The sequence below is a fragment of the Seriola aureovittata genome, chromosome 8 (assembly GCF_021018895.1).
Source record: "Seriola aureovittata isolate HTS-2021-v1 ecotype China chromosome 8, ASM2101889v1, whole genome shotgun sequence".
In the NCBI taxonomy this organism is placed as follows: domain Eukaryota; kingdom Metazoa; phylum Chordata; class Actinopteri; order Carangiformes; family Carangidae; genus Seriola; species Seriola aureovittata.
Window position 1 is genome coordinate 19,248,729 of NC_079371.1, and position 57,784 is coordinate 19,306,512.

At 43.6% G+C, this 57,784-nt stretch overlaps 3 protein-coding genes across 10 annotated transcripts; 1 reads left to right on the forward strand and 2 right to left on the reverse strand.

The window, feature by feature from the left end:
• Positions 1–13,562: 13,562 nt before the first annotated feature.
• si:ch73-43g23.1 (serine/arginine repetitive matrix protein 2) lies at positions 13,563–23,148 on the reverse strand. Its single transcript, XM_056383669.1, has 2 exons — positions 22,971–23,148; positions 13,563–22,376 (listed from the first exon to the last, which is right to left on the reverse strand). Exon 2 carries the CDS (start codon positions 22,295–22,297, stop codon positions 14,105–14,107), a length of 8,193 nt encoding a protein of 2,730 aa, XP_056239644.1. The 5' UTR covers positions 22,298–22,376; positions 22,971–23,148; the 3' UTR covers positions 13,563–14,104.
• A 2,827-nt stretch (positions 23,149–25,975) lies between these two features.
• rmnd5b (required for meiotic nuclear division 5 homolog B) lies at positions 25,976–32,547 on the forward strand. Of its 3 annotated transcripts, XM_056382322.1 has the most exons (11): positions 25,976–26,078; positions 27,767–27,943; positions 28,131–28,273; positions 28,352–28,489; positions 28,647–28,747; positions 28,918–29,084; positions 29,330–29,495; positions 29,737–29,839; positions 29,925–30,079; positions 30,537–30,621; positions 31,046–32,547. In XM_056382322.1, the coding sequence occupies exons 2-10, from the start codon at positions 27,805–27,807 to the stop codon at positions 30,598–30,600; spliced, it is 1,176 nt and encodes a 391-aa protein (XP_056238297.1). In that variant the 5' UTR covers positions 25,976–26,078; positions 27,767–27,804; the 3' UTR covers positions 30,601–30,621; positions 31,046–32,547. The 3 variants fall into 3 exon arrangements, with proteins under 3 accessions (XP_056238297.1, XP_056238294.1, XP_056238295.1); XM_056382319.1 differs by having other exon boundaries at positions 30,537–32,547; XM_056382320.1 differs by having other exon boundaries at positions 26,011–26,034; positions 30,537–32,547.
• A 1,072-nt stretch (positions 32,548–33,619) lies between these two features.
• Positions 33,620–56,897, reverse strand: n4bp3 (NEDD4 binding protein 3). 6 transcript variants are annotated; one of them, XM_056382314.1, is made up of 11 exons: positions 56,570–56,897; positions 49,738–49,857; positions 39,044–39,324; positions 38,777–38,948; positions 37,960–38,172; positions 37,623–37,744; positions 37,271–37,466; positions 37,084–37,176; positions 36,736–36,987; positions 36,294–36,552; positions 33,620–35,574 (listed from the first exon to the last, which is right to left on the reverse strand). In XM_056382314.1, exons 3-11 carry the CDS (start codon positions 39,289–39,291, stop codon positions 35,186–35,188), a joined length of 1,944 nt encoding a protein of 647 aa, XP_056238289.1. In that variant the 5' UTR covers positions 39,292–39,324; positions 49,738–49,857; positions 56,570–56,897; the 3' UTR covers positions 33,620–35,185. The 6 variants fall into 6 exon arrangements, with proteins under 6 accessions (XP_056238289.1, XP_056238287.1, XP_056238288.1 ...); XM_056382312.1 differs by lacking the exon at positions 49,738–49,857 and having other exon boundaries at positions 56,570–56,896; XM_056382313.1 differs by lacking the exons at positions 49,738–49,857; positions 56,570–56,897 and adding an exon at positions 49,322–49,419.
• Between the last annotated feature and the right edge of the window lie 887 nt (positions 56,898–57,784).

A 57,784-nucleotide genomic window follows, 5' to 3' on the forward strand; every position in this document is an offset into this window, starting at 1 on the left:
CTTGAGTGAGTGGAAGCCAAATGAAAGAAAAAATCCAACATAATCTGGTTCATGTGTAGCTGTATTACACATTTCGACAAAATTGTGAATGGACTACTACAAAACTGGTCTGGGCTCTAACGGTCGGTGGATGAGCAGATAAATTGTCTTCTCTCCACACCAGTTTACAGTTTAGGGTTGGGTTAAGCAGAGCAGGATAACCCAGTGATTCAGGTAGTTTGAATGGATTCAGACACACCTACAGGAAGCACATCTGGCCCTGTCTGTGTCACCAACAGTATTCCTGGGTTGCAAAACTCCAACTCCAAACTCCTCACGGCTCTTATGGCTGTTTTAAATAGGATATTGAACATCAGCTTCAAAATCCTGTTGTCTGTGTAAGTATTTTCTCATTCAACTGAAAATATGTAAAGGTGATTAACAGATCTCAGTGGTCACACTGAAAAAGAAAGTGTAACTGCAGCCAAGTGACAGAGATCGATACTGTTACTTGTAAGGTCTTTCTTATGCATGCCATTCCTGTAACTTGCTCCTGAGGCAGTCCTCTGCAAATATGAACAGTTCTTCCTCTGCCAGCCAGGAAATATAGAGTACAGGGTGTTTCACAAGAAACCGTGGTTCTCTTTTGTTTAGATTTACATATTTGCAAGGCATTGCCCTCCCTTTGGTTTCATTTCTTGGAAAGGGATGAAACACCTTACTCTCACCCATAAACACCTATTTTCTCATGGTACCCCCCCCCCCCCCCCCCCCCCCCCCCCCCCCTCAAACACTGACCTATGTAACATTGTGTCTTGGCAACAGTCTTGGGACTGGACTTGTGACCTTGCAGCAATCTGATGCTGTGTTGTATAAATTCACAGAACTGATGGCATCATCAGGATTAGCTCATAGCGAAGTTTCTGCACCTGAAGGTTCAGTTACAAGACAGAGAAATAGTGACCTGCCCCACATTCAGTTGATATTTATCAGAACTAGTATCAGGATAGATACTAGTGTGTGTTGATAGAGTTTGTGTGAATGTGTGTTTTTTTTTTTGTTTTTTTTTGTGAATAAATCACTGGATACCCCGGTGTCTTACTCACTCATCTCTGATGTGTCTGAAAGGAAAACAGTCATAATAAGATCAGTATCTCAGTAGTTACCGTCTATCTAATGCTCTCTGGCTCAAGCATGCACACACACAAATGCACCAACACATGCAACAACACTGATACACTCCTTCCCTTTTATCCAACTCTCCTCTGGTGCCTATGTAACAGGAGCTGGCTGTCCGGCCTTTCTCACAGAATGGAGAATGTCACAACGATAGATCTCCATTCCACAGACTCTCCTGACCTTCACACAATGCTGCTTTTGAAAGACTAAATGTCTCTCCACACAAGCTAGGCAGTTACTGTGTGTGTCTGTGTGTGTGTGTGTGTGTGTGTGTGTGTGTCTGTGTGTGTGTGGTGTACATAGTATGAGAGGGGGAATCCCTGAGACAAATAGTGTTCTTTACAAGCCCAGCAATTAAATGGTGCATTTTGCCAACACAAGCGAGCTTTCCAGGGTCTGCAGACTCTTTTTTGGACAATGTGGTTTCTTTTACTGTTTCACAAGCCAGCATAAAATGGATACATGGAACAGAAGTGTGTTGATTTGGACAAAAAAAAAAGGGAGAGAAAAACCATTTGTCACAAGTAAGACAAGTCTGTCTGCCTGGGTTTCTTTGACTGAGTGATGCCTCCCATGATGAAAAGCCCTGTTTATTTTTCTAGCGTGGACCACACTCACATCCTGCAGGGAGGGAATATGCAGACAGTCTCATCTGCGCCTCATGGATTATGTGAAATATGCAGAGGATGTGTGGGAGACAGACATATTCTGTTTGACGTGAATGATACTGGAAATAAAACCAATCCAAGCAGACAGACAGTCTGATGACTTCGCTGACACACAGGAGCTGACCACTGTGATGAACGAAGGTGAGTTCACCCGCATTACACAGACAATAGCTGCGTTTGCATTTGTCACTCCAGACACGAGTGTAAACTTTATGAGTTTGACATTTTAGATGTTGGGATACTGTTTTGATTCACCATAGCAATATTATACCGTGCACTTGTCACCGTGTTATTACAAGTCCACACTCATCACAGCCAGTTTTACACATTTGATGACACCTGCAGCAGCTCTCTATATAGACCAGCAGCTCTCCAGCCAAACTGGTTTTAACAAGACCACAGCAAACCCGGCAACAATGTGAAGCTGTTGTGCACTGCGCTCCGAGCTAAATGCTAATGTCATGATGCTAACATGCTCACGTGGACAACATGATGACGTGTAGCAGGTATGTTTGACATCATCCCCAACTTTTCCACCTCAATGAAGTGTAAAAACATTTTTTACACATTTCAATGTTTAAAATTCTTTCAAACTCATGGAATTTTTTATGTGCAAATTGGAAATGTACATAAAAGCAAGTGGCTGGAAATAGGCGAAATCACCAGTTATTATAATTCATCCTGAGGGGAACATGAGTATCTGTGCCAGGTTTAATGGCAATCCAGCCAATAGCTGTCAAAATATTTAACTCTAAACCACAAACCTTAACCTCACAGTGTCGCCACTGGAAAAGTCAGGGGACCTTCAGAATCAGTCGGGTTTATCCTCCGGAGAATCAGAATATCTTCTGTTAATGTGACTGAAAAACTAATGTGGTCAAATCATGTGAGTTAGTGTCACTGACCGACAGAAACAATGCAGTAGTAATATAGTAATTTATCTTAATTCATCACATCTGTTGCAGTCATGCATTGAGAAACAATGGTCTTGTCAGACCACTCATGTAGAGGAAATAAAGAGCTCCTGCCCGGTAAAGGTGTGTGGTGAGGTGTTGACATTGGTGTTCTGTCTCGACCTGTATGTGAGCACAACCTATGAACCTGTTATGACATCACACTGAGTGATTACCCCACTCACGACTCAGGAATGCGGCGCAGGCTTCCCCGTCTTCCAGGAGCATGTCTGTGGTACTTTTCCAAAGCACATCTGGAGTACTTTTCCAAAGCAGCACAAAAGGAATAATAACAATAAACGTTTTATGCAACACTTTGCTCAATGAGAACAACACTCACTTTTACTCTTCTGTTTCTTCAACTTTTACTCTTCGCCTCTTGTGTTTCATTTTCTTGTTTCTTGAGCCTGTGACACCACCACTTCCACGCAAACACGCCCATCACAGATTACAGCTATCAACACAGGCAAGATTTATAGCACCGCTGTATCTGAGCCACCGTATGTGTAGTCTCTGTTCATAGCCCAGAGGCCATAAAACAGCAATCACAGACTGGAGCAGCTGTGGCTCAAGTTTAATGCCAAGACAATCTTGGCTTTTTATAGTACATTCACATTTTTTACCCCAGTGCATCTAGAAAATACACAGCATGCAGTTTAGCAACCAACAGCTTATGAATAATGCAAGCACTCTAGGCGTTGTAAACGGGTGCACCGAGTAAAAAGGTGAAGGTGGGGGAACCAATCTTAGTTTAGAGTATACTGGGTGCACATAGCCAGCATTCCCCCCACCCTTACTCTGTATTTAGCAGCTGACCCCCCCTCTATGACAAGGATCTACAGACCATCATGACCTCACCATCCAGGAGGCTTGTGCATTCACATGGTCAGGGGACGGCGGGTAGCCGAGGGTGTTCATTTACAAGTTAACATGATGTCATTAACTGGACACATACACACACCCTTGTCACAGCCCAGACTTGACCCCAACATCACCATGAACCCCATGCTCCTCATCGAAACTGTCTTTTTACCTAGAAGTATGTCTGCAGCTGGGAAAAGGTAAGAAAGTGCTTTTCTGATTTTCACGATCCAGCGTTTTGGCACACAACACTTTTTTTTTTTTTTACAATTCTTTATCATCACTTTTGGATTGTCTGAATAACAAATAAAAATAAACACTTCACTTGGGGTCATTGTTAATAAGAAGGTGGATAGGAGTGTGTATGTGTGTTATTAATACCCCTGAGGCACTCAGTTGGGGGATTTGAGAGGCTTCTTGGGTTTCAGTGTTTCTGATCTCACAGACAAATGTCCCTACATGGCGGGTTTCTTCTCCACTCCAAAGTGCTAACGACTTGGCCCACGCACAGAAGATGCCAACCCATCAGACCCCAGCCTGCAGGGCATTGGTGCAACCTATACGATCTGCTGCCTGAGCAAGCACGCATATGCACGTCCACACACAGGGCAGCAGTTGCTCAGAACAGAAGTTGGATGCAAACTGGACGCTGCTGCAAACGAAGCAATCTTGTGACTGGAGGGTCACAAATTTGCTTTGAAAGCGATTTAAATCTCCCAAGAAGCCTGGGAAAATCTATGTGGGATGGATGAGCATCTACCTCAGCGATGGTTATTGTTATTGTTGGTAAACATGGATCTGCTCCGCTGGGACTGTTCAGTGGTCAGAGCAGAAGACTGTGGTCGCACTTGGCAGCTTCCACAAATGAACTTATACAAAGAACATGAATGCACAGTCAGCTTTCCTCAACTAAATAAAGACAAAACAACCACACCAGCAACAAAAATATAGGCACAAAAACTACACTTGAGTTGAATAATATAAAATATGCCTCAGTTGTGTCTTTATACTCCTGTTCCTTTTTTCATATTTAAAAAAAAAAAAATGTTTCTTCTTTTTTAGGGGGAACACGCATTTTACATGCTCAAGTGTCATGTTCTATCCTTGTCGCAACACGCATTCAAATAACAGATAGTGGCAATGTTTGTTTGCAAGAACACATTTTCCACACGTTATCATACAGTCATGCAGCCTTGGAATTTCTCCACATAGTTACACCTGCGCCACAGAATCAGTCAAACATAACAACATAATGCAGGAGAGTTGGTGTAAGTAGTGGAGTGTCTCGAGCAGTGACACAGCATGTCTGTCTGTCAGCCATTCTCTGACCTTGTCCGTCTGTCTGTCTGTCTGCTTTAACACTATCTGTCATTGCAGGCTGTGTGCCTGCTTATGTGTCTGGTTGTCTATTTGCAGTATCAGACAGTCTATCCCGTTTGTATTTGACAGTTGATGTGTTATTTTGTCTGTGTGTCTGAGTGATGTCATTAAGGTGCACTGTGCCAGGTCTCACCAGCTTTTTTTTTCTCCCTGCCCTTTCTTCTGTCACCAGACACCTTTCAGTCTGGGCTTTCTGGCGATGCATGCACGTATGCATTCTAAAAAACATGCAGTGTGAGCATGAGTACAGGTATGCACACGTGCACATTAGGTGGCAAAGTGTATGGATGCAGATGTTTGATGCTGTGCTGTAGGTCCAGTAGTACAGCGTGACCAGTGGCACTGTTGTGGTCAAATTGTGAGGTGTTTTAAATAGGCAAGCTCTGAGATTGCACTGTGGTGACTGATGGGCCACACTTTCCCTTCCTCGCTCTCTGGCTGTCTGTGCTTTTGCGCTGTGATGATGGATGCCCAGCCCTCTGTAAATATAGCCCTGCCCCAGCTAGTTAGCATGGTTGGCATGATCCAGGCTGGTGGTCATAAGCTAAATATATATCCAAAATAAATACTTCCAGATTCAATTCTCAACTGTTGTTTAGACAGGCTGTAGCATAAATTTCGCAGAGAAAAAGAGTTAGAAAGCCATTTTGTAATGAAGCAAAGAGCGTGGTTTAAACTTTGCAGAACCAAAAAGCGTAGAAACCATAGAGTGATACATTTTTTAGAGACCAGTGGAGGAAAACACTGTGGTTCTGCAACTGTCTACAGAAGCTTTGCCCAGTGCTGTGGTGCCTGTGGTGGCAAGTCACTGCTGTGGTAACAAGTCATTGCCATGGTTTCCATCCAAACTTGTTTCAAATGCACTGATACTGTGGAATGGATGCTGTGGGTGGAGAAAGGGAGACAGCCAGCCAGCGGTGACCACAGCCAGTGACGCAAGTAGAGAGGCTATGATGTTAGAGTGGTACTCAAGAGTTCATTCAGATGTGAATGTACTACAGAGCCTTGAACAACCACACCTGCTTCACGCTGCTGGTACAGGCAGAAGAACAATGGCACTTCCCACAAGTGACCTGTCAACACAGATGCTTTATCAGATCAGACAGCCATCAATGTACACATTCACAAAGCCTGAAACACTGTGCCACCATCAGATCAGTGAGCTGTTGTCTGAAAATAGGCCATGGAGGTATTCAAAAGGGGGAAATAATTTTAATCTGGCAGAAAGGGACAACAGACTCTTTGAAATTGGTTCAGAAGAAGCTTATCAGAGTGCTGCCACCGTGACCGCACTGGTAGGATGGAATCTGGCTCTGTGAGAGTTTCCATTCTCCACACAACAATAGAAGGCCTTCTCCGCCTGCTTCCACCCTGCTGACTCGCACATCGACAGTCACCCAAACATGTCTCCGCTTCTTCCCCTATGCTGCTGTTTTGACTTATCACCTATTGTGACAAATGCATGAGAAAGTTTGGACATTCCAGCATTTACAAAACTCATATTAGCTTGTCTTAAACACTGATTGTATGCACACCTGACCTCACCTGGCTGCAGTCATTCTCTTGTGTCCCAATTGCTCACTATAATTCTATCCATGCTTTGAGCATGGCACACTGAAAAGTTGGTATTTCAAAGGTGCCCATCTGAAATGTTACAGTGTTTACCTCAGTATTTACTTGCTTGGTAGTCATTTTCTTTTTCTGTTGGCACATTGCTGCATTTCTAAGTGCGTCACTGCTGCCAACTGTCAATCAGTGTAATAGAAACTGGCAGGAGGAAAGAGCAAGGTGTCACACAATCACCCAGGTGAGCATGATACAAACAAAACAGGGACCCACTCATAAAAACATTGCTCCACAGCACTACTTGTGGTCATAAACTCCATAGGGTAGCTTTAAGTATTCCTTAAATTTTCAAAATGTACACCACTGCCACCTAATGTTTCAGAGTGGTTTTTGATGGTCTCTACTGTTCAATGTGCAACAGAAACTGAGCTTTTCAGGAATATGACGACTGCTCAAAACAACAACAAAAATACCCAACGAATCCTGAAATTATCTCTGGATAATTTGGCAGCAAAATTGACTTTCATTAGTGCACAGTAAGTATCCTTCCTGCCAGGTCAAAACATAGATTCATTTACTATTGACAAAATAGTTCAGCGAGGAGCTTATTCACCACATGTATGTCTGACACATAGGAGGAACTCCATATAGCCAAGGGGGAAAAAATACACACTCCACAAATAGACAACAGTTTTTCAATGATGGCTCTATTGTATCCAAGCGTCCCAGTAAGTCATGACTCAAGGAGTGAAATGGAAGTCATCATACTCTTACACACCTTTTGTTTTTCCTTCTGTTACATGTCGTCTGTGATAAAGATCTATTGTTTATCACCAAGCCATCACGCTATATTTAGTCCTATACTGGGATTCAGACCAAACGGCATAACATTTTCCAAAACATACCTTTTTGACTTCTGATGTTGTTTATTTTTCCTTACTTGGTACTGGATGTCCTGTCTCTGTCATACCACAAAAATGCTAAGCCTCGACAGTGCCGCTGAGTCCTTCCAAAGAGTAGGTATGACAGTAGGCTCATTAATCTGTTATCACACTGTACCTCCACCCATCAGTACAATAACAAGCTGAGGAGTCTGACTTCAAACCCTGATATGAGATGTTTTGAATTCTGCGTGTGACCATTTCTGTGGGAAAATTACCTTTAATTACCTTTTTAATTTTTTTAAGATTATGGGTGATTTCCTTTGAATGAAAACAAACCAACTGTGAGAAACTGTAACAAATTGTGTTTCTGGTTTTCATAACACTCTGCTAATGTGTTGTTTGCAGCCTGAAAAAACATCACCCTGGCTCAGGGACGGAAAAAAAAAACACTTGGAAAATCACACATACAGTAACACCTATCTGGAAGTTACCACAAATAATCCGGGGGCAAAGACCTGCATGACAAATTACCCAGTCAACAAAACTATTAAATTGAGTTTCCTACACGTATTGTTTGTCTGCCACTCTTTCTGCTTGTCTTGTCTTGTTAATGCCATGGTTACATGGTTACCGTGACCACCGGGATCAGACCAGTTATTAGATCTAATCTACAGGGCTCACTCCTGTAATTTATGTGGAGTCGTCACTTTAAATTGGAATGTAGAAAATCATGATGAGATTTATGAGACTGAGATGAAGGTAATGATATATCACACGTGTTACCACAAATAGAATTTGTATCATTCGTCTTTTTATATCAATTTTCTATTTCTTTAAAGCTGCTATTATTAATAACAATGCATCAAATGGATCAAACTCAGAGACAATTATCACTCTATAAGCTGTATGTAGAGTTTTTGCGTCTTTCAGCTCATTATTTTGTTTTTTACCCCCTGAAACTTTACTGTTCTTGTTCAGTCTTCTGCAGCTGTTTTCCGCGAAAAACCTGTAATACTTTACACTACCTGCCCAGCACCAAATGGCAGCATCTAGTAGCTTAAAGGCCAGACCTCTAACATTACTCTGGTAAAGCTTTAAGGATCATGATTATGAATTTGTTCCTGACCTCTTCAGTTATACTTGTGTTTGTCATGTTTATTTTTGGAACTGAAACATTTGACTATATGGGATTTATGAAGTACTGTTAACTTTGACTCACTTAATCATTGAGTAATAACCTTGATGAACAGTACAAACTGCAGCCATGGCCCTGGCGTTGACCTGGTTTAAGGCTGCATAGTTGCCTGTGTATTGTTTTGCTGCAGGTTCTTAAGTCCTCTCTGGTATGCTGTGGATTGTCTGGACCATGTTTGAGATTCCACACACTCTACTTGATGATAAAGCCAGTGACAGAAATTCTTAAGTGTCATGAGGGAAACATAAATATTATTGTTTCCTCCAAAAATTGGGAGACTGGTGCATTCCTGTTACTGGCTTCTGCTCTAATGTCTAATAACTGTATTATTAAATGTCGACGGTCTGTGAGGCCACCCTTGCATGACTCATTACTTTTACCTCATGCTGGAGGAATCCAGTGACCCATACACACCACCCCGTAACAAACCTGGCCACTGAACGAGACCAAAGGCTGATTCCCAGGAGATTCCCCCACATTAAAATCTGCCAGACCTCTCTGCAGTTGGCTGCAACCCATGTGTGTTAACATCACTGTCTAACTCAATATGAAGAGCTTCAAGAAGCAGTGTAGCAAATAGCCGACATGGCATGGTATCAATAAGAATTTAGACGTGTCATCAGCTCTGAGTGATTCAGGATGGAGGCAGCAAAGAGCTTGTCCTGTCAATAACTCATCCCTCTCTCTCTCACCAGCCACTTACACACACACACACACACACACACACACACACACACACACACACACACACACAGACTCTCTCTCTCTCTTCTCATTCTCTCCATTCCTCATTGATCTGCAATCCAGGCCACGGGAGGAGAAAGAAGACGAAGAGGAGGACGGGTAAAGTGATCAGGCTATGACATCATTTTTTCGCTACCTCAACACTGGATAATGCGAGTGTGTTTATGTGTATGGTGTGTGTGTGTGTAGGTGTGTGTGCATTTGTGTCCCAGTCTTGGAGACAGCGATAGACTCATACTTCCTTCCTAGACATGAGGGGTCCTGGGACACTAAAGGGACTAGACTAGTCTAGACTAATGATTTCCACTATAAATGAAAACATCTCTCTTCAGAGGTCTTTTTTTAGTCCATTATAAACATAGCACTTCATATAACAGAAATCTGAGTGTAGAGCCTCTCTGTGTCATTAAGCGCTTGGCCAAAACCAATAATTAGAAACAAATGTGGTTAGTGTACAGATGAGCCACGTGAGGCTTGATCGTTTCTATCTGATGAATATTGTCACAGGAGTTTGAAGCAATCACAGGAGATGACGATTGCTCAGTCAGACAGGTAGGCACACCACCTGGTGGATAGAGGGAGGTCTGTGTGACACACAGCGGCACACACGCCAGTGCAGGACTTGCCACACAGAGTCATTATTATGCTCTGTGGTTGCTAGCAACAAGGTGAATGCCGGAAGACACGGATTCAGGTGTTTCACGTAGCCCTTTCCCTTATCTACCCTCCTGTTGCTTCACTCACCAGCTGTCACAATCAGCACACACACACACACACACACACGCACACACACACAAACACACTCACACTGCCTGTAACCCGCCCACTTCCTCCTGGAGGAAAGCCTTGTATGGGCATAAACTTGAACTTACAGGTAAAGCAGCCCTTAAGATGGGGTAAGTTTTCTTCACTCTTTCTTTGAAGAGTGAAGAAAACTCACTCCTCTCAGACCTCTGTCATAATCAGTAAAGACGAAGTTTGTCTCGGTGACATGAAAGTATCAGGCAATAAAGGTTCCCAATACAAAGGAGAGGAAAGCAGTGAGCTCATAACTCAGATGAACAGATCAGTGTTTTGGCACATCTTGGCTTCTTCAGCATAAAAGTCACTGATCAATTGGTTGCATACAGCAAACTAAGTGTGTAGCAGTAACCTGGGGGTCAAGCCCCCTCCAGTGGGTCACAAGTTAAATGTGAGGGGCTGCAAGATGCTCAGTGGGTGATGAAAAATGTTCTATCACATAATTTATATTCATTCGGCCTAATTATTTCTGTGAAATACTGGATAGTTTTTATCTTTTCTGGTTCCTAACATCTTTTCAAATGACAGATTCAAAGGTTACAAACCGACAATGTGGACTTATCATTGCTGGTAGCCTTTCTTTGCTAAGATTGACCTCTCTCAGGACACTGTGTCCACAATAAAGGTTTCCAGCCAGACAGAGGTTACTAATATCAAAGTCTGACGGGGACCAGACGTTCGCCTCATGATCTGATTTCCTCCCATTCATTGATACATCAGACATACACACAGACAATTGTGGACAGACTGACTGACACACAAATTGCTACTTATGTTTAAGGTTAGCTGCTTGAGTCAGCGATACAGTCACCATTAGTTACAATTTCACTTTCATAAACAATTGACATCTAATCTCTGGTCCCACAATCAGAGAGCACTCACATGGAAAATGTTGGGAAGCACATTTTATTCTAAACATACTTATCACTTCAAACTCTGCTTGTTATCTGGCTGCCTGGCCCATGCCACCCACTCCTCTCTATATTCCTGATACCAGAAAGACAATGTAGAGAGAACTTTTCCAGTGACCAATCAGCACTCCAGTGGGTCCACATCAAATGTGGCTCACCCACTCACTCCTGGGTGCGGCAGGGATGATGGGACTCCTACAGTGTGTGTGTGTTTGTGTGTGGTCACATTGTGGGTTAGAAAAGTGGTCACAGAACCATAACAATAACAGACACGCTGGAAAGAGCCCTGAGCTCTCCTAATGATGTCATGATGTCTGTTTTGTGTGTATGTACGATTGGAATTCACTGTAGTCACACACCATGGGGAGGATGTGTCTGGAAAATGTTGATTAATGATTATTAAGAAGAAGCTACATTATTAAAGTTAAATTGATGTTAAATTCAATCAAAAACACTTGTTATGACACAGGTAAGTCAAGCTATTATCACCGTCACATGCTCTCTTTGCAAATGAAGGCTGAAGAAGTGGGTTTGCTGGATTATCTAAAACCCACCACAGAACATCAGACATGAGCAGAGAAGTTGGGTCATATACTGAAAAGTTAAATTACTCACTCAAGCATTTTTTTTGGAGCCGATCCAAGGTGTGTGGAAGCACGTGTGCTTGTCTGGAAACGATGTTGTAGTAGGTGTGCCAGGAGGTTTATACAGATTACTGTGTGTTTCTAAGGTGCGTCTCGAAATTGTTATCCAGGTCGTGACAATAAAGGATCATGACAATAAACTGAATAGCTAAGCATTGCATTCCAGTGGCCATTTCAAAAGAGGAAGTTGTAAAGAGGCGGTTTGGGTACAAGTTTATTTTGTATGAACATAAACATGGTGTCATATTGAACAGGTGTGACATCACTAATGTTTTGTTGTTGATTGGTGTGTCGTTGCTGTGCACCGATTAAATTTTTATTAACATACTTGGTGGACACCTCCCTTGTCACTTCTATGACTTTTATGGCCTAATTACATTGGTTCAGTGTGTCCTCCTTAGCAACATACATGTAATGATTAAGCATCTATCTCCTGAGTGAAATGAGCGGGACATCCTAGCATCACTTCTGGCTCGGTAGACAATACTGATGACAAAGAGTTGTGGAAGTAGAAGTTTGTTTTAGCGCGCACTGGTAATACATAGAGAGTGTACACTTTTTGCCAGGTGCTGCAGAGTGATATCCCCTCCAGATGTGAATGAACACGCTCTTGAATTCCTGTAAGGCTATGAGTTGCCTCTAACAGATGAAACGGTGCTTTTTCCACTGTGGCGCACACACATACATCCGCAAGCACACACAGACACACAACCACACACATACACACTAAAGCCCCTCATAGCAACTGGTCAGACCTCTCATTAATTTTACTGCCATCCACATCAAAGAAAGGGGAGGCCAATTTTGTCCCTCTGGACTAACAAATTAGGCTCTGGTTTCAGTTTACAGGGCCAGGTTCTGATTAGAAAATCACCATATTGTGTTTCAGTTGGTCTTGTCACGGAAAGGTTAGCGGATACCTTTGGGATGGGACTTCTTCAGCTGCTGTACTGGTCTGTGGCACCCTCCAGTGGCCACAGTGATACAATGTGCTGCTACAAATTCACAATAGCCTGTGCATGTTGGGAGCACCTCTTCACTCTGAATATTACTGATGTCTCTGTCCTCCAAAAGTCATGTGAGGTAATAATTTGTCTTCAGTAACTTTCATGTCATGTGACCTAGTGACTCCAAATCAATACCAAACCCCCATGGTGGCGATCATAAAATGGTATCGATAGCTGTTGCACTTTGTTAGGAGTTACAGCGCCCTCTAAAGGCAGAGAGAGGTTTCAAATTGGCCAATATTTAACAAATTATGCTTATAATATCTAGCAATAACTAATCATTCTTGTGCATTTTATCACCAAAGTCTCTGCATCTTTTGTTACAATCAGAAGTCAGCATGTTTAATCGACTGTTAAAACCAGTACTTGCTTTAATGTAACCCACATTGCATGCCTTTTTAATTTGGCGACATTGACACCAATGTCAACACCAAGTGGAAACAGTGTCTGTGCACATGTCCTGTGTGACACTTGCCTATGGAGAGTCAGTCAAAATGAATCTTTATACTCATTACCTAAATTGTATTTTCCATTCTAGCAGGATCTCTTGCTGCTTGCTTTATTTGATTATGAAAAGCACTGACTTTGTAATGCATCACAATATTTTCCTGAAAACAATGCAGTAGATTGTATGCATTATAGATGCATTCTGAAAACAATGCAGTCTCAAAAGAAGTTCCAGTATTTAACACCTTACTCACAGTACATGATCTGACCAGTAAATGCTGAGATATTGAACTCTAGAGAGGATCTATAGAAAAATAGATTAAGGCTGGAAAAAAGAGCAATGTGATATGTGAATCATTTTATTGGCACTGTTGTTGCATAGATCATGTGCACAAACTCACTCATCCAGTATTAGAGAAAAACAATAATAAAATAAATATGAGGCTCTTTTAAAACAGTATTTTCAAGTTTTTTGGAGATATTTGTTATTAAAGTACAAACATCAGTAAATTAGTAAACCTATTGATTTATAGTGCCTGTGCATTATTACAGGTGAAGTTACAATATGATGTTATAACCCTGTATCAAAAATGACAAATGTTTTAATAGATCATTTTGAAATTAGGCAGTCATCTTAAGAACACCTCACGGAAAAGGTTTACTCTCTTGTGTTGTCAAAAAAAACTCAAGAATCATACATCTCTTTCTATTAAAGCAGCCTAGCATGGAACAAACAGCAGCAAATAAACAACAACCAAAGAATCGCTGTCTTCAGTTGCAGTGTGAAAACTCAAATAACAGTACAGGCTAACATTAGACACCCCCTTTATACACTGTTTATTTAAAACCCAACAGGCTCCAGGAAGGCGGCCTCTATCCTCTATTTCAGGACCTTTTCCCCCCTGTTGGGGGTAAGTTGGGGGGATGTTTGTGGTAATAGTCTGGTGGGGTGGGATTGGGGCTTGCATTCATCCCTGTAGGGACATAATACATACTCTCCAGGTAGCTCTGGTCCAGCGGTGGATTGTTCTGGTGCTCTGGCTTGGACCCCTGACCAGAGTGATTCCTGTAGCTGACCCCAGGCCCACTTGGGTGCATCGTTGCTGCAGCAGAGGCCTCAGGATAGCGGGGTGGCTGGGGCTGAGCCTGTGGGTGGGCTGGGGGAGGTGGAGCTGCATAGGGCATGTACTGCGGCGCTGGGGCGTACATGTTGGGGTTGTGGAGGGATGGGTAAGGGGCTGCTGAGGGAGGATACAGGCCTGAATGTGACATTGCTTGCTGTGGGATGAGCACCTCCACGTATTGGCCTGTCTCTGGGTCAAACAACATTTTCCTCAGTGGCTGTACAGGCACCTCGATATAAAAATACTTCCCAGTCTCAGGATCTAGGAGCACTCTGCGAGGTGTCTGTCCATAGTTACTCTCTGAGTACAAACTGGAGCTGTCACCCCCATATTCAGAGCCATAGGAAGGCCCCAGGCTTTGAGCGCCACACAAGTACTGGGGATCCATAGGAGGAAGGCCAGGAGAGTGGCTGTGACCAGGATCACTGTAAGGAGCCCCAGCCATGCCTGGTGGCTGCTGCTGGGGGGATCTGTGTACAGGGGGTCGTCGAGAGTCAATATGCTGAGGTGGCTGCAATGGCCGCTCAGCAGTGCAGGCCTGCATGAGTGAGGGGTGGGGAGGGCAGGGAGGAGGCTGGTGGAGAGGTTGGTATAATGCCGGTGGCTGGCTTGGACCAAGAGGACTTGATTTGGGAGAGCCGGGCTGGTAGCTCATCGGCTGAGGGTCAGGTCTGCACTGGTGGGGACGAAGAGGGGGCTGAACCACCGGATAAGGTAATGCCTGGCCTGGAGAGTGTGGTGGGGCAGGGGGAGTGAGGGTATGGGGGCTGCGGTGATGGTGAGGAGGTGTGAGACCAGGGTGGGAAGGGCAGCCAGCTGTGCAGGAGCAGGGAGGAGGGCGGGAGGCGGGCTGATAATGATTTGACCTCCTGGGGGTCAGATCTGGGAGCATGAGGGGACTGAAGCTCTCTCTTTCATCGTAGCTTGGAGGGTCATCTGAGGCATAAAAACACAGGTCATCTGTCCTTTGGCGGCGCTCACTGGACAGTGATCTGCGGCATGGCTGGTGTGTGTATCCTGGCACTTGTGTTGTGGGAACAGCAGCGGGTTGTTTTGTGTTGTTTGAAGTTACTGTCATAGCTTGTTCATGAGGGTATGCCATCCTGGGATACTGTGGTTGGCTATCTGGATCCATAACAGCTGGCTGGCTTGGCTCGTTGGCTGCAGCTGAGGGGGGTCCAGTGACTTGGTTTGCTATTGGCTCAGGAACTGGACCTTGGGCTGAGGTTGAACCTGTGCAAGTGGCTGATGTTGGAGCTAAGGTTGTAGGTCTTTGTGTGTACCTGGAGCTTTGAGGCGAGGCTGCTGGTTGCTGCTGCTGCCCTCTGTCATTAGATGCCTCCGTGTCTGATGGCGCTGTTGACTGGTTTGATGTTTGATTGGAGATGGTGGTTGCTGTTGTTTTGCTAGGTGGAGGTTTGAGGCTGGACACTGCAGACACAGCTAGTTTTCTTGTATAGTTTGACGTTGATGTGGACTCATTGGAGATCTTTCTATAGATGGTTGGCGAGGACACGACAATTGTTTGAGACCTCTCCTCACCTTGTGGTTTTACAGTCGATGTTGTTGCTGACAGTCTCTGTGCTTCGTTTGGCATTGTTGCTAAATCTGCAGGTTTAAATTTGCAGCTTGGTTTCGGAGGCACAGTTGGCTTTTGAGAATTTTTAGCTATAGATTTAACTTCAATGGTTTGAGGCCTGCTGGTTCCTGTGGAGTTTGCAGGCTTCTCTTGTTTCTGTGAGTCTTTAGACAGTGATTTAACCTCAATTGGCTGTGGTCTGAATCTCCTTACTGCAGGGGACCTTGGGGGGAAAGTTGGATCTACTCTTTTCACTGCTTCAAAATCCCCTAGATCCTTCTGTTTGGTGGGGGGTGGTGTTTGTTCTTGTGTATTCCTTAGTGGAGGAGCACTTTTTTGTATTCCAGTGTCTTTTATTGAAGGCTTAATGCAACCTCCGTCAACCTCTGTGGTCTTTGTAAGGCTGCCTGTGTTCTCAGACACTGCTGAGGGGCCAGATGTGGTGGACGATGAGGAGAATGTCCTCTCTCTATGAGACTCGATTCGCCCACCCTCTGAAGGCATTGTGGTCTGAAGGGGGATCTCCAGGCAGTTCACGTGCTTACGGGGAGCCCCTTTCCCTCCAGCCGCGTTCTGACCGTCACCCACCACTGCTCCAATATCTGCTTGGTAGCCTTTCTCTTTCAACAACATGGAAACTGAGTGGCCACTGCTGCCAGGGGTACTGCCGGGGGTAGTGGGGCCAGGTGAAAGTGAAGCACCTGGGACTTGGACTGGGCTAGGAATCTCTTCCTGGGCTGGAGAAGCAGATGCCTTGGTCTTGCTGGATCCATCTCTTATCAACACTACAGCAGTGGACACCTCTCTTTCCTTACTGGGCAGTTTGGGGAGGCTTCCGAGCATGGGAGGTTTTCTGTTCGTTCTAACCACCACAGCTTCGCCCTCTTTGTCTGGAATTTTTTGCATCTCTGCCGCAGCCTCTTGTTTTTCTGCTGCCTTTTTTAGATCATGGTGACACGGCTTGGAAATGGCTGTGTTTCCTGTTGTGTAACTCTGTGTGTTTGCAGTCCAGGACTTTTGTGATTCTCTGCTTACCTCAGTGACAAGCTCTGGAGAAGCCTGCGATTTATCACCTGGGTTTTCTGAATCTTTCTTGCTGCATGACGTTTTATTTTTGTCCTCTTTCCAGCAAACAGCCTTGTATTCTATTTGCATTGGCTGTGGACGAGACAGTGGCTTTCCTTTGCTTTGAGGAGGTGGAGAGAAGGTCAGCAGCTTTGAATCTTTTACCTCCTCTTTCTGTTCTACTTTCCTCTCCACCCTGTACTCCTCTTCCCTTTCCTCTCTCTTCTTTTCCGTCCTCATTTCTTGCCTCACTTCCCGCTCCTGCCCTGCTATGATCTCTTTCCTCCTTTCCTCTTTTACTTCATCCCTCCTTTCCTCATTAAATATTTCCTTCCTCTTTTCATTTACACCTGATGGCATTACAGCACTAGTTGCCTTGAAAGACAGATTATATGTATTTTTCACAAGCCGCCTGACATCTCTAACTTTGTGAATGGGGGCCTTAACTTTATTATTGCCATTGCCTTCGTCTCCCTCTGCTTTCTCATCCACACTGGTCTCCACTCTGTCGTCCTTTTCTCTGAAAGACATTTCTGGTGAGGAAGCCTCAGGCTTGTTTTCTGCCTCAGGAGTGAGGCAGACACTTAGAGAGGCTTTCTTTTTCTCCACGGCTTTTAGTGTAATCTCCTGTGTTTTTGACTTGCAGGCGCCCTTGTCACCCTGTTGCAGTTGTTTATGGTCCTCTGCGTTTTCACATTCCTGGTCTCTGTTTTTCATCCCGGCCTGCGCGCTGCTGGCTCCGGTGGCAGAAGGAGCTCCTGTGTTCCCGGCAGTGGAATTTGCTGAGTCACCACCCTCCCTTTCGTCCCATGTTTTAATGTCATCTGCTCGTTGTACTAAAGTTGTGGACTGTTTACTATCAAGTGGCATTTTAAATTCTGATCTCATTTCAGATTTTAATGAGGTTGCATTCCTGCTCTGGGAATCAGCCTCTTCACTGTCAGTCTGTGAAAAATTTACACTTCTGCTGCTGCTGGATGAACTTGGCCTGTTACTGGATCTTGCTCCAAAGCTTTTTGGTGGTTTGACTTCATCCTTTGTGCTTGGTTCTCCTCGCACAAGTAAGTTCTCAGATGAAAGACCATAATCTGACGGGAGACTGGAACTCAGACTATTTGTGTCAGGTTTTGGGGACACTTTCAGTGGAGCCACTGCACTCTCTGTCGGTGGGCTGTTTTCCTCAAAATCAGGACTCACTTCTTCTGCCTGCTCATCATTTTGTTTATCAACACTTTGCATCTTCTTGGACAACACACTCTTGATGAGACAAGTGGCCATCTTAGTTTTAGAGCATGTCTCATCCAGGGAGGCGGATTTCTGGAGTTTGCATTTTCTTGCATTGTTTTGATTGGGCTCAGGGCTACGCTCAGAGGGGTAGCAAGCTTGCGTTGCTGCTGGTGTACTGTGTTGTCTCATGAATGTCTCTCTGGAGTGACTCTTTGGAGGAGACGGGCTTTCCATCATCACAGGTATCCCAGGACTACTATTTTCACTACTCTCATCCTGCTTCCCTTCAGCGTTGTTCTTTCTCTTCAGCTGGATCTGTCTCTTCGGCACTCCTCTTCTCACCTTCCTGGAGTCCTCTCTTTCCACGGCCACATCTACGCACTCAAAACTGCCCATCTCATAGCGCCTTGATGGATCTAGGCCATCTGAGTAGTATGCAGATGATTGCTGGAAGGACGGTTCATCACTGTCCAGCTTTGGAGCAGAACCCCTGAAGTCGGCATAGGCCGGCCAGGCGGGATTGACCCCGGCAGGGCTCTCCTGGGTAGATGGTTGAGAAATGTTGGTAGATGAACGGTGGCTGGAGTTGTACATGTCAAGGTAGTCTACCTCAGGGCTTGACAGACTGCGGAAAGCCAAGTCTGTAAACCACTTCACCTCATTATCTGCCTCATCAAGCTCACTTCCCATGCTGGAGCTGGAACTCCGGCAGGGCCTGCTCGCAGCCACGCGTCCAGGAGCACTGTTCTTGTTCTGGTGTGCAGGAGGTTGAAGCCGTCTGCTTGGACCACCACCCCTTGTGTCTTGTTGGGAAACACGTCTCAGAAGACTCTGTTGTTGCTGTAGCTGTCTGGTAGCAAGCAAGCTCTCTGAATAGGAATGCGCTGTTGGCAGTCCCTGACGAGTCTCTCTGCTTGTGGGAGCTGCGCTGTGACTTGCAGGCCCTTTTCTATTCCTGGCATTGAATGACAGCTCAACCTGTTCCCCTCTGTTACTGGCGTCCCCCTGCCACCCCTCCCCCTTTTCGGGAACCCGCTCCTCCCTCTTTCTCTCTCTCTCCATCTCTCTATCCCTTTGCCTTTCCCTGCTCGCCTCTCTCTCCTCCTCCAGCTGCATTTCCCTCTCCATCTCCAATTGCCCCCCTAGTCTGACCCAGTGGGACTGGCTATTATTGTCAACAGGGGCAACATTGGGGCTTTCCCTATTTGTCACTGCTTTTTTTAAATTACCACTTGGTGAGGATGTTACAACCTGAGAGGGGCTGCGGCTTCTGTTCTGCCACTGTCTGTATGGTTTCTCAGGGGCTATGATGTGGACAGGTGTAAACCTGGTAAGTGGCGGAGAAGGAGTCCGCCTTCTGTTTACATGGTGGGCCATGTCCTCGGTCAACCTCTCTCTGTTTTCACGTCTAACTTTGGTTGACAGATGTCTTCTTGAGGGCTCAGGTGTGCAAGCTGATTTTAATGAGCTGCTGTTGTCAGAAGTGAGGGAATAAGTAGTGAACTGGGGCTGTGGGTTTTCGAGTCTCTGCACAGGTGAGTCAGGTGTAGCCCTGTGGACAGGTGAAATGGTTGGACTCCTGTCCTTAGGGACTGGAAGATTAGGGGAAAGAGGCTTGGTTTCAATAGGGGGATTATTATAAGTGTCTTGTTTCTGAAAAAAGCTATGGCCAGTGTCTTGTTTTTCCTCAGAAAAGGAGGCTAAACTCGAGTTAACCTGAATGTTTACTTCCTCTGGTGTTGCTTCTCTCTCTGTGCTTTGTTGCTTAAGTGAACTCTTTATCTTTTCCTCTGCTGAGAAAGGTGAAGTAAATACAGGTAAACAATCTGCGACCACTGGTGAACTGCTTTTGATTTCAGCAAGAACTGATTTGTCTCCCCTGTTTAGTTCAAATGAGTGTGACACGTTGTCTTTTACCAAATTTTCGTGGCACCGTGTTTCTGCAATGTTAGCTGAGGAGGAATCTCTTTCAACTTCAGGTGTACTTCTCAGAGGAGGAGTAGGATGTGTATACTGAGGGTGGTACTCTGTGGACAGGGTTACAGGTGAAATCTGCTCAGGAGAAGGGGAAACAGGTGATGGGTCCCTACTCCTGAGGTGCTGAGGTGAGGGACTTCGATGCTTGTCAGGTGAAGGGGTTTGATATTTCGGCTCAGGTGAGGGAGTGTGATTCTTTGGCTGAGGTGAAGGTGTTTGGTACCTGGGTGGGTGCGACAAAGTTAGTTCAGGCTGCAGAACGGGGCTTGTGAAGCCCGATATATGGGGCGAGTCTCGCGGTGTACCAGTGGACTCTGCTACACTGCCCTGTGTACTGTCTCTACTTTGTGTAGGGCTGCTTGCTTCAGGGGACACAGCTGTCCTATCAGGCTCAGGGGTGGAAAGACGACAGAGCTCAGGAAACGGGGGAGTGTCCCTGTCGTCGGGCTGGACAACTGTGTACGAAATCCCTGTGATATGAGGGGATGAAGTGAAGCTTCTTGATGAGGCAGTGTCAAAGTGAGGCTCGGGTGAGGATGCTGTAATCCGGATTTCAGGTGAGGGAGCAGTGTGTCTGTGCTCTACTGGAGAGCAGTTGCTCCTGACTTCAGGTGATGGAGATAAACTATAACTCACCACAGGCGAAGGCACCTGCGTGCTGATTTCAGAAAGTGGTGAAATGTGTCTTATTTTAGGCGAGGAACCAGGAGAGGGAGTTCTTGTCCCTGTCTTAGCCGGAGAGGCAGCACTGAGCAGGCCAGGTGAGGGAGCTGTGTGTCCCAGTTCAGGGGAGACACTATTCTCCACGAGCTCGGGAGATGTTGATATTGAAATGACAGGTGAGGGAGGTGTGTATCGTGGGGCAGGTGTAGAAGCAGTGCTGCCTGGTTCAACTGATAACCTTGAGTTTTGGTTCTCAGGAGTAGCTGTGGTGTCTCCTCCTGCAGCGGAAGGATCTGAAATCAGCTCAGGAGAGCAGGGAGGCTCTTCTATATCAGGTGTGGAGCCTATGCTGAAAAGATCAGGCAGGGAGACCCTTCCTGTTAGCTCAGGAAAAGGAGATGACGCTTGAGTATCGGGGGAGTAGGGCCTATTCTTCAGATTAGGGGAGGCCGATGTTTCTGTTGACTGGGAAGATAAATCTGCACTACTGCGTGACGGTAGAGGAGATGAAGGAGTGGCTGATTCTGTAAAATCTAGAGAGAAATCTTTGGGTGAGGGACTGCTGTGTTGGTAAATGTAGCTGCTCCTTGACTCAGGTGAGTTTTGTGCTCCCCTGCACTCAGGTGAAGACTGGGTGTTGACTGATACAGAGGAGGATGAGCTGACACAGTTCCTAGGCTCAGAGGAGGGACTAGGAGTTAACGATTGATGTGAGGGGCTGTTAAGTCTGTCTTTGAAGGTAGGAGTGATTCTCCCTGGTTCAGCCTCCGAATGAGTTTGACTTGGATTAGATGATGATGGTGAACTTCTCTTTTCAACTGAGGAAGAAGATAAGGATGATGCTCTTCCCTCTGGACTGATGGTATAGGAGCTATTATGTCCAGGAGAGGGGGTCCTCTCACCGGTGTCGAGGACTTCAGGTGGTGGGCTAGGTGTACTAAGCTGAGGTACCGGTGATTTGCTTTTTGGTTCTAAATTTGGGCTTCTGTCCTCAAAATTGTCTGGATGCCCTGAGCTGAATCCCTCGCCCTCTGACTGCCTCCTCTCTGCAGACTCGTTTTGCGACAGGGGGCTGTAAAGCCTTTCTCTTGAGTCTTCAAAGCCCTCCTCTCCTTCACTGGAGCCCTGTGCAGTGTGGTAAGAGCCTGAGTCGTTTAGATCATCCACCAGGGGTGATGCAGCAGATGTCCCGTCCACCTCCCTCTGGGAAGGGACAAAGGCCCCTACAGCAGGGCCACTTGAGTGGGAGGGCAACTCACAGTCGTCTCCAAAAATGTCACACAGGCAAGTGGTCTCGGAGATGGCACTGCGCTGAGTAGGGACGTTGATGATGTCAAAGATTTCAACGTGGTTAGGGGTGCCGTCACGGTGGCACAGGGAAAAGGTGCGGGGCGCACTGCGCAGGAAGGAGTAGCTGTCCCCCTGTAGAGTCCAGCTGTCCATCGCTAGTCCACAAGCTCCAAATTCTCACTGTGGCCAGTCCAGTCCGATCCTCTAGTCTGCTCTGGGCTCTGTTCCTGGACTGGAAATAAGATATGGTCACCTGGAGGGTGTGTATCTCATTCATTTATACCACAAGTAACATTTGATGAATATTACTGACAGGAAAAAGTGTATAAATCACAAATATAGAGGCTATGTGTGTATTGTTTCTGTTTTGTTTGTTTGCCAACAGTAAATGTATTTTTTAAACCTCAAATATTCTGAGAATACCTGCAACCCCCAAAGGGTTTCAGAACATAAATATAACTCTGTCACTATGCCTTAAAAAGCAGTAGGAAGCAACCTGAAATTAACACAAATATAATAAACATTCACTTTAAGCTGACAAAAAGGTTAGTCACATACCAGAAATGTTATGCATTTCCACGTGTTCTTAAAAGCTCACAAGATTTCATGAAGACATTACGCTGTATATGAAGTGCAACTTATTTTACATTGCAAGGACTGAGATTTATTCATCTTAGATATTTGGAAAGTGATAATATTTGCATTAGCTCTGCCCAATACATACCCTTTATCTAAGCTTTCCTTATTGCCTTGGTGTAGGACTGACTAGAGAAAGAAAGGCTGCTCAATGCTTAAGTACAGAAAGACAGATTGATTGGTACTGTACCTTTGGCCAATGATGAGGCTTTCCCTAGGGCATTGAGTTCCTCTGTGTTGCAATATCTGCCCCTCATCCAGTGAACTGCCTCTCAAAATCCACAGCACACTCCCACGTTTACAAGACCTCTGTGCATATGCCGAATCCAGGACTAAGCAGCTCCGCACAGCTCAGTCTGGCAGTGCCACACTGGCTGGACCACTTCAGAATGTCAAAGGCATTGCTATGTATCAGACTTGAATAGAAAAAGCAAAGAGGGGCATCTCGCTCGGACACATTACATCCTCTAATGCTCCCATCTCTATTTCTGCCCCTCCCTTTTGAGCTGGCCTCAGGGAAAGCACTTACTGAATCCAACCTGGATCCTTTTTCTTCTCCAGACTGGAGTTTGGTTGAGCATTGGATTTCCAGTGTGAGCAAGCCTGGGGTGCAGCGCTGGGGGTGGGTGGGTTTATAGTTAGCAGCAGGTGCTGATCCAGCCAGGATAGATGAGTGCGCCTGGAATTTGACACTTAGAGCCAGCTCAGTCACAGGGCCCCTCTATATATAGACCTATACTATCAGGGCCAGATAGCCATAGCGTTAGCTGTTTGATTGGGCACGCTGGTGGGAAAGAAAGGGGAAATTCCGAGCTCCAAGTACAGCCCACACATTGTCCACTTGACCACTACATATGAGGTTATATTTATCATTGACAGTTGATGTATACTTGTATGTATATATATATATATATATATATATATATATATATATATACATATATATATATATATATATGTGTGTGTGTGTTAGTGTGTGTGTGTGTGTATGTGTCTGTGAATGCTACGGTGTGGCTGGGGCACAGCAGGTCAAAGGTTAACATAGACCACCCGACTTTGACAGCTCACATGCAAAATTCTTGCGCGCTGCATGTTAGGTAGAAACACTTGCATAACATTGGTAAGGTGCTCTCACATGTTTCTAGTCATGTTTTTCCGTTTAATGTCTGAATATTCTGTGTTCTAGGAACACTAATTTTCATTTTATCTTATTTAAAAATGTTTGTTTTAAATTCATATTCAAGCTTGCCTGTCAACACATGACAAGCGTATGATCAAAAGTGTCAAAACAAAAGGGGTCATGTCATTTACTGTATGTATTACTGTTGCTACAATAGCAGTACTCTCTGAGCCACAATGAGACTGTCTGGGCATGTTTGATGGTAGTGAGTTTGGATAAGCCCTCTGTCCCTAACCTAATACCTCATGAGATTACCATTCATTCTCAGTCATTAAGTCATTCAGAGCAAGCCAATGGAAAATCTTTGATTGCAGCCCTGACTGAATGTTGCATAAGGCTCTCACTAAGGGTATATTATATCTGTAATATCAAGGGGTTGAGAGATTGTTTTCAACACTGGAAAGTCAACAAGCTATTTTATGTATGGCATCATGCATATGTAATTTGGCCCTCTCTTCTGTCTGAAGAGTCATACATTGCCATGAGTGCACACATTTTTAGTGTGGCTTGCCAAAATGGGAACTGGGTCTTTGACCTTGGTGGAGTGATAGCAATATGGCTCTACTCACAGAGCTATACAACAGATATATATCTATCTTTTTCTTTTTCTTTTTTTTAACATAGACTAGTGTTAATGGACTCCAGATCCACTTTCAAATATATCTTGTAAGTGATTTCAGATTTCACTGGAGGCTTGACAAGCATGGATCATCATTCCTCTGAACTCTTAACGGGTACCATAGAGAAGATGGATCATATAGTCAGTTTACAGCTCATACAGTAAACTGGTGTACACTATTTCATTATGTTTTGTAAATATATGTTGATATCACCTGGAAAACATGTAAAAAGTGTAAAACATGGCCTCTGAGAACAATAACGTTGGCAAAGGTTGCAGAGGATGACATGCATGCATATGTGAGTGCATATGTGTGTGCTGGTTATGAGAGAGAACAAACTTAAGTGTAGAGAAGTGCTGATAAATTTGAACCTCTGCGGTTATGGCAGCACAGCAGACTGGAGGAAGACTCAAAGGGAAAGAATGATGAGCACCTCAGCAATGGGGAGCTTTGGTCTACATCACTGATAGATTAGTCATGCAGCCTGCTCAAGTCCAAAGACCTCACCCACCCTCACCCTTAGCAATGCAACACACCAATAAGCTGTGCATAAACAATATGCTGCATGGGCATCTGTAAGTGGACGAATGTATAAACCTTCTACAACAAAGGGGCTTGGCAGAGAGGCTGATGTTCAGTGTCCACATGTTGTGCAAATGATGCATGGCACAGCACTTCCTTATGTGAAGATAAATAAACACGACTGCTTTTTCTGCTGAGCCTCAGTCTGGGGGCTATGATGGTCAACAAGGGTCAAGTCACATGATGGGTTATTTAAGTGCTAGTATGCATGACAAACAGAAAGAATATAAACGTAAGATCACATTTCAAATCTATCTTTTTTGAACTGACCTAGTTGCTCTTTTAGGATGTGATTAGCTCTTCGTGACCAAGCTCTCCACAAGCCACACTTCTAATATTACTTATTGTTTATTTTTTTGTTTATCAAAAATGGAAAAAGTTTGACGTACTTGTACTTTGTGTTAACTTTTCTATTTTATGCTACTTTATACGTTTGCTTCACTACACTTCATAAGGAAATGTTGTAGTTTTTACTCTGCTACATAGATTTGACTGCAGTACTCCCTAGTTACATTGTAGATTAAGACTTCAGATCAGATCGGCTTTAAATATGATTCATTGCACTTGTTTCAGATGAAACTACCCAAGAATACATAAAACAAAAATCAGCTCTACCTACAAGCTACAACATTAAAATTGTGTTAACATTTTGATGCATCAGTCTCCTGTGCCAACCTGCAAGGGATGAGTTGTGACAGCTGCGAAACTCCATTGTGCAAGAGATAAATCTGATTGAATTGAAAATCACACTGGGCGCTACTAGCCTCGGATGTCGCAGGGAAAATGACTTTTATTGTGAAATGACCAGTTAAGGCAGAATGCGACACAGGAAGTTGCGCATTACGACTGCTGGTGAAGTGTTGCCATAACAGGCAAGTGGCTAACGCTAATGTTTGCTAACTAATTAGCACGATAGGTAAGTGGTGTTTATTTAAACATATTTTAAAATTCAGTTAAACGGCGATATATGTTTTAAGTGTAGGAATAATACAAAATAGCCGGTTGTCATTTCTCTACTGAAATTTTTTGGGCCTTGTCAGTGAGCAGCAGGCTAACATCAACTAGCTAGCTTGCTGCTAGCAATGGCGAGCTTTTGTGGCTAGCTAGAGACTGTGATAGCGTTTGTTTATGTTAGCTCTGCGACAGCTTAATTTTCTAAAAGCACTGGATCGAATCAAAATATATGTTTAGCAACTTGTGGCGATTCATGTTCATCATTGTTATAGAGTAATAAAAATACGAAACGTGGTATTTCATCATTGAAACATAAATGCAGCTTGCGTTAATGTTGGTTACCTCTGTTACGGTAGGTGGACATTTTCTGTGTTCAGCTCACAAGCGGTTAGTTAAAACAAAGCTATGCCTAATAATGCTTTTGATTTTTTTTTTAAATAATAAAGTAACAACGGGGGAATGCCGACCAGCTGCCCAAAAAAAAATCCCTGAGCGTTTTAGTTTGATACCCTTTGATAAAACCAAACTTGTATGGCTGTGACGCTAGCACGACTAACGTTAGTAAACACCAGGCCGCGGAGTACACAGGGTGCCTGCTTCTCATCATGTTAGGGCCTTGCTAGTTGTTAGCAGTGTCACACCAGGCCAAACTTTTAATCAGGGCAGTACAGGATAGGTTCGTTTTTTTTCTTATCCCGATAAAAAAAAGAATCGACTGCTGACCAGCTGTCAAAGGCCTTTTCACGCATCATTGTACCCCAGCGCCGGTGACAACTGTGTGACAGTCATGGTATTGTCTGTATTGTATCAGTTTCATCAAACACTTGCTTGTGCCACTGAAAAAATGGAAAGGGATCCCACATCCTTTTAATAGGTCCACAGAACAAATTTGTACATTTCACAGCTTGTGTGGGAACCGCTGCAGCAAACAACAAACGTCTGCAAACTACACACTTCACTGAAGAGAAAACAATAACATCAATAATTGGAGCCTGATCAAAACATCAACTGGGCTGGTATACCAGTATTGGCATGTGTGATGGCTGATTGTTGAGAGGAAATTGCTGTTCAGATATGCCAAAGATATCTTTGAGATAGTCTAGAAACACAGTTTTATTATTTACCACTACCAAGTTTGTTTTTCAACTCTGAATGGTCCTGCTTAGCACACATCTTGGTCACAATTCTTTAGAGAAAAAATTTAAGGATTCCTGTTTAAAATGATTATTTCATGTATTTAGGTAAAAACTATGCTTAAGTATTTTAAATATCAACCAATCATCTGTGTTATTTTTCAAGAAAATTTACCTCACATTACCTAGTTCCAGCTGCTCATAGATGATGTTTTCTGTGTCTTGTGTGATCTTTAACATAATATCTTTGGGTTTATAGATGCTTGTCAGACAAAACAAGTGATGAGAAGACGTCATGTTGGGCTTTAGGAATAAATGAAATTTTGCCCAAAATTCTGATTCACTGAGGAAATAACTGGCAGATTAATGTTTAATGAAAGTGTAGCCCCGAAAAATAATCAGCATATATATATTGTTATCAAAATCTAAAATATTGAAATACATCAGGAATCCAGCATCAGTCAGGCTTTATTAATAACTTAACAAACTACTTTTCTGATTTTTCTCTTAAATCTAGGTGTCAGTGTTGTGTGTGTGAGAGTTCCAGTCCGAACCATGGAACAGTGTGCATGTGTCGAGCGGGAGCTGGAGAAAGTGCTCCATCGCTTTGTAATGTACGGACACCAGTCTGAGGAGAGGCTAGATGAGCTCCTGCGCAGTGTCTGTGAAATACGAGGACAGCTAGTTGCCTTTGGTAAGAAAAACTGAGATAATTAAGGTGAAAGAACACTATTAAGATACAATATGTATAAGTTAAGTGAATTAAATCTTAGTTTTATGACAGTTTAAATTTCTTTCTCCCATCATAAACTAAAATGGACGGTTCTTTGTTCATCATAACTTATAATGCAGTGAAAACTTGTCCTTTTTCTCTCTTGCAGGAGTACAAGATGCAGACTTATCAGTCTTATCTCAGACTATGGCCCAGTGTTGTAAGAATATCAAAGAAACAGTGCAGATGCTAGCCTCTCGACATAAGGACATCCATGGCAGTGTATCAAAAGTGGGCAAAGCCATTGACAGAGTAAGGACAGGTGGCGACTTTGTTTAACACTTAACATTTTATATACACAAACATCATATCTGACATGCTTCTCTACAGAATTTTGATGCAGAAATCAGTGCTGTGGTGGCAGAGACAGTGTGGGACACACCAGAGAGACAGAAATACTTAAGTGAGACCATTGTGGAGCACCTGTACAGACAAGGAATGCTCAGTGTAGCAGAGGATCTGTGTCAGGTAAGACTGAAACCTTCAATCTAATGCTTTTGGTGTAAACATACCTGAAAGGTATGACTACCTCCCTCTGAAGAGATCAGATTTGATGTAATCCTTGTTTTTGTCAAGGTAATTGTGGGAATAGCTCTTCACCAAAATACCATTTTCTGTTTTCTAGGAGTCTGGTGTAGTTATAGATATGAGTATGAAGCAGCCTTTTCTGGAGCTGAACAGGATCCTTGAAGCTCTGAGGATGCAGGACCTCAGGCCGGCACTAGAGTATGTTATTATTTACCTTTTATCTGTGTTTACTTATTCATCAGCGTTTTCAAAAATGTAAATAAATTGATTTGACTGACACAATCTGGCAGAGATAAAGCACTCACTTCAGAGTGTTCCGCATTTTTAAGTGTGTTGACATAAACCTGTTCATGTCTGCCCTTTCTCAGGTGGGCCGTGACGAATCGGCAGCGCCTTCTCGACCTGAACAGCAGTTTAGAGTTCAAGCTGCACCGCTTGTACTTCATCAGTCTGCTCAGTGGAGGAATCAGCAACCAAATGGAGGCCCTGCAGTATGCCAGACATTTTCAGCCCTTCGCCTCTCAGCACCAGAGAGGTAGATACAATACAGACACATAAACTTAGTGACATTCCTGACACAAAAACACAAAGATGTGAACTTAAGATGTGTTTCTTTTTAATGTGAAAGAATTTGAGGCTCTGACTCTTTTCAGAAGAGACCCTGCAAATGATTTGGGATTTGTATAATGGCAAATATCAAAATATTATGAGCCCTACCTCAGATTACTCATGTGATGTTGTTTGTTTTTTCCCCACCCCTGTACTTTTTTGTCCCTTCAGATATCCAGATCCTGATGGGCAGTCTGGTGTATCTGCGTCATGGCATTGAGAACTCTCCGTACCGCAGTCTGCTCGAGACAAATCAGTGGGCAGAGATCTGTAACATTTTCACCAGAGATGCCTGCGCTTTACTGGGCCTCTCTGTAGAGTCTCCACTAAGTGTTAGGTCAGAAAACTATGAACAATACACAAGACCTCATCCCTGATCTCCTTTTAATATGTTTAGATTTCTACCAAAGTTGAGGCTAAAGTTGAAACAGTTAGCACATTTTTTTCCATTCAAGATGAAGGATAAAAAAATGTTATTGCTTTGTCATCCCCATGTTGTATTATTATGTGTTATGTTATTATTATTAAAATATTACAGCTGCAGTCAAAGTATGTCAACATTGTCTATTTCTCTGCAGTTTTGCATCAGGCTGTATGGCTTTACCAGTGCTGATGAACATCAAGCAGGTCATAGAGCAGAGACAGTGCAGCGGAGTCTGGACACACAAAGATGAGCTACCTGTGAGTCCCTTTTGAATTTCCAGAAGACATCACCTTTCATTCTTTTTCAGCATTCACTTAATTCTCTGCCTCTCTGTTCACTTAGATTGAAATTGACCTTGGAAAGAAGTGCTGGTACCACTCTGTGTTCGCCTGCCCGATTCTTCGGCAGCAGACCTCAGAGAGCAACCCTCCCATGAAGCTCATCTGTGGCCACGTCATCTCCAGAGACGCCCTCAACAAGCTGACCAATGCTGGAAAGTAAGTTGGAAATGCAGCTAGATTTGTATGCACATGGTAGTAGAGGTTTAAGACACATTGTTTTATATTGTTGTGGTTTAAAACATTCAACGACCATATCCCCATTCATGATGAAATATTCTCATCTAATCAACCAAATTTTAAAAAAGGAAGCAATTATAATCAAGATTTGAGAATCGGCTTCTGGGCGTGTGTTGCATATGGGTGCTATTATGTTGGGAAATTAAACCTGAAAGACAGTTACCAAGAATGGACAATGGGGAAAAAAAAAATTAAGCCCCGAAACACGGATTTCACAATCTGTATGACCTCATCAACAAGGTAGACTTGGCAAAAATATTCTCTTGAACATAAAAAAATGAATCCAAAAACTTAATAGTATGCCTCAGGAAATAACCAGCTGTGATGTAAAGTGTACATGATTCTAACATCCGGTTCCTGATCTCCTCATCCTCAGGTTGAAATGCCCGTACTGCCCCATGGAGCAGAATCCGTCACATGCCAAGCAGATCTACTTTTGATACCGCACACTCACCTCATGAGTAAGGATGAAGTTCCCTGGAGCTCTTTGCATTTCCAGGACCATTTGCTCTGGCCCTTTTCCTCTGTCCCTGGCCTCTTGGCCTGTTATTGTAAGCATTAAGGTTTTATCCCAGTGCTCCTCTGGACAGCCTTGGCCATCCCGTAACCCACCTCGGACCCTCCAACTTTGCGTAGTACACAGAGTCCTGCGGAGATGGTCCAACTACAACTTGTAGTAGAGTGAGGAGTCTGTCAATAAAGAGAACATCTTCACGAAGAAGCACCTCTGAAAAAGGATCATTCATTGAAACTCATTTGCAAATACCTGCAGAGTTATAGGCTTATCTTTTAAAAAATGTAATACTTTATAGTGTTTGTTTTCTCAGTTTTATCAACTGCTTGAGTTGGATGACTGCTTCTTTTTTCTTTTTCTTTTTTTGACAGAAGCAGTTAAATGATTATGGATGGGTGAGTGTTGGTAAATGGCATAGATAGGCAGTTTTTGACTTCTGGATGGTAATAAACTTCTATTATACCTGACAAAAACCACAGAGTAAGAAACTGTGTAGTAGGTTTATTATTTGCTGGTGAGGGGAACTGTGGAGGTGTGTCTTGAATTGAACTCTTTGATTGTGACCCATTACTCCTCCATAATGTAATAAAGGCCTCACGTAGCTTGAAAGTCACTGTTGGCTGATGTATCCATTTGATCAGTAGAACAATTAACTAACTCATCAATGGTGGAACAGCTATTTTTGTGACTGACTGCACCAGCAAGATTTTCATCATTATAGAAGCCATTTGTCTTGTTCTATGTATGTATTTAACAAACAACGACAAAAAGGAAACTAAAAATATATACTACTGTGAAATGTGCTTTGTTTCTATTTTTCATCGCAACCGCCAGAACGGCTCATGTAAAATAGTAAATTAAACTGAAGAGCAACATGCATAATCAACACTACTGCGTAACTTTCAGAACTAACAACTCAACAGTTCGCATCACGGTTGTGCCATCGCCTCACTCTGTCCTGCATTGTGTTTCCTAAGCTTGCACGCCATGTGATTTGGAGATGTGAAGTGGTGTGACGGTAGCCGTATGGTCTGACTTGCAGTGACTGTAGGCTTGTGATTCAGCTTTACTCGTCGTGAGTGGGAGGGAGTCCTCTGATCATTGTGGCTGTTGTTTAATATATAACTTAGAAAATGCCTCTGCTGCAATAGGTTTGGCTTTTATTTTAAATCGACTCAGAATAGAAACATTAAAATCCATACATTTCCTCAGGGCTCATTGTAACGGTTCATACCACACCTTGCAGTTAGTATTAAAAGTTGTACATTTTATATAAGGAGTCTTGAACAAAGATTACACATATTTCATTATTGAGGCTGATAGTTTGGGTGTTGCAGGAGTTTGTGTATATTATTCAACTGGTGATGTGTACACATACACTTGGGGAAAGCGTGTCACAAACTCCAAGCCATTTGGATGTACAATACAATATGTTTAGGTGATGAATACTAATAGTGCAAGTTCCCGGTGTCCTCTTGAAAATGGTGATGTCACCTCACGCTCGAGTGAGGCTAATTTGTTCAGCAAGCACTGCACCAGCATAGCTCACACTGACAATGCAACATTACCCTCAGTTTGAAGTCAGAGTTTCAGATAAACATTTATTTTGGGTTCATTTGGAATGGGTTAAAGCACATGTTTTGTGTGGACTTTCACTGAATTTCTTCTGTTTTTCTTTGGTTGACAATCATTCATTGCTTCTTTGAGTGTTCCTTCAGATAGACTGCTAGCGCTCCGTACTTCTGTTGTATTAATTTTGTTGAATGTTTGCATTTCCTGCTTTTGTGTGTTATGCAACCTTTATTGTAAATATTTATCCTCTAACATGTTTCATATACTTGCATCTGAAATTCAAATAAAAATTTATACTCCAGGTCAGTTTTGGAGGCTTGTACTGGCATTTGGTGGTGGACTGCTCCTACCATAACTACAGCTGCTCGGCCCTTTTTGTTTTTTACATCGCCACTTGGTGGAGCTAGTGCTACATAATCCATACATGAACTAAATTGCCCTGAAGTCTATTGCATCTTAAGTTATAGGTTTTTAATTTGAATGAGTTTCGCATTTTTACTAATAAATTATTCACTAATAATTAATCATGTCACTTCATCAGATAAATGGCATTCTTGCTGATGACATTCAGCACTGCAATCCTCCTACAGGATGAAAACATGTATGAGGTAAGAATCTTTTCTCATCCCACTTCAGCAATCACTCAACCTCTCCCGAGCTGTGCAGTTATATTAAGCCCCAGTTTATATAATGTTTTAAATGCCAAGGTAAGGGCCTTGTGAGTCAGCCGCAGCTCATAACTATTCAGATTATCAGACACAAAAAGTGTTACGGACTTGCATGTGCTGTTTCTCACTCATCACACAATAAACATACCTATAATCATGACACATATAAACACACAGATAAAAAAGAAAAAGTAATGTATTAAATCTCCATTCCAGCCAAGATATCCTTGGATCTCTGTTCGGGTTTGATGGTTTCCATAGAGGTGTTTATTCTCTTGAGCAAACAGGGATCCTCCTATGTTTTTCATCTCAGCTGACCTTCCACCTCTCTGCTGTCTGTACGGCAGGAGATGGTATGCAAAGGGTAGAGCAGGGAGGGCCTTAGGGAGGGGCAGAGATAAGGATCCAAGGCTAAACCTCTAAAAGCCACATTAGTCCCAAAAGCCTCTGCCGTTCTGTTGTTCATTCTGTCATAAAGCTCCCGTCCTTGGGTTTTATTGGCACACTCTTTAAGCCCCTACAGAGCAGGCAGGCGTCTGAACCCTTGGGTGAATGCCATCGGTTACACCTCTAACATTTTGACAAGTGATTTCTAGCAGTTAAATTCAAGCTACAGGAGACAGAAAAGCCTATTATAAAGCATTATGCAGCCCTGATTTACACTTGAAATGTCACGGGGGCAAGCACCAACTTAATTGCTGTTACACCACTTCATAGATGTTTATTATGAATCCAAAACAACCATATATTTATTTATACTGTACAGTTTCGATTCCAGTAAACAGACAAGAGTCACAGTATGTTGAAAGGTCAATTGAGAGCTGGCTTTTGAACCTTCATATATTAATAATAGACAACAGAATAGAACAACTCCACCTACATCATGCATTTGATGTTATTGGCTGGGTATGTGCAACAAATCGCACCAATAAGCAGGGCAGTCATATTCATCATCTGCATCTATTGATCATTTTCATTCCAATCAAAAGATATGGAAGTATGCCCATTTAAGACAAGAGTGTGCTTGGAACACAATGACAGAAGGCCAATCAAATGAAAACTTACATTTATGTACAAAATATATTGGTATCACCTGACAGGAAACTGAATGAGAAGAAATAAGTCCAACATTTCCAGTTTCTTCAGCAGGGCAAACTGTTTTCATGATGGCAAAGAATTAGCATTAGTACCTTTGCACCAGGTAGCTGTAATCCTTGATACTTATCCCAGAGATGCAGCTTTCCTCCCAGAGCCCAGGTGAACCCTGAACGTCTGCACACACAGGTGCTCAGATGTTACCAGACCAGACTAAATCCCTTTGAATCCTTTGTTTACCGCCGAGGCTGTACAGCAGTCCCAACCAAAAAGCAACTACCAAATGAACACGAAACAGTCACAACCAGCATATCAATTTGTTCACTTACAGATTTATAATTGGAAAGAAGTCTTAAGCTTGACAGTCGAGGTGCTTGGCTGGAGGTTGGCTGTATTTTATACAAAACTGACACAACTCCTCTGCCAAGGACAGATGAGGTACAGACACAGTACTTCTGTGCCGCTACGCTCAGCATCACTGTGTTTCTGTGTGAGCTCATGGGTCCAGTCTTTGCAGGATAAGGGCATTAAGCAATCAACAAGGGTGTATGGGCAGAGACTGCCAGGTGCTATGGAAGCTCATTTTGACCAAGAAAAGAAGAAAAATAAAATGTTCGCATGATGAAAAAAAACAAAACAACTTAAAGACAAAATTTGACTCACTGCTTTAAAATAATGAGATAATTAGTCTTTTTGACTTAATTTGAGCTGTGTTTGATTTAAGTTAAATACTTAACTCTAAAATCATTCTCAAACTTTTCAAAATTTTGACTTTCATAACTTAGACTTATTATCTCATAATTTTGACCTATTGTTTCAATATTTTTAGTTATCTCATAATTTAGACACAAGGTCAAAATTTGAATTATTATGTCATAATTTTGACTTAAGTCAAAAATGTGATTTTTAAAATTTCTTTTGACTAAATTGATTTAATGAGTCAGAATTTTATTTACCCACAATTTTAATTTGGTATCTCAGTATCAATTTTTCATTAACTATCAAAAAATTGTTTTAGTTAAAACTTTAATTTATGTCATAATTTTGACTTCCTATCTTATAATTTTGACTTAGTGAGCTGATTCTATTTTTTTCCTTTTCCTGGCAGACATGATCCTCCATAGCTCCCATACTTCAGGGAGAAAACAGTTTGCATTGCAAACAAGTCTGTCACAGTCAAATTTCAGATGATTCAATCCTGTCTATCCACGGCAAACCAGAGGAAGGTCTGTCCTCTTGTTTCTCCCCCATTCTCTCACTTCTCAGCTCTGGCACTTCTCTTTCCAGTGTCCCATTTCTGCTCCCCTCTTCTCCTCCTTCTCCTCCTGCTGCTCCTTGCTCTCTGCCTGCCCTCAGCTGGTGCAGTTCCCTCTCCAGCACTTCATTGCGGTGATACATCTCTAAGTAGCTGGCCTGCAGCTCCTTCTGGTAGCGGATGACCTTGTCCTTCTCTGTCTGCCATGTGTGCCTCTCTTCCTCAAAAGCCATGGCCTGGGCCTCGCTCTGGCGTCGCTCCAACAGGAGCTCTGCGCGCAGACGCTCCTCTGTAGGGCCCCCGCACCCTCCTGTAAAGCAGAGGTTCACATGGCTTCAACTACAGTCCAGCAGTGCCGTAGGGAGAATATAATGAAAGACTTTGGCTGCTTTCAAAACACATACACACACACACACACACACACACACAAACATGAACACATGAACACACACACACACACACACACATACGAACATGAACACGAACACACACACACACACACACACACACACACACACACACACACACACACACACACACACACACGAAACTCTGCCCCTGACCTGGTTACTCAAATAACCTGATTTTGGGTCCAAGCATGTCAGCATCCTAACTCAAAAAACCCAGACAAGCTCCTGCTGTGTTGATAAGAGACCCAGTTAAGATCCCTCACTTGGTTTAATATTTAACAGACATCTGTGGCATATAAATATCTTGCTTCATTCACTTTTTCCCCATTTTACATGCATGTCACCTTGGCTTGTGCAGCCCTAAGTAGGTTTAAAATACTTTTCATGGCTTTGCCACAAGATTTCCAAGAATTGTTTTTTTTTTTCTGTGATTTACTGTTGATCAGTTAGATCTCGTTAGCTTTATGTAAAGCCCTTTGAGACTTCAAAAAACTACTCTAATCTGTGCTTTTGGCAAGTGAGATGTGCACCTTTAGACCATCAAATCACACAGTGCAGACACTGTCAGCGACAGATTTGCAGACACAAGGAGGAGACAGAAACATAAAAATAAAAATACCTGTCGCCCCAGCAGACGTCCTCTCTTCAGCTCCTTTTCCTTCTTCATGTGCATTCTGAGAGGGACACCTGCGACGCTGGGTCCCCTGCAGGACGAGCTTTAGTGCATCTATCTGGCCCTCTCTGTTGCGCATCTCCGTGCGGGTCTCCCTCAGCTGCGTCTTGAGCTGGAAGATCTCACTCAGCTTCTGGGTCACCTCTGCCTGGGAGTCCCTCAGCTGCTGCTTCAGCAAGGAAATCTCCCCTGACTTTTGGCAAACCTGAGAGATAGAGTAATGGGAAAAGAAGGGATAGGGGCAGGAGAAACATAAATTTTTTACTGACTTAACTGACCTTGTTGTGATCATTTTAACAGGACAAACAAGGAAGGAATTCAGTTATCTTGTCTGTTCCCTGTAATTACTTCTGTAAAGTGCGTCCCCCTGCCATAAACTGTCCCTTACCTCCCACTGCGTCTCCTCCAGGGTCAGGCTGGTTCGTTTTGCTACGGCTCCATCTTCTTGGCTCCTTTCCCTTTTCAGACTGTCGAGCTCCTCTTGCAGCCGGGTCTTCTCCTGCTGGGCCTTGAACAGCTGCAACTGCAGGCTGCGCTGGGAACGCTGAGCATGCTGGGAAACCTGACGCAGCTTGGCGGCATAAAGGCGCTTCAGCTCTTCCACCTCCTTCTCCCACAGACGCTGTTTCCCTTCAAACACCTGCATGAGGCGAGCAGATGGGGGTCAGACTTCAAAAGAGAGGCAGACGGGTGTATAGATTGATGGTGAAGAACAGACTAATACAATGAGATTCACCTGAGCGATGGCGCCCTCACTCTCATCCAGGTTTCTTTTCATCTGTTTCAGCTCATGTTCTTTCTCCACCAGGCGCTCCTCCAGGTCCCGCACCTGGACAGGACAGCAGAATGAATGACTTAGGAATCTGTAAACTGTACTGACCTGCCCATCCTCCCGTCTATCCATCCATCTGTGCAGTACTCACCACTTCCTCCACGGACAGAGAGAGTGTCCATTCATACGGAGGTGGAGCCTCCCCTCCATATGGAGCCAATCGACTCAGGGTCGCCATGCTCCGACAGGCCATCTCCCCTATAGCCACACCCTCTGAGCCTACAGCCTTCGGGCCCAGAGAGGTGCGGTCCAGGGAGCCGATGGTGTTGATGTGGCCCATGGATGCACTAGGGTGAAAAAAAAAGAAAAGAAAAGAAACCAAGCATGCTATTAAAATCTCTTCTATTATCACATCCCACACAGTCATTAAGTATGAAAAATCAATTACAGCAACACTCCATTTGAATATAAAGTAGAGCTCAGACAATAATGCTGCAGCAGACCTGATGTGAGCCAGGTGTGGGCGGAAGGGAGGCCGGTACGGCGGCAGGCTGTTCATGGAGTTATGGCCCGAGTCTGACAGGTTATCATCCTCCTGGCTCATCCCACGCACCGAGGAGAGGGTCTACACCGTCATATTTATGCAGTTATTCATCACTTTAACATTAATAGGTTGAAAATAGATTATTTCTAGTGGCTGTATAAAATGAAGAATCATGAGTAGTTAAGTGTTTTGCTTCTGTAATCGAGTCTAAAATACCTGTGGTAATAACTGGGCATGGACATCGATTTGGATTGGGAACTGGATCGAGGCTTAAAGTTATGATCATGTTAAGATACCTTGTTACCACTGGATGTCGGTCCTCCGTGACGGGAGGGTGAGGAAGAGGAAGAGGAGGTGGAGACAGCTTTAGGGACATGGGCGTAAGCTCTGCGCAACCCGTTGGAAAGGCCATGGTCCACATCCTCTGACTTGGAAGACGGGTAGAGGTTCTGCATGGAGCTGAAGTTTTTGGGGGTGACGGGCTTGAAGGCCGATGATCTAAAACGAGCCTAGAGAAGGAGATGGAATATAGTAGAGGGTGGTGGAGAAGGGTATGCTATGTAACATAAATCAAAGTGCTTCCATTAAATCAATACTGCTCCACCCTCTATGTTCTTAGCGTTGATCAATTCAACCAAAAAAAAAAAGTAAGATTTGATTGCAGCAATAAATTCAGAACACGGCAAGTGGCAAATTCTCAATCTGTGCTGGTGAGCTGTGAGAGATTTAAGGCTGATTTATGCAGGTAACATGCTATGGGGGTGTTGCATTGCACTGCCAGAGATGTATAAATGTGATGCAGATAGATTTAACACAGCCCCGGCAGCAAATCATTGGCTATACATCATTTATAAAAAGAACACAATGGGAAGTCATTCATCCGCATCTGTGCCTGAGTTAGTGAATGACACTCGAGTTCTACCTGCTGCTTTGAAGGGAACTTTTAAGTACTTTTACTTCACATACGTTTAAGATTTAATCTATGATTCTTGCATTCTTGAAGAAATCTACAGTAACACATGTCATCAAATCAAGAGCTTTTATGTTGAAACAGGTTTAATAATTTAGGTATTTAATCATACAAAAATAAGCGTTTTAATTAACAATATTCACCTTTTCATACTTCCCCCCGCTTGGCAGCGAGTTCTTTGTCAAATCTACTTCGGTGCCATCTTTATGGTAGACCTTGGCGTACATATTGTCCTCCTCACGGCCACTGACAGAGCTGAGGCCAGAGATAATATCCTTCTTGCCATCGCTTCCTGGGTTTGCTGTAGGCTCTTTTCTGTTTGGAGGCACAGCAGGTCAACTGAGGTCAAGCCCTGTCACACTTTGTAGTAGCTTCAACAAAAGCATCTGCTTCTCAATAGCAGCACCCACCTGGTGATGTTGAGGTAGTTGAGTAGCTCTCTCTGGGTGAAGCCTTTCTTCAGGAGGCCGTTGGTCTGTTTGGGTCTCACCTGGGGGACCGCGCGGCTGCCTTTGGTCGGAGACACATCTGGCCTCTCTACCAGACTGCCCACACTTCCCATGCCGCAGCGGGAGGAGAGGGGCCGGGCTGGGAAAGGGTTACGGAAGTTTTTGTCGGGGCCACGGGTCAGAGGAAGGGTCTGGACTGAGGTTGCCATTGGTTACTGGTCTCTGTGGGGGCGTAAGGTGCTCTGTAGAAAAGAAGAAAAGGACAAGATGAGTCGAGTGCTCATAGAAAGGTGATGTAGGTAGACCTGCTTTTAGTAAGCTGAGTACCAAGATGGCTGTGCCTTGATGGCGACATATCAACATAGGCTCTCTGTTAAGATGTTCCCTGCTTCTCAAAAAACTGCAGTTCATTCTGAACTGTTTAGGACTTTAACTAACAATAGTTAATTGTCGATTACACTGGTGATGATTTTTTCATTAACTGATTAGTTGATGGTCTATAAAATGTCAGAAAATCGTAAAAAAAAAAGAAGAAGCTAGTTTTAGATAAAAAGTCTGGGGATCACCAAAGTCAGTACACTTCAGTATCCTCTAGAGACCATGGATGTAAAGTATGTTTTAAATTTCATGGCAATCCATCCAGTAGTTTTTGAGATATTTTAGTGTGGACTGACTGACTGCCATCCATGAAGCCATTTGGCCCTTTACTACCCTGAGCGGATGTTGATCTCTGGAGGGACAGTGTGAGCTGACAGACATTTCATCAGCTGTGTTCCTCTGCACAGACAGCTGTCTCAGAGCGCAGCTACAATAACTAATAGCTTCCCACAACATCACAGCACAGCTCTTCACTACAAAATAAACATAAACACACACACACACACACACACACTGACCCCCATACAAACCCTGTTAAAGGAGAAGCGTAAAAATACCTTTTACAAAGAGGACAAATCCCAAACCAGTTTGAAAATTTCAATTTCATGCTGCAGTTGCTACAGAATCAGTCTTGCTTCTGAGAATCTCATGTTTGTTTGTGCCATTGGCAACTCAAAAGACTACAGGACCGCATGAAACGTGTACTCTGTGAGGGTTATGTTGTTTTTTCTGAGGTAGGGCAGCATATGTCACAAGCCTGTTACATAACTGATCCCGCCACAGCAGGGCTTTCTTAAAAAAAAAAGAAGAAAAAAAAAAAACATACAGAGTACACATTATCGATGATTTAATCAAGTGCTATGGCGGCTTATTTTGTTTGCAAGTTTCCTGTCCCTCATGAAAATCACGTGTATCCAATGTACCAATCACACCGTATGTCTTCTGATGGCTGTTTGCATTACACCAGGTTTTGTCTCTGACACAGCAGGCAACATTATGTGGAGCAAAAATAACAATACAATGATTAACATTTTCTCTCAACTTTAACAAAACTAAACCAGTTGCCAAGTTACCCCAACACCTACCCACGAGGCACTATTGTTTTGTCAACTCGAGTTTGAGCCTCTTCAACTCCAAATCATTCTCTCTACAACCTCCCCACCACCATCACCCGCATAACCCCTTCCCTTCTTTCTTTTCAGACAACCTCATTAAGGATCACTATTGATTTCACCCCTGTGACCCTCTCTCTTCCTGTGCATAAACACCCCCAGTAGCTGTAAAACATTCTTGAGACCATAAAACACACAAACTCGCTGCAATCTTTCCAACTATAAATAGGACCTGAGGGAGGCAAATTTTCCTTTTGTGCTCAGCCAGCTGATGTGGCACGCATGGAACAGGTAGAGTTTAAAGGGCCATACAACACCCACACATTTTGCTATCCTATTAACTACCAATTGGTTTTGCATTAGTTTCATTATAATATGAAAATAAACCCGAGGGGCTCAAAAGTTCCCTTAGATAGGTAACTCATCACGGAGAACATTTCATTGTATGTTATTGTTAGCTGGGAATGCAATTTCCTCCTTCCTGCATTCAAAGACAGAACGCATTTGATATTTGAGATATTTCTCTCAAGAACATTTCACTGTAAAGGAATGAACGAAGTGAATGAATTAGACAGAATGCTGTGTCCTGAAATGCACCAACAAGATGTGATGTGTTTTCAAACCTGCTCCTGCCACAACTATGAAACAACAAGGAACAACTTTATGAAAAAGTAAAGGTAAAACCTGTCACTGGGGTGGATTGATGACCTACCTCAAGCAGGTTTCAGGTAATGAAGGTTTGGAAACTGTTTGCAGTAAAACATTGTGTGCATGATCTGAAGGCAGAACCATGCAGAAACCCAGTTGGTTGCTGAAGAAATGCTTTGGCAGGTGCATGGCTGCATGGGGCATCAAACCTGGGCTCGTCCCAACTAATGACTGGGCCGAGCTGCCGCCTGGCTGTCAGTACACACTCATGACACGCACGCTACCTTTAAAGCAATTTTTCCCTCTCACTGTCACACACAAATATCCCGCGTATGAGAACAGACACCCGCAGTGACACTCCGGCATCTCCTCTTGCTTCTAATACAATCCACATTTATCAAGTGCTTTGCTCTGCTGCCCTCGACAGTTATAACAATTATGCAAATGGTTAAAATAGGCAGAGAGAGCTGTGCAACGGCAGCTCCAGCCCACTCCACTCAGGGCTCTCAGCCAGGCCGAGATCAAAGCAGCCCAAGCTGCTCATGTTTATATTCATGAGGTACTATTTCCCCCCAATGTAAAACTTTCCACCAAAGCATTCGGCTCCTAATAAGCCACTATAATAGAAGCTGAACTCAGGCTGAGGAGAGAAACCCGATAATCAGTGATAATGAATATAATCAAATATAAAGTGACGCTCTTTGAACAAGTGCACGAGCTCTGGTGCCATCGGACCAGGAAGTCTTCCCGTCTTACTGTGTCCCGGGTCAGAGTAAGACATGATGGATATGAGTCAGTGCAGGTCATGCTGAGTGTGTATATGTGTATGTGTCTGATACCATATGAATAAATCATGAGTGTGCCAAATCTAATGGCCACTGGCCAGGGTCTGACACAGTATTTTTATGTCCGGTATTTTACTCAGTTTGTGTCTTGTATCTGCCAAAGACATGAGAGGCCAATCGATGCTTGACGGGAAGCTGAGGTTGGGGTGACTGAGGCAAAGCAATTCCTTTTGGGTAGATAGGAGGGTAAAAATCCTTTTAGGCTGCAACCACAAATCTTACAGGGCTGAAGAAATCTTGCATCCAGTTGTTTTCCATAATTGCCTTCTAGTTTATGGCCCCCAAGTAAACCAGGAGACACGGCAAGATTTACAGCCCAGCCTAGACTAGCCAAGGGGCCCTGAAACGCAACACACCTCCTTAAATCACACACACACACACATACACACACACACGGATCAAAGCCGTGCTTCCTACCAGCGCTGAACAGTTACAGTCTAATTGAAATCTGCTCTGTTCCTGATTTATGCTTCTTTCAAAGCAGTGATGAGCTTTTTCAAAAGCTGCGAACTTCGATCAAAACATGAAAATGTTTGATCGTACAGGTGTGTATCAAAGTGCTGCACAGATACAGATGAACAGATGAAACTCGATCCTTCTTATACACCTGTACTTGCATCTGCTGGGTTACAAACACACTGTATCCATGTTTCTGGTTAGCACATGAATGAAATCCTTCCACAGATTTATTGATTATATCTAGTCAGCAGACACTGTCAGGCTGCTGAATGGACCTGAGCATCAGTATAATTACTTTGTGGGACTGTATAATATATCTTGGGAAACGGTGATACTGAATACTTTAATTCCCGTACTGACATTTTTTTCTCTGTCTAAGTGAAATATGCTTATGATATGAAGTGAAGTATAATACATTTACACTTACAATAAACCTGACAAAAAAATATGAATGTGTGCCTTGTAACTTTCCCCTCTTCATTCATATGTATCTCAGATATAAAATCATATTATCTTTCTTAACACTGTACAGTCCTAGTGATCTAGAGCGGCGCATACTAAAGAAGAGAGATGTGAACAGGCAGCTAGGAGGTGTGAGTCTCCTCTAAAGGTTTTCAGTGAGCCGCTGCAGTGAAGGTTTGGGTTGAGCCTTCTGAGGACGATATCCTAACTCATCCAGAAAACCATACAACTACCACTTTACCGCGATCACAAAGAAAACAAAACATGCAGCCTTCAAGAGGAGGGTTTCAAGGACGCTCTCTCCTAAAAACATCGTAATCAGGTCTCCTGTGGGGAAAACAAAGCTTTCAATGAAATGCCTGAGCGTGAAGAGAGGACATTTCAAACCCCCAGAGACACTCGGGTCGGCACTGGGACTGAGACAGAGGAGCGAAGGACAGGGAAGCCAAATTCCAAAGATGCTTTACAGAACACAAGCTCGGGCTCGTCACTTTGTGATGCAGAAAGCGCTCACTCCCACGGACGTTCACTCACACTTGTGCGTTTGTTCGTGTGTGTGCGTGTGTGTGCGGGTCACACAACACAGCCCCGGAAAAAAGCATATGCATGGCTCGCAGCACCAGATCTTGTGTGCCCCTCGTCCCGCGGCGTTCTCTCTTCCCCTGCTCCCTGATCAAAGTTTGTTTACGTTTGTGGGGTAACTTCGCAGGTTACATCTAGAACTCCCACACAGCGCACACTCTGTTACATTATATAAGCTCTATTAAAGCTGCGCTCGCCGGTTTTCACAGCTGTTAGTTGTGTAAATCACTATAGAGCCATTACCAAATCAGCCACTAGCCTTACTTAAATCTATTCTACAAAGACCTGCAGTATTATATTTAACTCCTGCTCCGACAGCCCTCCTCATCGGACACTTTTTTATCAACAAACAAGGTCATGACAGCATATCGTGATGGTTTGTTGCAGTGTGAGAGGTACTGGACTGCGGGAATAACAAAACCACAGCAATGGCCTCTTCTCACCCGCATCAAATCCAAGAGAAGGTGCCACTTAACACATTTTGAAGACTTCTTTAAAACAAATGCTGTATCATCCCTCTCAGGACAAGCAGTGTAAAGTAAAAAAAAAAAAAAAAAGAATGAATGGGGATCTCTTTACCACAGAGAGCACAAAATTAAAATTCACGTAAAGAGCGAATTTTGTGTGATGTGATCGTGTTTCGACGCTCTTATGTGTCAGCAGGGTGAACTGTGCTGCAGGCCGACTAGGAAGGAACCATCCTGCATGTGAAGCAGAGCAGCGCTCCCACTCTCTGATTGACTCTTCTTACATGTTAGCGTGTAATGAGTGAGTGCGAGAGGGTCTCTGGCTGTGGGGCATGACAGCAGAGGAGTGCTCGGCAGCAGCCTCTAATTGTTAGCAGGTTATTCATTATGGATGGGAGACAATCAGGTAGACAGAGCTCGTTCCTCTCCACGGGGCCCTGAGGCCACTCAGAGGAGCCGAGATGTTGAAAAGCGTGGTCATGAAATGTTTCTTCTTCAATGCATCCGACCGCAGTTTGTGTGCCATGTATCATACATCTGTGACACAAGCTACACACACACACACACACACACACACACACACACACACACACACACACACACACACACACGGAAATGTGGTCAGACGCCTTAAGATAAACTGCCTGGAGGTGACTCGTGTCATGTTTTCTGAATGGTAGCGCTGACAGAACTTTGAATAAAAGGTCGACTTTCTCACTCAAGATGACGGGAGCTTTTTCGGTGAAGCATGGCTCATAATTCACTGGCGGTTGGATGTGGTGTTGCTCAAGCTGAAGGCGCAGTGTTCAGGCTCACACTGTCTCCATTGATGACAAATACTCTGGTCTTTACTGAGGTCAAAGGGCATGTTTGGTCATAGCCGTAGATACAGGGCGCCATTGAGCGCACAGACAGTTCAGAGCAGACTCAGACGTGTTATTCTGCGAGTTCCGACAAGGGAGCTCTGATGTGGCATATTTGGAATAGACCATGTTTCTCCAAATTTGGTGATTTTGAATGTTTCATATCACTGGATATGACTAAATCTTAACATAACTTAGAAGTAGCTTGTCCATTAGATTTATAGCGAGCCTCTTGAAGACAAAGCCTTTCTTACTGACTCCTGCCATGCATGTCACCCATCTCATTATCTTTTGACAGCGTCGTCTTTTAATGGATTTGAGCTGGCTACTTCAGTAAATGGCTCTCCATGCTGCGTAGATAGATGACACTAAATACTATTAAACTCTCATTAAAATAATTTCCACAGCAGCCTCCATAATTACTGACCCAGAAGAGAAAACCTTGAAACTTAGGAAAAACTTAGCACAAGTTGGACCTCAGAGGATCTGCAGTTACATCAGGTTTGACTTTTATGAACAGTGCTTTAGTAGTCTGTACAAGTCCTGATCCTGACTGGCCGGCTTCGCCCTGGACTCACTCCTCTAAATCAGCTGTCAAGACTTCCTCTGAGGCGGGCCAGCTGAGGTGGGTTTCCTCACTTTGCATCTGTTAGCCTATATTGACAGCGGTGTGCGCAGCGTGCCTTGGCCTTTACTGCTGACTTTACAGAATTGTATTTCTGCACAGAATTCAATTACTGGCTCCGACTAGAGTAGCCATGTTGGGGTTATCCGGGGTGAGTAGTTGCACTGGTGTTTCATGGAACCTTATTGATCTGGATCCTACTGTTGTTACATCAGGCTGCTTCAGTGTGAGAAGACAACACCCAAGGGAGTGTGTTCACGGGGCCAACTCTTACCTCAAGATGTATTATTAGTGTTATTTATGGGAAAATGTATTCAACAGCAGGCCTGCTCGTTTCTCTTCCAACAGTACAGAGCTTGTTTTTTTTAAAATACCACAGTCTTGAATTTGTGGTGTGAAAAAGGCTTGATTGCATAATCCCTAACTTTGTTTAGATGAATGCATGTGCTGATCTGTCTGTGAGGTTACAAGTTCAAACCTCTATGTGTGTATGTGTGAGCGTATGTGTGTGTGTGTGAGAGAGAGAGAGATAAAGAGATTAGTACTAGCAACATAAGGATAAGTACCTGACCTCAGTGTTGTTTTAAGTGACATCCACTTGCCCTTCACTCATCCCACACGGTACACAGGAAAATTTCCTAAAATAAGAAAAATAAAAATGCATTGTGTTCCTTCACTAAAATAGATTACCTAATTTCAGATGTATCTAGGAACAACTGCATGTCTCATAGTATCCATCTGTTCCACAATAACATGAGTAATCTGAGGGTTGAACTGATGGAAATAATCTTTGGAGAAACAATTAAACGGCTACACACATGAAGTTTTGCTAAAAGACATAGAAGGATAGAAAGCAAAAAAAAAAAAAAAATCAGTATTTTCACAGTTGATAAGCCGTGTAGACGAGATGGTAATAAAGGAACAGTATAGTTCTTATATTGCAGTATAGTCCTACGAGATTATGATGAGGAAAAAATGTACAACGCTGTTGTTATTTCATTCTAACATAACCCTTTTTGGCTGCTTAGCTGACTTTTTCAGATTTTCAAATACGATGTTACAATTTTAATGTAACAAGAGAAAAGGATTTTATCCCAGATAACGTTGGCTGGGGTTGCTGACAAGCTCCTTATGTACGATTTGGCCCCTTTATAGGGAGAGAAGAGAGAGCACTCTGTCAGAAAAAATATGAATAGAAATATGGATTTATGGTCATATTTGGGACATTCAGTATATTTTTGAGATGAACTACAGAACTTTCACAGTGTTTAATCAAAATCTGATTAATCTGTCTGAGTATCAGACCTCCTGAACTAGTGGGGATGATGCATCTTTACACTGTAGGTGCAATTTTCACCAATCATGGAAGCATGACACATTTTAGCAGTTAGTAGTTATATATCTCTTATTTTGATACATCTTGCCTGGATGATGATTTTGGCATTGTATTCAGGTGTTAATATATGAAGTACACTGCCTGTCGTGATGAGAGTGTTATAATTAAAAACAAACATGTTTACTGGTTTTGAGAATATTAGACGGATGATTTGATTATTCCTCCAGACTTTTTCCGGATCATTTATTTGCCTGATTCCATCAGCCACGTCTCAGATGTCACACAGGATAAACACACAGATTTTTATTCACCAAGGACGTCAGCAACTGGAAAGACAGCATCGTAATAAAATATTTCCTCGCGTAACTTCATTGGAATTTGTGAGGGAGCAAACAGCAGAATGACACGCTATTTATTTCAGCTAATCCTTAATCGAGTTCAAGTTCTCTGTTTGGGTTCTGTTCACCTTGTTAGCGAGCAAAGCCTGTACAGTGTTTGCCAACTGCTGCTATCAGCAGAGCCTTGCTCACCGCAGAGCACACGTTCAGAGTGAGGAATGTAAAGGGAGAGAGCCATGTGAGGAAACAAACTCACATTCCTTACATTTCTCACTGGGTAATTATTAATGCGCCTTCGCATAACCCATAATGCACTGATATGGGTGATGTGGACGGCCCCTGTCTTCTACAGGCCTTCAGGTGTTGTGGGTCATTTCTGTAAAACAAAAATGACAGAGTCTATTATCCAGAGCTAGTTCCCATGAGAACTGTGTTGGTGATATCAGACGTTTAATGACTGATAATTTTACCACATAATCAGAGCGGGAGAGCCATACAGTGTTAAATGGAGCTGATAAAGACAAAAGCTTGAGAGAGCGAGCTTCTTATTAAATTGATTACAGTGAAAGTAGAGAGGGGTGGGGTTGGGGTGGGGGGGCATGAGTAGAGACTCTCTTTCTCTTCTCTCTCTGTGGCTTCTTTGTTTCCTGGAGCGGTTCATGTAAGCGTCACCGCTCTGTGATTACAGCGATAGAAATCGAGTGGTTCCCACATCGACCCACACCTGAACCATTTCTACTTAACAGCTGCGGTGAACGTGCTCGTGTTCGACCTCACACTCAGCACAAACACAAACAGGAAGATGTGTGGACTTCAGCTGAAAATTGATCATGATTCAAAGGCATACGCAGATATGGATTGACCCACAGTATGGCTGCTTTAAATGTTAATTCTTCTCAGTTTGCATAGATGGATAAAAAGCTGATGAGATCTCAGCAAACTTTTTTTTTGGATCTTATCTGCAATGTAACACCAGAGGAAGAGCTGAGCAGCATGCGTGTCAGGCAGTAAACACTGATGCTGACGCACACTGATGCCGAGTCAGACCATCAGCACTTTTTCCTACTGTGGAGTTTCTCTGTAAATACTGTGAGCGTTTGTTGTTTGTCGGCGCTGAGAAGCAGCACGGTGGGAATTATTGAAAAATCATGTTGTTCAGCCATCAAGGGTCACAACTTTGCAGTACAGAGTTTACACTGACAACAAAGCAACAAGAAACTACAGCGAAACATCAACATGAGCAGAATTTCACCCTGTACGTTACTGACATTTTACTGACAGTGAGAAATCGGAGACTGTAAATTCTCAAAAGCCAATCAGTAACAGTGGAAGAACAAAGTCAGTCCAATGAAATCTTGTTACTCAGCTTGGGTGCAACAGAAAACCATGAACAGTCCTCAAGGGGAATTCCTGGGACACAAATAGACCATCAGACCAACAATCAACAAAAAAAAAACACAAGAAAAACAACGGATGTAATGGAAACCACTCATGTAATGTTAAAGAAACCAAGACACACCACTCAGTGGAGCAGATAAGCCCATATATATATTGTTATTTAAGCACTATGTGGCTCAGTTTTGGGACATGCAATAATTAACATCTAACTAGCACATTTGTTCTGTGCTGGAAGTGAATGGGGAGGCCGAGGGGGCTGCTCAGTGTGACGTCATTCGCCCAGGAGAAAAGATTTGGTTTAAAAGTTTTCTAATTTCAATTCAGATCCACTGCAAACAAGCATGCCTCATGGGCTGAGTAATTAACAATCAGGTTGCTCTCCTCTTCTCTCTGCAGCTTAAGCTGCCTTACATCACAGTATGACTTCTTACCATGTTGAGCCCACTGGCATGTAAATAAGTCAAACTTTCCCAGCAGCAATATCAGGGAAGTATAAAAATATACACACTGGTTTGGCAAGTTCTTCCTTTGATCTGAAGCCCAGTATCACGCTGTAGACTGTGCAGCTTAGGTACTCGAACTATCGTAGGACTATGTTTTCTAAGCAAATTAAAACCCAAATGACTTTATGGCATGAGGTCAACAGAGACAGAAAGACACATTTTTACATAATCTAAGGAGACGTTTGAATACAATGACAAGTAGGGAAAAAAATCTTGTGTTTACCTGTCTATTTGGCCACCTGAAACTTCACTTCTCTGCTCCTGATCCCATACTCACTCTATTTCTCTCTCCTTCTTTCTCATGCTCGCGCTACTGATTACCACGCCACATGACTTCCTGTTTCTCAGTCTGTGATGGCAGTAGGGAGGTGTGTGGATGGGAGGGAGCAGCCTGATCTTAACAACTGATCTGGTCCTGGTGGCCACGACAGGATGACTTTGCACTGATCTAAATAGAAGACTAAGCTGATGTTAAGCCGTGCGTGAGTTTCAATGAGATTTACCTGTTTGTACTGTGAGGGGAAAGTGGAAGAAATCACTAAGCAGTCCTCTATAGTCAGTCTCAATTCTCCAGAGAAAGCCTGGTACTTTCCTGTTCACCCTACACCCTCTTCTTTTCCCTCTTCTTCCCCTCCTCACCTGCTCATCTTTTTGTGCACTTTCAGCCCTCTCAGGGACCAGTGTGGTTGGACTTGTTCTCCCGGTTCCAGAAACAAAAGGCCCACATATGAACCAACATTGAGGCGGTCAATCCAGACCCTGCATTGACACACGAGAGCCAGCTTCAATGGACAAATATCAACAGTGCAATGTGTCTTGTTTGCTCATGGATAATAAGACAATAATGAGGGATCAGACTCGGGTTAAGAGACAGGCAGCAGGAACACAGAGAAAAAAGGATGAGGGGTGGAAAAATAAAGACAGCGCAGATGAGGAAGAGGTGGAAAATGAGAACATGTGGGGGAAGTCTCAGCATGGACCGTCTGGACAATAGTCTGAGTGTAAGTCTCCCTTCCCGAGGCTGGGTTACTGGACGGCCTCTGCGTCGTATCAAGTTACATAACTCAAACTGGATACACTCGCATCTGAGGAGGGAGAAAAGAGAGGACATTGTTCACTGCTCCTTAACCAGGAGAGAGCGACTCCTTTCTTCTGTCCTCACCATGTGATGCGAGCTGCAGAGCTGAGGGGAGTGAAGGAAGTATCTGGACTTCTTAAAAACTGGCACCAATAGGTGGGCATACAAGAATCCCAGTTAATAAAGCACCTTGCCAACCAGAGATGCACTATGTAGAGATTGGCAAGCTATGAAAGACATTCCAGAGCAAGAATGTGATGTTTTACGGTGCCCTTTGGCGCGCCGAGTGCAATTTGAAGAAAATCAGCTGAAAAATGAAAAGAGGGGATAACCCCATCAAAGCTAGGCAGCCCAGTCTAACACTTAAGCAGGTGCTGCTGTACCCCTGTCATTACCTCTGGGCCCCACGGGCAGATCTAGTCTCAGATTCCACAGATTCTCAGTTGTAAGTTTCCCAGTTGGCAGACAGAGCAGCTCCAACAAGGAAGCTCTGGTAACCCGGACGGGTGGTGACGGTGGTGCATTTGTGTGTGAACGGATGGAAAACTGACAGCAGGAGGGAGGAGGGGGAGAACAAACAGAGAGGAGGGAGTGTGGAGATCCATAGATGAAGATATGAAGCAGGAAGAGCAGAGGGGGGCGAGTTGGGGCCTGCTTACAGATACTGTACCTGTCTGACCAGTCAACTACAGGAGACGACAACCCAGGCTAGACTCATTTCCTCTGCCTAAGCTCTTCTGCACAATAACATCACAGGAAGCAGCTATGGGGGGGGGGGGGTGCTGGCTGTCTGGTACTTGAGAAATAACGTTAACCCAACTGAGCTCAGTGCGTCTGTCACTTTTTAGAGAAACAGGACATGACATTTTCAAATTCAGTCAGTAAGGATTTAGAGGAAGCCAGCAGGACCATCTTAGAGACAGATTTCACTTAACAGAAACCAAAAATTGATAACAAGAGAAGAGTTACATTCATAAAGGAATAGAGCTTTGACTTAGCTTTGAATAAAGGGTTTGATGAGAGCATCAATACCCCTCTCGTGTCTGTGCGGTACATGTACAGGTAGCCCAGCTAACTGGAAACAGCTAACCTACCAAAATCCACCTATCAGCAGCTCCAAAACTCATTAGTTAATAGGATACATGTCATTTAATTCAAACTAAAGCCAATGTGTAGAAACAATAGTTTCCCGTCTCTGTGCTAAACCAAGCTAACCTGCTGCTGGCTCTTACGTCATATTTATTTCTCTTATAACATCTGCTTTTAAAAAAAACAACAACAACAACAACAACAACAACAACAACAACAAAAAAACAAGATAAAAGCCAGCGAGTCTTAAGCATTGTTCCACTTCACTACCTGTGTGACCAAAGTGAGACATGAGCAGGTCACGGTATCTGACTGTAACCTTTAAAGCCACTGTATTGATTTTATGTAAAAGAACAGGATGTGACAGCAAACTGAAGAGCTGTCAGAGAGAACAGAGCTGCGGCTGCCTCAGCGACCACTACATGTACACGCAGATATAAATAAACAACAATGCCCACTCGCAGAGGAGCGCTTCGACTCGTGGCCTTTTGTTCTGCAACACTACAACTCTTCAGACTAAATAAAAGAGACAAGGGCCGAGTACTTTGCACACACACCGTTCATCCGAACATATATACACACACACACACACACACACACACACACAACGCAACACAACACACCGATAACCGTTGCTGCTGATATCTATAGAAGGCAGGTGATTGCGGGGGCTCCTCGCGGGGGAGATAAGCCCGATCAATAACAAAAACACGAGGAAACCATAAGTCTGAGCTGAAGTGAACACACCACGTCTGACTCACAGGGAAGAAAGGCCACATTCGTTAACAAGACAATAGTCCCAGGATGAGATTCTGCCACAGTTAGAGATCGGCTATTTCCATCTGCCCTCTGAGTTGGTGACATTTAGAGACAAAGGCCCCCGTATGGGGTCTGTGCAGCCTCCTACACTCTCAGACCTTTCCCCTCTGAAGGTCAGGGGGGTCCCGCCTGTCTCATGAGGATACAACTATTGTCCAGCAGTCAGGTGGCAGGTCAACCTACAATTGCAATCAGTAAAAACTAGGCATAGTAGATACAATGATTAAACAATAATTATCTACCAGATCTGCTTCATCTGGCAGCAGATGATATTTTGATTGATAGAAATAAGCGTGTGGGCCCAAGACTAGCTCCTCATTATGCCAAATCCACCCATACACACTCACACTTACACTGTTATATATCATCAAATACATGAGCTATTTTATTTAAGTCGTTCAAGAGTTGTTTCTGTTTTCTGACAGATGATGTTCACTACGTTTAAGCTTCATCTTTAAAATGAAAATCAAAGGTATTGCCTAATGTCCACACAATCATGGCGTGGCTGACAGCAGGTGTGATGTTTGCTGCAAGTGGAAAGATCTCTGACCTCCGAGGGTCAGACAAGATGACATTTGTTGCCTTAGCTTAGATACCTGTACGTTGCCATATAATGTTGGTTTATAATGTTGAGGACATTCCAGTTGTTATTCTGTTATTAGTCAACCTGGTTTTCCTGCCTTATCTATTTCTGCTTGAGTCAGTGTTCCTACATGTCCCAGGATGCCTTTTGACACTCATCCACATTTATATTTTACATGTATGCATTACAAAACACTGCAATATATCGAAATGTATACTGAACACAGTGACATTGTTAAATTGTGGATTATTCTTTAAAGCTGTATTAATTTTTTATTTTTTTTTATTACTTGGGGAAACAGAACAACAACACAAACAGTGGCATTTTATCATCTTGTAAAGCTGAGTAAAGCAAACAGTTGCTTATTTACACATACTGCAGACACTGACCAAAATTAAAATTCACACCTGATGAAATTAAGTCTAATACCTTCTTTCATTGTAGCTCTGTTTTGGTTTCCACCGAAAAATGTCTGCCTCTTTTCAGCTGCTAAATGCTGCAGTATGTTGAACAGCTAGCCACTAAGCATGCCTCTCTGCTGTCCGGGGCTGAGCAGGTAGCAGCGTTCAGTGGGTTTATCAAAGCTTTTTCTGACAACAGCTGTCTGCTGCTGCTGGAAACAAGGTTAATGAGAACAATGAGACTGAACCGAAACAGTTGAACACTCCCCTACAGCTCCGTAGGTTTGTCGCTTCAAGCAACTCCTTTCACAATACACACAGTAATTTGATCCGTAGATAAAAATATTGATTGGATAAATAAACCTACCGCTTACCCAGGTCTTTCAGTTTAAACATATGAAGTTGTCGTTTTATTATGTCAAAAACACTTTCAAAGATCAACCTTAAGCTATAAGGAAACACCTGTCACTTGGGGATAATGATTAACTTGGGTGTGTTCTCTGTCTTGGTACTTGGAAAATAACTGAGTCCAAGCTTGTCAGCCCTGCTACTTGACCCAGCCGAATCTGTGCAAAATAAATCAATGTTTTACTGACGCTAATTCAGTCTGAGCTGCTGTCAAACTCACACGAGACCGTGAGGATAACCACATGTCTGTGTGGAGTGGTTAGTCAATGCTTAAACAACTGATCGGCTGGTGCAGAATTCCATAGGAAACATGTGTTCTGGTTACTTGCACAGATGAACACTTTCTTTTGATTCCAGTGACAGTAAAGCCATGCAAACTATTACCATTCACTGTGATGGCTTTGAGCCGTGAAGGCTAAACAGCCTTATATCCAACAGTGGCAGAATCAAGGCAGACAGCCCTGCACGCTTGGCCAGGTCCCACAGTGATTTTCCCAACCCGGCCAGACTTTAATCGCAGCGACAGACGGCCCACAGAGCGGATCAGGCCAGCCACCGGCAAAGGGATAACTGAGGAGTGAAAGCATGAAGTGTAAGAGCATGACACTTTCTCCTCAGAGTGATTAGGCATGGCCTTGTCTATAAAGAGTCTATGAGATGAGTGCAGACGGGAGAGAGAGAGTAGGGTAATAGGATGAGCCCAAGATTAGGAGCAAACAGCCAGAAAATGTGGGGAGAGGGGAGGAAAATCTGAGGAGAGTAAGAAACAGAGTTGAGGAGGGGAGACAGACCAAACCCACTGAGTGGAAGAAAGACTGATTAGTGTTTGATTAGCTGGCTGGCCTGAGGGGAAATCTCTGTCAACCAACACAGTGCCATTACGGCCGTGCTCTCCCCGCTGCACCATCTGCTAGACTGTAGTATGCATGACTGACCCGCCATCCACTTACATGCTACAAAACAAGAAAAAGACTAACAGCTAACTACGTTGCGGCTTAAAGTGGTGTCAAGGATGTTGGATTTATTAGACTGTGACAGGGTAAAACGTTTAGGTGCACCTTCTGTGAGTATTCAAATGACAACAAACAAACTGTGGGAGTACGGAGGAGTAAAGTTCATTCAAACTCACTGTGCTTCACGAGGAGGAGTCGGTATCCTCTAATCTTTCCATTAGGCAACACTAAGCAAATGGTCAGCAGACATCTGATGGTCAGCAGAATTAGTGTTTCATCAGCTGCCCATGCTTTAAGGAGACATGTATGCGCACGCACACACACAGACACACAAATACACAGGGGAGTGTCAGCCCCCTGGGAGCTAAAACAGCTGAAGGAAGACACAGCACATCAGCTGTCAGGGCCGATTCTGCTGAGAGAAGAGCTGTGCTAATAGGTTGTCGTCAAAAACGTCTCCACAAGCTTTTAGCGAGCAGACAGACTTTTCAATATTGACATCTTTTGACAGAATTCCTTCAAATTGATACGTGACGATATTTTATGGGTGACTCTGTGGTGACAACTGACATTATTACTGAAAATATTAAATTATCAATCTAAAATGGTAACAATGACAAAATGCGTTCGTCACAGGGAACCAGCGCTCAAAGTGATGTTTAAAGTGACATTCGAAAAAAAACAAAAACAAATTCACTTCACAATGTCACTAAACTGAGAGAAGCAACTTAACCTATAAGAAGCTGCTACTTTTACTTAAAAAAATTAGAAACTAATCAATTATCAAAAATAGGAGTTTGTTTTTTAGTAGATCCACTTATTCTTTCCGAAGTTAAGGTCAAAACTGTTCAATCCGAGAAGGTACACCAGGTGTGTCACTTTGTGTCAGTGCAGCGTTAAAGGGTCAGTTCACCCAAATCACAGAAACCACATTGTCTCACATCACACTAACGGTTTCTACCCATGCCTATAGTTTGTGTTAATGAATTAAATCAAAACTCAAAACTGAAACACAAACACAAAAGAAAATTGAGCATGGGGTCAAGAGTGCTGAGGTAAATGATAGAGTATGATTTTGGATGTTGGAGCTCTTATTGCAAAATCTGACCTCTCAGCCCCAACCAGCCTCCCAACCCTCAGTCACCTCTGTGTCATACAGAAGGAGGCTGGATGGGATGAAGAAATGCATTTTTGTGTGGTGACTTTCAACCCTAAACAATAATTAAGCTGTCGAAGTGATCGCCATGCACTGATCATCAGTCGTACACACTCACACCAGCGCAGACAGCAGTATATCAACCCACTATCACTTTGAATTCTCCTATAATCCCTTTCCTAAATTACAGGAATGGTCACCATGCCGTCTCCAACAACATCTATTGTCTCCCTATTGTAAGACCTGCTCCTTCGCTTGCGTCAGCTCGCACACCATAACCACCACAGTCAAAAGGACTCTTCCTGCAACGCTCTATGAGTCCTCAGGTCAGAGGTCACCTGTGGCCTCTGGTCTCCACGACGACAGCCAGGCAGTCCCCAAAACTGAGCTGGAGTCCTCCTCCCCCTCGACTTCACCCTCCACCCACACACAAACACACTCTCACACACAGAAACAGCTTTTGTCCCCAAACTCCTGTGCATCAAAGGAGACCCTGGAGAGTGAGCTTCAACCCAAACATTTACAGCCGTGCAGGACAAACACTATTCAGTACACTGCAGGGGAAGAGCAGGAGACCTCCACTGCTGCAAAGTGACAAGAGATAAATGGCACAAAAAAAAAAAAAGATTACTGCTCCTCCATCAGTCTTCTCTCTCTCTCACATAGACAGACAGACAGACAGACAGACTGGAAAACCTTTCAGATTGTGAGGATTAGCCCTGATCTGAGCGCTCAAACTCTGTGGTCCGGTTGAGAGCAACACTGTGTCTTTAGGCTACAGGCTTTGACCTGAGCAGCTGAGCTTATCCTCAAGTTTATTACACCCAGGTCTCGTCTGCAGAAAGTTTGGAACATGTCACCATCATGAACTACAACACACCATGCACCAATACTGGCACAGATTCCCGGCTGCAGAGCTGCATGGTTGTAGGAGGCTCGGGGGGGGGGGCAGATGATGAAAAGATTAGAAAAACTGGCACTCACCATATTCAGCATGCAAGACATCTCTTGGTCAACACTGGTACTCTACTGCAGTTTTTGTCAGTCGCTGGTTATATAATGAAACAACCGGTGTTTACGTGGCTCCGCAGGATATTTTCCAGGAGTCGGTGCGGAACAGGAGACGGAGCTCAGCCTGCTGCTGGCGGCGTGGAGAGAGAGGAGCGCAGACTGGGACTCTTTTCCCTCTCGGAGGTTTGAACAGTGGAGACAGCGGAGTGAGAGGAAACATGAGGGGCAGGGAGACATGTGCCTGTCCCCCGGTAACTGGACTGACACACTTACATTTGTAAAGCGGGGCGGCGCCATCTAGCGGCAGGGTACGTAGGTGCGATAAACAACAATTCAGAAGCAGCGAAGAGAAGTACCCACCTCATATTTAATACGAGGGCTGAATTACCAACAGGCGTAAAGTGGGCGCCTGCCTCTTAGGCCCCAGACGGTCCCCTGGGCAGGTGTTATTGCTTTAATGTGTCTGTCGTTTTGTTTCAATACCCCTACTTGTTAATGACTTTGAGCTGCATTTTATGCAGCTATATAAATAAAGTGTAGTATAGCTGTAACATGGGGAGAGTTGTAATACCGACAACTAACAGCAAACGGGGAAAAGTAAGTCATAAGATGATGTCATTGTTTACCCACGTCCTCCCTGGTACCACACGGTGGTTGTCAAGGCTGGAAACAGGCCATGCAGATTGGGAAAAAAAAGTTTTTAGGTAAGAAAGTAAATTATTTGACCAAGTTTTGTTTAGTGCTTCGGCAATTTCAGCTAAATTCATATGACTTACATTAAATTGTACTTTCTCAGGCAAAATGTGATGCATTTTCCCCTGCTAATACAGCAAACTAAACAATGGCTGACAGGGGTGGGATAAGTTGTAACAAATCTTTAAAAAGTATTACAGCCATTCTTTTACATAAAATTAAGAACACTTTATTGATTTAAATAGTAATAATAATGATTTTACAGAATACCTTGGCAGTGGAAAAGAAACACTGACAGACGTGTGCCTGCCAATGTTTTGAAAAAAGCATGTGATGAGGTCCTAAAGAAGGGCAACCAACGTCACTACGACATTTTTGCTTTTGTCTAATTGTTACAACTTACAGCATGTGTTGCAGCCTACCCTGGTGGTAGGGTAGGTTTTAACAAAGGACATCAACTCAAGAGGTCTGTGATGCTCTTGCTGAAGTTTGAAT

What these genes read in the sequence shown, in the direction of transcription:
- si:ch73-43g23.1 (XM_056383669.1), bottom strand. Translation starts at nt 22,297, where the DNA reads ATGGACAGCTGGACTCTACAGGGGGACAGCTACTCCTTCCTGCGCAGT.
- rmnd5b (XM_056382319.1), top strand. Translation starts at nt 27,805, where the DNA reads ATGGAACAGTGTGCATGTGTCGAGCGGGAGCTGGAGAAAGTGCTCCAT. An exon ending in TGGGCAAAGCCATTGACAGA is followed by an intron (nt 28,274 to 28,351) that starts GTAAGGACAGGT and finishes GCTTCTCTACAG; the next exon opens with AATTTTGATGCAGAAATCAG. An exon ending in CGCCTCTCAGCACCAGAGAG is followed by an intron (nt 29,085 to 29,329) that starts GTAGATACAATA and finishes TTGTCCCTTCAG; the next exon opens with ATATCCAGATCCTGATGGGC.
- n4bp3 (XM_056382314.1), bottom strand. Translation starts at nt 39,291, where the DNA reads ATGGCAACCTCAGTCCAGACCCTTCCTCTGACCCGTGGCCCCGACAAA. An exon ending in TGGAGGAGACGCAGTGGGAG is followed by an intron (nt 36,553 to 36,735) that starts GTAAGGGACAGT and finishes TCTATCTCTCAG; the next exon opens with GTTTGCCAAAAGTCAGGGGA. An exon ending in GACGTCTGCTGGGGCGACAG is followed by an intron (nt 35,575 to 36,293) that starts GTATTTTTATTT and finishes TCTGCTTTACAG; the next exon opens with GAGGGTGCGGGGGCCCTACA.